The sequence below is a fragment of the Hordeum vulgare genome, chromosome 5H (assembly GCF_904849725.1).
Source record: "Hordeum vulgare subsp. vulgare chromosome 5H, MorexV3_pseudomolecules_assembly, whole genome shotgun sequence".
Taxonomy (NCBI): Eukaryota; Viridiplantae; Streptophyta; class Magnoliopsida; order Poales; family Poaceae; genus Hordeum; species Hordeum vulgare.
Window position 1 is genome coordinate 473702023 of NC_058522.1, and position 72089 is coordinate 473774111.

General features: G+C 46.1%; 1 protein-coding gene across 1 annotated transcript; it reads right to left on the reverse strand.

Moving 5' to 3' along the window:
• Positions 1-21438: 21438 nt before the first annotated feature.
• On the reverse strand, positions 21439-22023 carry LOC123395640. Its single transcript, XM_045090666.1, has one exon. It carries the CDS (start codon positions 21889-21891, stop codon positions 21694-21696), a length of 198 nt encoding a protein of 65 aa, XP_044946601.1. The 5' UTR covers positions 21892-22023; the 3' UTR covers positions 21439-21693.
• Between the last annotated feature and the right edge of the window lie 50066 nt (positions 22024-72089).

The following is a 72089-nucleotide window of genomic DNA, read 5'->3' on the forward strand; positions in this document are numbered from 1 at the left end:
CTCCGGCTCCGCCGCCGCCGCCTCGCGACGACGGCCACCACCAAGACGACTACCCCCACCAAGACGGAGCATTTGCCGTCTTCACAAGTGAAGGCGATGACAAGCACAACCTGCGCCAGAGGCGGCGCGAGGTGAACGCCACGGTCCCCCCGGTTCCCGAGTACATGCATTGGTCCGACAAACCAATCACATGGAGCCGGGTGGACCATCCTGCGGTGGTGCCCAACCCGGGATCATACGCACTTGTCCTCGACCCCACCTTCGCCTCCAAGAGGCTCACCTGCCGATTCTCCCGGGTGTTGGTCGACGGCGGCAGCAGCATCAACATCCTCTACCTCGACACTCTCCTCAAGCTCAGACTCAAGGAGATGGACGTCCTACCGACCAGTACTGTCTTCCATGGCATCGTGCCTGGGCAGTCCTGCTCGCCCATTGGTTAGATCCAGCTGGGCGTCCTCTTCGGCGACAAATCCCACTTCCGCCGAGAGTCCATATGGTTCGAGGTAGTGGATCTCAGCAGCCCATATCACGTGCTGCTGGGAAGACCGGCTCTGGCCAAGTTTATGGCTATTCCGCACTACGCCTACCTGAAGGTGAAGATGCCGGGTCCCAAGGGCATCATCACTGTTGTTGGAGACTACAAGAAGTCGCTCGAGTGTGCCCAAGATAGCAGCCGCCTCGCCGACCCCTTGGTGATTGCTGAGGAGAAGTGGCAGATCGACCGGCTCGTGGCCCAGGCTACTGAGCAGCCGGCGATTCCTTCTCCTCCGTCCAAATCGGCCGGCGAGGGCTCTTTCAAGCCGGCTAAAGATACCAAGTAGGTCCTACTCGACCCTGCCAACCCAAAGCAGTGCGTCACCATTAGGGCTGGCCTCAGCCCCAAGTAGGAAGGCGAGCTCGTCGACTTCCTCTGTGAGAATCGGGACATATTTGCATGGTCCCCCAAGGACATGCCGGGTGTTCCGAGGAAGTACGCCGAGCACAAACTTCACGTGCGACCGGATGCAAAGCCGGTGAAACAACCCTTGCGCCGCTCCGCCGAGGGGAAGCAACGCATGATCAAAGAAGAGATCACCCGGCTCCTTGCAGCCGGCTTCATCATGGAGGTTTTCCACCCAGACTGGCTGGCTAATCCAGTCCTGGTGTTGAAGAAGAAGAACACCTGCCTAATGTGTATTGACTACACTAGCTTGAATAAGGCCTGTCCGAAAGACCCTTTCGCGTTGCCTAGGATAGATCAAGTGCTCGACTACACTGCAGGGTGCGAACTGATGTCGTTTCTGGATGCTTATTCGGGCTACCATCAAATCAAGCTGGATCCAGCTGATCGCCTGAAGACCTCCTTCATCGCGCCCTTCGGGGCCTACTGCTACACCACCATGACGTTCGGTTTGAAGAACGCACGTGCGACGTTCCAATGCTGCATGCAGCAGTGCCTACTGCCACAGATCGGCAGAAACATCCACGTCTATGTGGATGACATCGTCGTCAAGACGAAGCAGCACTTCAGCCTCCTCGACGACTTGCGGGAGATGTTCGCCAACCTGCGCGAGTACAAGATCCGGCTCAACCCGGAAAAGTGCGTCTTCGGGGTTCCAGGCGGCAAACTCTTGGGGTTCTTCGTGTTCGCCCGTGGTATCGAAGCGAACCCCGAGAAGATCGGCACCATCGAGCGGATGGTGCGACCGACTCGAATACTCGACGTCCAGAAGTTCGTCGGCTGCTTGGCGTCCCTTAGCCGGTTCGTCAGCCGGCTTGGCGAGAAGGCCCTTCCACTCTACCAGCTCATGAAGAAGACAACGAAGTTCGAGTGGAACGACCAGGCGGATGGAGCCTTCCGCGACCTCAAGCGGATAATCTCGAGCCTGCAATATTGGCAGCGCCGTCTGAAAGGGAACCCATACTCATATACATTGCGGCGACCACTCGCGTGGTTAGCGTAGTGTTGGTAGTTCAGCGTAAAGAGGAGGGCAAGGCACTGCCAGTGCAACGCTGTAGTGCCCCAAGTGTAAAGCTTTCCCTTTTTGTAACCTTCCATGTGGGACCACCTTGACATTGTCATGAGAGCTATCTATGCATGTATGAATTCATGTGTGACCTTGTATTTCTTCTTTTGCATGCATGCATTCATGCCATACCATTCTTACCATGCCTTGTTTTGCTTGCATCTATACCTTGCCATGTCTTAGTGTGGAGACTTGTGATTTCATGTGTTGATGCACATGTGATGATGTGGTGTGAAGTAGTGGAGTGTGGTGCTTGGCATTATTTTCAAACCCCCTCTAGTTATTTGCAAAACCCTCTCTCTCTTTTATTCCACAAGTGCAATTTCAACTTGTCCCTAACCTGAATTTAAAATGTTCAGGGTTTAGGAAAAATTGTGGAAATAATTGGGTGCTAGGTTTGGTGTTTTGTCTTGTTGCCTAAAGGTGCACAATAAACACAAAACAACAACTAATAGGGCTGTTTTGTTTTTATTTTATATGCCCCAAAAAACCTTTTAGTATTTTATTTAATTAGCTTACTATTTATCAAGCCCAGAGTCATTTCCTTTTATTTTTATCTGCCCTGGTTTAACCTGTGGCCTATTTCTTTCTCTGTGTTTAGTTAAATAGGAATATAGGAGGGAGAGGCCTTTTTCGCTATGTAACGCTCTCGTGGGCTTCCTCCCACCACAGAGGCCCATCTTATCCTCTCGTTAGTGAATCGGTAGCCCATCCCGCGTTCCTCTTCCTCCTCGGGTCAACGTCATGGCGTACGACTCCATCTCCTCCTCCCGATCCTCCTTCCTGTCAATCCAGTGGTCGAGCTCCTCCCCCGAGGCGCTATAAAGCCACAGGAACCTCCTCCTCCCTCCTAGGTTTCCCTCTCCTCCTCTAATGCGCCACCACCCTTCTCTCTTATTCTTCCTCCCCCCTCTGGTAAGCTCTGTAGTTAGCCCAGGGAAGCCTCCGCCGTCGATCGCCGTCCTCTCGTCGCCCTCCGGTGCCGCGGCCATGTCCAGGAGCATGGGGGACTCACCCGCGCTCCATTTTTGCCCTTGGTGAGATCGAGGTGCCTCCTCATGGACGGCAGGGACGTCGTCTCCGCCGCGGACCCGAAGCCCCCTTCATCCTGTTCGGTTATGCATGAGGGAGCTTCTCCATTGCCGGCCTGCTTCCTCTCCATCGCCTCTTCCTCCGTGGGGTCCTCTCCTTCCTTCCCCAAGGTGAGGAACCGTTCCCCCTTCCTTCTTCTCCTTAGATCGGCCGGATCGCCGTGGTATAGCTCGCCGTGGTTCCCTGTCCCGTGCTGCAGAGTAGGTGTGTTGCGTGTGCAGTAGCAGTAGCTTGGCGCGGCATGCGGTTGACGTTGTGTGGTAGTAGTAGATGCAGGAGCTCGTCTCCCTTGCATCGCAACAGTAGTAGCAGGGTGCCGGCGATCTCCCTGTCGCCATGGTCTCTGTCGAGCAGAGTAGAGCAGAGCAGTAGCTCGATGCTTGTGTGCGTGTATATTCTATGTCAGGCGCGGTGTGTAAGTGTGTAGTTGTAGCAGGGGCTTCCTCCCCATCGTTTGCATCGTAGTTGTAGTGCTGGCTCTCCCTGTAGGGCAGCAGCAGAAGTGACCTGCTCCGGCATCTTCTCTATCGCCGGCGTGCAAAGCACAAGTAGATGTGCTAGGGATAGCTTATCTGAATAGATTCCCCCTTTCTAGCAGTAACCGATCCGTAGCCTAGTGGTAGCAGTGTGTTGTTGCCTGATGAGAGGGCGTGGGTTCGATCCCCCCTCGGCACCTTTTATTTTTCTCGTTTGCTTCAGCACAATAGCCACCAGGGACAAGTTATTCTGTTAGATCCACCCTCTCTGTCGAACACATTGGCAGTAGCTTGGTGGATTGGGTTATGTGGTTGAACCAGGGGCACTGGGGTTCAATCCCAGGCCTATCCTTTTTACTCTTTCCCTTCCTTTATTTATTTTTCCTTTGCAATTTGCTTGCTACACCTTGTGCTTAAATAATTGGCATGAAGGTGTGATATTATTCTTTTTCCCTTTCCTGTCTTGTAATTGTAGTGGAGTAGGTAACAAATGTGTTTGTGTGTGTGTTGTGCACACACTTGTAGGGGTATGTGTGCTAGTGTGTGTATGTGAGGTTTTGCTAAGTAAGTGTTAGTGATGTAGTGGCAGCTAGTATGTGCATTTGTGGAGTAGTGTGTGATGTGGGTGTTGAGTTGATTATGTGTGTAAGTAGTGCACACAACATGTGGTACCTAGTAGGAGTGTTTGTGATGTGATGCTCCATGTTTACTTGCATAGTAGTTTTTCCTTCATGTTGTTCTTGGGAGTAAGTGCTTGTGATGAGGTTGTTGTGATGATGTGTGTGTGAGAAGCATTCCACCTTTGCAAGCAAACTATGCACCTTCACATGACCATATGTGAGAGGGCATGGTGTTTTGTTTGTGTGGATAGCTTGGTAGAGGTGCTTGTGATGTTGATGTGTTATGACACACATACATGGGGTCAAAAACCCCATGCCACTATTGTAATTGTGCACATGAGCTCAACCATGTAGGAGTTGTTCTAGTGATAACTACATGAAATGTTACACTATTCAGTATACATGATTTGGAGTAGCTTCTTTCTTCTTAATTTGTGGTCACTTGTTCCAAGTAAGTGCCCACATATTATATATGTTTTTAGGGTAGAATCTCCCAAGGAACCCATTGGTGAACTCAGTTTTTCCATTGGAACATTTTCTGGAGATGACATATTTCATTTTCTTCTATGTTTAGAGCTTGGTTCCATGTGATTTGTTGAGCCCAAAGGATTGCTTCTTGGTTGTGCTAGTAGAGGGTGACCCGCTCTACCTCATGTTGGTTTCATATCATGATTAGGAATCCATATGTGCAAGTTATGCCCACTCAAAGTAGGCATGTGGCTGAAATTCCAGATTAGTGAAAATCTGAGATTTCACTAAGTCTGAGAATCTGTTTATATTTTCTTCTCTTGTAGATGAGGTTGTGCAGGTCAATGTGTTGTGTTCTAACCTTAGCTTTCAACTAGAAAGTTGGACCTGATATGTTTGTCTAGCTCCCTGTAAAATTTAATGTCATTTGGAGTCCTTTAGATATTGTTTTGGCTGCTGGCAAAATGCTTCAGAGCATAGACAGAAAGTGAGAATCTGGAATTTTCACCAAGTCCCTGAAAACTGATGTTTTTTGGGCAAGTTTGCAGCCTTGTAACTTTCTGTGTTTAATTCCTTTTTGTGTGATTCTTGCTTGTGCTTGTAGTATTCTTGGCTAGCTACAGACACATATATTATTTGTCATAGTGGGGTGGCTGTAGGTGCTTTGCATGTAGCTCACAAAGTGCTATGATGCAGTTTATGGCAGATTGTGTAGTTTTGTCTCTTTTGATATTTGTGAGTGCCTAGTTGATGTTGTGGTGTTCTTCTTTGCTCCACCCCATCCATGTTGGTTTGTTTTATGTCTTGGCAACCTGGAAATACCAGAGTTGTGTCATTTGAGTGTGTGGTGATGTTTTTGACACGTAGGGCTTCATATCTTGTTTCGTTGATTCCCGTTGATCCGTAGCTCCGATTGTAATGTTCTTTATATGCTTTTGCATCATTTTCACGAGGCGCATCTGATCGTGTCATTCTCATGCATGTCAAAATAGCTTAGCATGCAGTTCTGTCCAGGAACATGTTTTTACTCCTTATGCTTGTGCTAGTGGTAGAAATAGTGATGCATGCTCATATTCATCTCATGCATCATGTGCTTGTTGCATCTTGAGGTGATGTTGTTCATTGGATGTTATTCTTATGTTGGGTAGCACCGGGATCGGAGAATGAATACTTGGATTCAGGAGAGTACGTGCAGGACGATCAAGAATCATTCCAAGCTAAGGATCTCACACGCAAGATGATATGACCTTGATTCCATCTCTATGCTTGTTATGCTAGATTACGTTTCCTTGTCATATGCTCGCTGCCTACCACTGAAATATTGCCTCCTGAAATGACATGAAACCAAACACTTATCCCTTCCTAGCAAAACTTGAATGGCTAAGTAGGCTTGCTCAGCTACTAATGTTAGTGTTGCTAGATGCAGGTGCTTTGACTCATGTGACAACATGAGCTTGATATCATTATCTTATATTATGTTATTTAATTAATGCACCTATATACTTGGTAAATAACGGAAGGCCTAGCCTTTTGTCGGGTGCTTTGTTCCGTTATTGCCGCCATAGTTACCGGCTACCGGTGTTTGATTCCATATTGATCGCTCCTAACACGTTCGGGGTTGTTATGGGGACCCCCTCGATAAATCGCATAGTGTTCAGACTTGTCCGGTAGGACCCAACATTGGTGTTAATTTGCTAATCACTTAATTATAATCTGCATAGGGAATAGCTACCCCGAGGAATTAATCAACAACCCGGGCTAGTGCTCCTCATGAGGGTCGGTCCAAACTGGGCACTGCTCGGGGCCAACTCAGGGCAACTTGAGTGATTTCTATCAAGCCATCGTGTGCATAGCTCATCCGTCGTGTCCTGAGACTGAGATACGCGGCTCTTATCAGGGTCGTCGACACGTCGGGAGGTCCTGCTAGTCTTGTCTTACCTTAGCGATATATCTTGCGTATAGGAATCCCGGTGAAGCTTTGGTTCTCCCCAGAGTTGAGGTTTTCCTCTAAGGAATCCGACGAGATCACGAGATTCGTGATAGAGGATTACTTTGTGGCCTGTGTACGTTTGTGATGGACTAGTTGGAGCACCCCTGCAGGGTTTAATCTTTCAGAAAGCCGTGCCCATGGTTATGTGGCAACTTGGAATGTTTTATTAACATCCGGTAATAGATAACTTAAACATAAGCTAATAAAATTGCCAACTGTGTGCGTAACCGTGACTGTCCCCTCGAAGATCTCTCTTCGATCGGGAACACGGTGGGGTTATGATTGACGTAGGTAGGTGTTCAGGATCACTTAGTGATCAAGTATTCTGGACCGCTAGTATAGTCCACCTTCATAAATGTTCTATGTAAGTTAGCCACCATATCAAGCTTAGGATGCTGCAACCTTTAACACTCTACCCTATCCAACCTAATAACTTGACTAGTTCTGGCACCGAGGTCATAGATTGCTGAGTCCCCGTGGCTCACAGATTCCTTCACAACACCAACAGGTTCAGGTACCCCAGAGACAGGTGATCCCGACGGGACGAGCTGGCGTGGCGGTACGACGAGGAGTCCGACCGCCTGTACGTGAACTATCTAGAAGATTGAGGCGTGGTCGAGATCGTGGGCCAGCAGGCAGGGTAGCATAGCGGAACTACTTTGATTGTATGCGTGATGTACTCTGATACATTTATGAGAAGGCAATTGAACCCCTGATTGTCTATCTGTATTATTATGTATGTGCTGTGATACCTTGTTTGCGAGACGCTTAGATGCGCTCCTTTCCAATTCGGAGCCTCGATCCCCAGATCGGAAAGGACCGCATCTTAGTCGTTACAAGCACCCTGTCTATTACCTTAGCGAGGTCTTGTCCGCCTCCAAGCAGAACTATCCGCATTATCAAAAAATGTGTTATGGTGTTTACCTTGCTGCAAAGAAGTTGAAGCAATGCTTCCAAGAGCATGCCATCACCGTGGTAAGCACTGCTCCACTTTCGAAGATCATGGGCAACCGTAATGCCACGGGCAGGATTGCCAAATGGTCCATCGCTATGGTGGATCACGATATCCGGTACGAGCCCCGTACCGCCATCAAATCTCAGGTGGTGGCCGATTTCTTAGTCGACTGGGTGAGACCCAATTTGAGCCACCGCCTCCAGACTCCACGCATTGCCGGATGCACTTCGGCGGCTCAAAGATGCGGACAGGACTAGGAGCCGGCATCGTCTTGACGTCTCCGAAAGGGGACCAGCTCAAGTATGCTCTCCAGATCCATTTCGCCGCCTCCAACAATGTCGCCGAGTACAAAGCACTCGCTCATGGCCTCCGGCTTGCCAAGGAGATCGGCATCCGGCGGCTCATATGCTTCGGCGATTCAGACTTGGTGGTGCAGCAGGTCTCTGGCGAATGGGACGCCAGGGATGCCAACATGGCAAGCTACCGCTTCCTCATTCAGCGGCTCAGCGGCCCCTTCGAGGGCTGTGAGTTTCACCACGTTCCCAGGGCAGAAAATGAGGCAGCCGATACACTGGCGAAGATCGGCTCCACGAGACAGGCCATTCCAGCTGGCGACTCCCTCGAGCAACTCCATAAGCCATCCATCAGGCCGTCTCCTGAGTCGGCATCGATCTTTGTACCGGATGACTCTGCGGTGCAAGCGCCATCGGCTCCACCAGCTACGCTGGTTGCAACTCCCACGCCGGCTACACTGACTGCGCCAACTCCAATAGCAGCACCGGCTCAATCCACGGTGCAAGCGCCGTCGGCTCCACCAACTACGCCGACTGCAGTTCCCGTGCCGGCTCTGTCGGCCACACCGACTCCAATGGCGGCATCGGCTACGACAACAATCCCGGCTCTGTCTGAACTCGAATAATGTCGTCTCGACACCTAGTGGGTGGACGTCATGGAGGTAGACGGTGAGCCAGCTGCCGCAGCACCACCAGAGACACCTTGTCTCGAGTCCACAACCGCGGCTCCATCAAGCCCGGGGGCTGCAGAAGCCCCCAACAATCAAGACGAGGCGGAGGCGACCCTTATTTCGGCTCCATCATGGGCTCAAACTATTCTGGCCTTCCTTCTTCGCGGTGAACTTCCTCAGAACGAGGCGGAGGCAAGACAGATCCAGCGCAGGTCTATAGCCTACGCCATTATCAATCGCGAACTAGTACGGCGCAGTGTGACCGGCGTGTTCCAACGCTGCGTCGAATTAGAAAATGGAGAGGATATCCTCATAGACATTCACCAGGGGTAGTGTGGGCATCACGCCGCCTCCAGAACCCTGGTGGCCAAGGCGTTCCGCCACGGATTCTACTGGCCCACGGCTGTCGAGGAGGTCGTGGATCTGGTGGACAAGTGCGAGGGTTGTGAGTTCTTCAGCGCGAAGAGCCATATGCCGCCTTCGGCCCTCAAAACCATCCCCCTGTCATGGCCATTCGCCGTCTGGGGACTGGACTTGGTAGGACCCTTCAAGACGTATCGCGGTGGGATGACGCATCTCTTGGTAGTCGTCAACAAGTTCACCAAGTGGATTGAAGCTATACCTATCAAGAAGCTTGACGGCCCCACCGCTGTCAAGTTCATCACATACATCTCTGTCCGATATGGCGTTCCCCACAGCATCATCATCGACAACGGCGCCAATTTCGCCAAGGGCGCTCTAGCGCTCTACTGTTCCAAGGTAGGCATCCGGCTCGATTTGGCATCAGTGGCACACCCCAGTCGAATGGCCTAGCAGAGAGGGCCAACGGCCTGATTCTGGCTGGCATCAAGCCAAGACTGGTGGCACCACTGGTCAGATCAGCCGGCTGCTGGATTGAAGAACTGCCGTTTGTGTTATGGTGCCTCCGCACCACGCCCAACCGGTCGACCGGCTTCACTCCGTTCGTTCTTGTGTATGGGTCCGAGGCTATTATTCCCACGGATATCGAGTACGACTCGCCTCGGGTCACCCTATACATAGAAACAGAGGCGAAGGAGGCGAGAGAAGACGGTGTGGATCTCCTCTAAGAAGCAAGGGACTTGGCCTTGAGCCGGACGGCCATCTATCAACAGAAGTTGAGATACTACCACAACAAAAAGATCAAGCCTCTCTCTTTCAGGGAGGGTGACTTGGTCCTCAGGAGAATCCAGCGCACGGCCGGCCAACACAAGCTCTCATCCCCATGGGAGGGACCCTTCATCATCAGTAGGGTGTTGCACAACAACGCTTACTACTTGATCGATGCCCAAAAGCCAAGGAAGCGCAAGAGGGACGACTCCGGCCAAGAAACGGAATGTCCATGGAACACGGCGCTGCTTCGCCCGTTCTATTGCTAGAAGGCAAGAATCAAACAAGGGAAAGAGCATGCATATGTATCTTACTCCCTCTCCAGGGATCAACAACAAATGCAATAAAAAGAGCATGCCTCATGTTTCTTTTTATTGAGAGTTTTCACTCAGTGTACGCCCCCTGACTGGCTTCAATAAGCTCGGGGGCTACACCGCGTACACCTCTTGCTAGCTTTATCAAGCTCGGAGGCTACGCAGCGCACGCCCCTTGCTGGCTTTAACAAGCTCGGGGGCTCGCTAGCCGCTCGGACGCCTTCCCTATTGTAAAAGAACACATAGTGTAGCCGGCTGATCCCTGATCACCTCGTACGAGCTTGCGGGCTGGCTCCGGCCGTCTGGCTTGCGAGGTGACGCCAGGTCAGGCCAGATACATGCAAAGTTCGGCTACGAAGGGTCGCCAGCTCGGACTGGCTCGATCATATATACGATCTCATTCAAGCCGGCCTCTGTTGGTTTATGTCTTGTTCTTTAAGTCTTGATGGCTTCGAAAAATCTAAGTCTCGTATTCTAAAATCAGAAACCTCGACCCAGCCACAGACCGGCTCCCGGCTGTCGGGTTGGCGGGGTGGAAGATTAGGAATACGAGGATTGGAGAAAAAGGAGTCAACCAGGAATCAAAAGACAAGAATATGAGACAACACGCATGGCAATACGAATATGATGTTGAATATATACATTCGAAAAAGCATTGGCCCATGGCCCACGTTCATTACATCCCTCCGGGGGTAGAACAAAACACGAAGGACACCGGCTACGGGGCTGCGCCCCGTAGCCGCTGCTCCTGATGTGGTAGCTTCCCCATCTCCGGCTGCTCCCGAGGCGGTTGCACCGTCTCCTTCGCGAGGGCTCCCGGTTCCATCCGCACCGGAATCAGCGTACGCCGCACCGCTGGAGGCGGCAGCAGATTCCATAGCTCGGGCCGCCTCGTCGGAGCTGCCGTCAGGGTCGTAGGGCTGAAGGCCGTGCAGATCTTCACCGATCACACCGCCATCTTCACCCCTCTCCAAGACGAAATCGTCCCAGGTTGCGTACTCGGCGATATAACTAGCCCTCACGCGCAATGCCTCCTCCATGTCGTGTAGCCCCGCCTCCGAACCATCACGCTGGGCGGCGAGCTTGCCCAAGTCCAGGTTTCGATACCAGGACTTGGCCAAGCGCACGGCCATGTAAGCCCCAGCCCGCGCGGCAGAGGCGCGCCAGGCATCCAAGCGTTCTCCGCCTGCTGCAAGCCAGCGGGCGAGCCGACTCATTGACGCCGGCTCCACGCCCTCCGGCCACAAGGCTACCACCATCGACGAGGCTGCAACCTGGAGCTGAGCCACAGACTCGCCCAGGGCGCGCAGGCGGGCCCAAAGGCCCACCCCGATCTCCTCCATGCTCCAGCCGGAGGTAGTGTCTACCTCCTGCCCAGCCGCGCGGCGCTCCTCGCGGCTCACCTCGACGGCAGTGTCGGCCGTGATCTGGGTCACAGGAAAAGGCCTGGAATGGCAACAACCAGGACGCAAGAGCACAGTAAGAAGAGGAGACGGTCAAAAAGACCAAAAACAAGACAAAGAAGAGAGACTCACGATGGAAGGCGCCATCGGTCTCATGAGAGCTCTCGAGGACCTCGAGCTCCCGCACCTTACTCGTGTGAGTAAGGCGGGCAACCTCCTCCTGGAGAGTCGCCGCAGACTCCAGGGCCTTGGCTAGCTGCGTTTGCTTCTGGACAAGGACCTCCTCCTTCTCCCTCAAGGCGGCATCCTTGAGGTTCATCTCCTTGAGATGAAGCGACGCGAGGCGATCCACGTCGGCGGAGTAGGAGGCCTCCTTCTCCTGCAGCGTATCGTGCAGTCGCTCTAGCTCGACCCGGCTGGCCGCCTCGAGCTCCTTCTTCTCCGTCTGAAGAAGGGCCAACTGCTCCTGGAGCCGGTTGTCAGCATTACGCAGGGCATCCCGCTCCGTGGAAGCTTCACCCATCCGGACTTCGAGCTCAGCGATCCGGCCATCAGCTCCCAGGTGCTGGGTCCGCAGCTCATTATAAGCCTGCGCCTGAGTGTCATAAAGCTCCTGCCAAAAAAGCAAAAGGGAGCACGATTAAGATTCGGCCTGGTTAAGACTTAAACAGCCCGATTCTCGGGGGCTACACCCAGTGGGTGCGCTAGCGCACCCCCACTGAAGAAACAATACAGGAAAAAGGGAGCTTCAAGAGATTCGGACCGACCGACGATCGACCGGCCCGATTCTCGGGGGCTACACCCAGTGGGTGCGTTGTCGCGCCCCCACTAACGCAAAAGAAGAAAAGTTCAAAAATCAAACAGGATACACCTACCTGGGTGCGGGCCTCCAGGTGCCCCATGTCGCCGCATACCACGCGGGCCGACTGCTCCACCTTGGACCGGCTGCTGGTAAACATCGACACCAGCTCCGGGACGCCGGAAAGCGCGGTGCCGGCGGGCAGTCGCAGGCGGGCCTGGTTGGCCGCTCGCCATGACTTCATGGGCCGACTCCCGGACCGGCCCCCAGATCCTGGCACAACAGGGTCGTGCTGGGGAACGACGATGGCACCGGCTCCTAGTGCCGGCTCGGCGGCCGGCTCTGGCGCCATCTCGGCTGGCGCTACCTCCTCTGCACGAGGCGGATGGGCCGCATCCGGCACATCCATGGCCGCTGCTGGCGCGTCAGGGGCCGCGTCCGGCGCGTCGGGTGCCGCCTCGGCCCTGGGGGAGTCAGGGACCGTTTCCAGGTCCATCGGCACCGAGGCTTCCGGCCCTGAAGGCTGGGTCCCCTCAGCCCATGGGGCCTGCCTTGAAGCCGCTTCGCTAGCTGGCTCCTCCGCGCGAGCATGTGCGGAGGGGTCATGTCTAGCCTTCGCACGCTTCTCCACCGGCCTCTCGACCCGGCTGGGGCGAGACTGGCCCATGGCCGCTTTCCCTGCAGCCACTTCCCACCTGCGTTTGGACTCCATCTCAAGCTCCCTCTAGGCAGCATCGGCTGCTGTCCAGCCATCCCGCTCGGTTGCGGAGGTGGTGTCCTCTTCCACATCCTCCGCCTCCCTGTCAAGCAAAGTCCTTAAGGAACGAAGCTCCTCGCAAGATAAACGAAGAAAAGGGGGAGGAAATCTTACCCCGCTACCATAGGGACCTGCCTCCGGCCAGCGCCATGGCGTTTCTTGGGGCCGCGTGCTCGTTGTCCGGCTGGATGACCCGGCGCCGGCCGCTTAGGAGCCGGTCGGGATGCTGTGGCACCCTTGCCCTTCCTCCCGGCCGCCTCGTCGGCGGCGGTCGCTCCGCCCCTCTGACGCCTGCCGCGCATCAATGGCGGGCTGGTGACCTCTTCCACCCCATCGGAGTCTTCCTCGAAGGCTGCACCAGAAATGAATGAGGGAATCTTGTCGTCATCCGTCCAGTCCACAATGGAGGGCCGTGCGTACTCACCATACGGCTCTGTCCCTTCCGACTCTAGGGGATTCTCCGAGCCAGTGGAGGAGTCCGAGCGGGATTTAATCATGCCCTTGTCCTCAATCTCCGAGGCGTCGGACACATCCACGTCGGGAGCGGGCGGACGGAGGGACCCCTGCAGATTCTCGTACAGCTGCAAAAGGGATTCGATCGTCGGCTCAGCAACACGACCGGCTACAAGGCAAACAACAAAGAATAAAGAGGCCACCTACCATCGGAGGCGGACGGGACCTGTTGAAGGGGGTCATCCCCCACGTCCATTCCCCGCTCTCATCCATGCAGGCGGTGGAGATCAGATTCACCCTTCGCGCTACAGCGCCAGGAGTGAACCTTTTGGTGGATAGCCGGCATGGATCATGCCGGCCGCTCATCTAGTAGACCAGATGCGGCTGCCTCTGCAAGGGCAGGATCCGACGGGCCGCCATGGTGGTGAGAAGGTCGCGGCCAAGGAGGCCGCCCTTCTCCAAAATGTCGAGGTGGGCGCAGATCAGCGCCACCTCGGAAATCGGCTTAGGGGTCTTCGCCGCCCAGTTCAACCTCGTCGGCGGGTCGATGTCGAACGGGGGCATGTTGAGGACATCCAGGGCGGGGTCGGCGTTCTTCACATAGAAGAAACCCTTCTACCAGTGCTTGATGGATTCTTGCAGGGGCATCCGGGGGAAGCCCGACTTCGAGCGGTGGTGCACCAACGCGGCTCCGCACGGCGTCACCGGGCGCGGCCCCTGGAGCTTCTCCACCTCGGATTTCTCCATGGCGATGGATTGCTGCTTGAAGAAGAAGAAGCTGCGCCACAGGTCGACGCGGGGCTCGATCCCCCCGAAGCCCTCGCACAGGACCACAAAGGCCGATAGCTGCAGAATGGCGTTCGGCGTCAGGTGATGCGGCTGCAGGCCAAAGAAGCGGAGCCATTCGGCGAAGAAGGCGCTGGTCGAAAGCTCGAAGCCCCGGTAGAAATGCTCGGCGAAGACCACGACCTCTCCCGCGGTGGGTGTGGGAGCGGTCTCGGTGCCAGGGAGTCGCACCCGCACTTGGGAGGCCGGGGGAAGCAGTCGGTGGTGACGGAGCGCCTCGATGTGCTCCTCGCCGACGTCGCTGCTCAGCTAGGCTCCGTGCGACGATGCCTTCTGTGCCAAGGGCCTCTTCGAGGAAGAACTGCCGGCCATGGATCCGGGTGACGGAAACCCGAAGGGGTTGGCGACTTCGCGACGAGGAAGACGAAGGATGCGAGCTCTTTCTCTCTGGACGCAGGGAGGAAGAGGGCGCGTATGCAGGGCAAGAAGGGGGGCGAATGGCCTCCTCGGAACCCCCGCATCCCATTTAAACCCCCACGAAGCATCGTGGGGGGGGGGATTCGGTGCGCACCGGACCCCCACTAACCCCGTGTATTACGGGCGGTAACGCTTCCCTAGGCCCAACCGTCGTGGAGTAAATCCGCAGAGGATCTCTCGCGCGGAGGCCGAGGGGGCGTCGTGGCGGGACCCAGGACCCAGGCCCGGTCCCGTCATCAGTAATCACCATCGTTACGCTAGGCGGGGCCTGGCACGTGGCGTTCTCCGAGCGAATTGCGACGAAGCCGAGGCGTCGTTTCGAAGCCAGTCGGTTTTGAAGCCGGCATCCCTCGTCACGAGTGGCGGCGAAAATGTCGAGGCAAATCGTCAAACCGGTGAGGCCGCCCGCCCGCAGGCGGTAGGCCTCGCCAGCTTCGGGGACTACTGTTGGGGGGATAACCCCGGGGTACGCTCATCAAGCCTGCTCCTTCATTTCCGGCCCAAAGGACATGAACATATACAGATTCCCAAGGCCCAAGTCTTTCGGTCGGTTAGGCAGCGCCTACCGGCTAGAGGACGAGGTGGCCATCCCTCTGGCCGGCCAGGCAACCCCTGTCGGCTAGAGTCGAGGCGACTACCTCTTCTGAGCCGGCCTGGTCCAGCCAGCCCGGCTAGGAATGAGGCGGCCGCACCCAAGCCGGCTAGCCAAGCAGGCTAGTCGACCGAAGATCACAAGTCACATCAGATCGTAGGTTAGGATGAGACCTCATGATTAAAGGTAGCTACGCGTCAGTGATACGTCTCAAACGTATCTATAATTTTTGATGGTTTCACGTTGTTATCTTGTGAGCTTTGGATGTTTTATGTACCTTTTATATCTTTTTGGGACTAACTTATTAATTGAGTGCCAAGTGTCAGCTCCTGTTTTTTCTGTGTTTTTGGCTCTTTTCAGATCTAATTTTGGAACGGAGTCCAAACGGAATAAAATCCCCGAAATGATTTTTTCCCGAACGGAAGAAGATCACGGGGCTTGAGGGCCAAGCCAGGAGGGCTACAGGGGGCCCACAAGCCCCCATCCGCCACAAGGGGGCGGCGGATGGCAGGCTTGTGGCCTCCCTGGCGCCCCCCTGACCTAGATCCTTCGCCTATATATTCCCTAAAATACAAAAAAAATTAAGGGATCCACGAAAATACTTTTCTGCCGCCGCAAGCTTCCGTTTCCGCGAGATCTCATCTCGAGACCGTTCCCGATGCCCTGCCGGAGGGGACTTTGGAGTTGGAGGGCTTCTACATCAACATCATCGCCCCTCCAATGACTTGTGAGTAGTTCACTTCAGACCTACGGGTCCGTAGTTAGTAGCTAGATGGCTTCTTCTCTCTCTTGGATCTTCAATACAAAGTTCTCCATGATCTTCATGGAGATCTATGCGATGTAATCCTCTTTGGCGTTGTGTTTGTCGAGATCCAATGAATTGTGGATTTGTGATCAGATTATCTATGATATATATTTGAGTCTTTGCTGATTTCTTATATGCATGATTTGATATCCTTATAAGTCTCTCCGAGTCTTGGGTTTTGTTTGGCCAACTAGATCTATGATTCTTGCAATGGGAGCAGTCCTTGGTTTTGGGTTCTTGCCATGTGGTGACCTTTCCCAGTGACAGTAGGGGCAGCAAGGCACACATCATGTAGTTGCCATCAAGGGTAACAAGGTGGGCTATGTCGTAGATATGAGATTGTCCATCTACATCATGTCATCTTGCTTAAGGCGTTACTCTGTTCTTTTGGACTTAATACACTAGATGCATGCTGGATAGCGGTCGACGTGTGGAGTAATAGTAGTAGATGCAGAAAGTATCGATCACTTGTTTTGGACGTGATGCCTATAGATATAATCATTGCCATAGATGACGTCACGACTTTGCGTGGTTCTATCAATTGCTCGAGAGTAATTTGTTCACCCACCGTCTACTTGCTTTCATGAGAGAAGCCACTAGTAAACGCTACGGCCCCCGGGTCTATTCACACCTATCGTTTCCACTTTCGCTTTTACTTTGCTTTGTTACTTTGTTGCTTTCAGATCTCACTTGGCGAACAATCTATAAGGGATTGACAACCCCTTAATAGCGTTGGGAGCAAGCTTTTTGTGTTTGTGCAGGCACTTGTGATACTCCTTCACTGGATCGATATCTTGGTTCTCAAACTGAGGGAAATACTTACCACCGCTGCGCTACATCACCCTTTTCGCTTCGAGGGAACACCAATGCAAGGCTCCAAGGCCACGGGGGAAATCCTTTGCTTATTTGCCTAGGAAGTCCCTTATGGCGGAGCCGTAGCACAAGGATTCCAGGTGCCGTAACACGCCTATTTCTGGCGCCGTTGGAAGGTCTTTGTTGCAGTAGCAGTCAGCAAAGGTACTGAATCGGGGCGTCCGGGAGGTACGAGCGTCGGCGGCCACGCCGCTGACCTACCCCGGCTCTGATCCATCACCTAGAATAGTGTCGCACCGTCGCACTCCCACTCCATTACTGCACTCGGCGTGGGGAACAGTGGAGGCGGCCGTACCTCCTGCCCATGACGAATCTCGTTGGACGACGCTTGACGTACAACGTGTGCTGGGCGTCAACCTTACGCGCGAGCTTCATTGGCCAGCCGGCGGGTCCCACTGCCAATCGAGACCATGCAGCCGGCGGCCCCCTCAAGCGACAAGATAAGACTCTAGTGTGTCGCTGGCTAGCCGGCGAGGCTGCCAGCCGGGTCCCACACTTGTACCCTTTATCCATATTGTAGGCCGGCGGGTTCGTCTATAAAACCCCCCGGTCGCCCTCCATGCAAGGGGCCCGATCATTCCACAGTCGAACAACACCATACACTCACCAACCACAGAGAGAGAGGCAGAGACGAGCCGGCTGCTCCCCTCTTCCTCCCCCCAACACAGCTCCAGGAGCAGATCTATACTCTATTCATACACATAAAACACTCCGGCAGGACTAAGGGTATTATCTCTACAGAGAGCCCTGAACCTGGGTACATCGTGCGTTCCATGCGTGTACCAACCTCTTTCCCAGCATCCACCTTTGTCTCTTCGGTTCTCACCGACTTTAGCCTACCTATGGCATATGTTGTGAGTATTCACCGACAATGGTACACTCAGTTTCTACATGCAGCGGCAACGCCACAGGCTCTGGCGTTTCTAAAAGGGTCGAATCGTAAAATACTTTGAGGCGGAGTTCATTTTGTGCTATACTTTACCAAAAAGGGTCAGAACAGTGATTTTGTCCCTGCGGTAAGAATTATGGTGGATGGTGTGAACCTTAGGCCCACTTCTTTTCGCTTGATTCTCGACAATCGTGGTGTCGAAAATCAAAAACTTAAAAGAACTCTGTTTGATTGTTCAAAATCATGTGAGAATCGCTAGAATCGGTAGGGCAATACAAAACCGTCCGAAGATTATGGGCGTTTTCACAAAAGAAAACGTTTCGATTTAAGTTAGTACCCCTATTTGAAGGGTAATTTACAAAATAACTGCCACTCGTAGCCACCCGCGCCCCGAAAAACGAGTTGCACGACTCGTCCCTCCCCTTCGCTCCATCCCCATATCCCACTCACGCTTGCGATAGGGTTACAGGGCCACCGTCGCCGCGTCATCCGACAACCCGTCCTGTTCGCTCCTACGGCCCGCCCGCTTGCCTGAAGCCGCTCCTCCGCCCCAGCCACTCTTCCCCCCACCTACTCACCTTGTGGCCCTCAATCACTACTCTGGCCCGACCACTGGCCTCGACGCCCGACGCCGATTCGCCGGAGTTCCAGTCCCCGCCGCCCCTCCTCCCTCGAGCAAACCTGTCGGAGCCGACATCCATCCCCATCCCGCCGTCCGAAGCAGTCCTCCTCGCCGATTCCTCGAACCCCATCCCGCCGGGCCCCGAGGTCCTCCGCCCCGTCAGCGCTCCGTCCCGCCGGCTCCGATTGCCCTCCCCGCCGTCTGTTGACGTCCCTCGTCGGCCCCGACGAGCCCAACCAGCGGTTGACCACTGCCTCGATGAGCCCTTTCATTTTTCTGGATGTAGATGATTTGTTAGTTCTTCTCTGTACATGGAACCATGGATGTAGGTGATTTGCTTGATTAATGAATGTACGATGTTAGTGTATTCATAGATGGTGGTACCATGGCCGCAACACGTGAGGCTATTGCTACCAGTCTTGTACCATGAGATTGGCCAAGGCAGTCGACAACAAGGACAAAAAGGAGAGGGGACAAAGGGTCCCCTTGCTGGAGCCCTCGGCGGTGGTGTATGTGACTAGTGAGAGAGGAATTAACAATCACCTTGGTAGATGAGGTGAGAGATAGTGCAACAATCCATTTTCTTCATTTAGGCCCAAAACCTCTAAATTCAAGCAAGCCAAGCAAATAATTCCCAAGAGATAAGAGTCGAAGGCCTTTAGCAAGTCGAGCTTCAACATGATAGATGGGATCTTTTTCTGCCTTAGCGCCTTAGTCATGGCCTGAACATAAACAAACTTGTCGTGGATAATCCTTCCCTTAATAAATGAATTTTTTAATGGGAAGTCAGTTGGTTAATCCGAGGTTGCAGTCTAGAGGCCAAAATCTTTGCATTAATTTAGTAAAACAGTGGGTTACGCTTAGGGTTCTAAAATTATGTGGCTTGTTGGCCCCATTATGTTTAATCAGCAGTGCAATTATGGCTGAGTTGAGAAGGAAGAGATTCTGAGTGTTCTTCTTCTGAAAGTGAAGAAAAACACAACCACTTGACCATGTTTGATTAGGTCCCTCGTTTTGAAGGAATGCCGTGTGAAACAATCAGGTCCAGGCGCCTCTTCTGGTGCATATTAAAGATCGCAGCTTTGATTTCCTCCTCCGTAAAGTCCCGATCCAATTCAGATAGGTCACATTCCTCAAACCAAAGGCATAATGATGTCCATTAACCCGGACTTTTATCCTTGAAATAAGCTTTCGCCCCGCTTTATAGATAAAGCAACGGTCCATACAACCAACATATATGTTCAACCACAGAAAACAACCTGGGCAGCGGCACACTCTCGTCCAAAAAAAGTAAAAGAAATAATAAAAAAGGCACCTAGTAGAGTGAGCACATCTACCCTACTCGGAAGCAAGTCGATGCATGGTAGCCTGAAGCACGTCTAGCATGCCATCAAGATGATCTCGACCTCGCTGCCTAGAGAGGGGGTGCCAGTGCTATATAAAAGCAAGGAATTTAAAAGAGTGAGACACATGTCTCACGAAGATCCTCTCAATCACCATCTTACTGCGGATCATCTAAAGGATCCACGACATTGCGGCAAAAGATCAGCCAAAATAAGCGACGGCGCTGCCCAGGTTGAGTGGCCCTGGTTCGAAGAAATTGTGCGAGGTCCTGGGCCTCTCAATCGTACCCAAAAGCCTCGCGTATGAATTCACATATGACCCTCGCCGTCGTACATGTAAAAATGATGAGTGACGACGTCTTCGGGACCGAGCATAAGGGCCACATGCCATCCCCAGGGTCGTGTCGCTTATGCACCTCCGTCCTCGAAGGGATGCGAGCATGTAGCAATTGCCACATAAATTTTTTGATCTTCAGGGGCAGGGGTGCCTTCCATAAAGGCGCCAGCCAAGGAATGATGGGGGGAGCGGCATAGAGCCTAATATGTCGAGATAACCAAAAATTCCCTAGACGAGGATAGCCGTCCGGCCACTGTGTCCGAATAGTCCAGCAGTGCCTGTGGCAAGGCATCAAGCAGACGGTTCCACTCGGCCGTTTCTATCTGGCCGAATGCACGCCTAAACCTAATGTCCTATTGTCCTTGGCGGACGGTCGCATAAATGAGAAGGGATTGATCTACACAGATGGAAAACGGGATGGGGAACCCCACCCTGAATGGCTCATCTGCAACACATGGATCCAGCCAGACTTGGGTCCCTTCCCCATTACCTACATAGAAGAAAATTCCTAAACAAATTTTCTCCTTGATTTTTTTGGAACGTGCGCAAGAATTGGGATCCGCCTGCGCGGGAACATGCGAGGAACGATTCACCCCTTAGATATTTTGCGTGAAGGAGTTTTACCCATAATTCACCGTCGCTTCGAAGGATTCTTTAAATATCTGCTCACTTGATTTCTGACGACCATCACATGCCTACCATAAGAACTTGATGAACTCCTTGTCGAACGAGCTATGATTCGCACTAATAAGCACCCCTATCCGGACTTTTGTGGCTGGTATGTTTTTCTGACCGGATAGGGCATTCGGGGAGCCCTGTAGATGCCTTTACCGGCAGTTGGTAGAGTGATTATGAGTAGTTCACATCACTGCATCGCCGTTTCAACTCGGAAAGTGGAACGTGCAAGGCAACGGAACCACCACTACCTTTTCGGTGGACGGCCAACCGAATCTGCTGGCTGGCCATGACCCAGGTCCCAGGATGAGAAGTGTCGTAGAGTACACAACAACACAGGAACGGGACGGATTAGCGTGGACGTCACTCCGCTTCCCCCCGAAAGCGTTTGACTCCTTGCGTGGTGCAGTTGGTGCGTCAAGCCAAACCGAAAAGCACATGCTGCCAAGTTCCACGGCCAGATGCCGAGATCGTCGCAACTCGCCGGATAACCCCGACCATCCATGTGCCTCCATGATGGAGTAGTATTTGCTAAACTAATGCGCAGTCGTAGTAATAAACAGGCACAAACGGAGGCGTGATGGAGCACTAAACTACTAAATGAGCAGCAGTAATTAACAAAACGCAAACGGAGGGATGCAGTAATTATCGTCATCAATCTGTAAACACTCTCTGCTAAAATATCAACATCGTCATCATCGGAACGAAGCAACAAACGGGAATTAACTCAGCAGAAAATCAATGTAAATCTATCGGTCACGGGACCGGAACCGGAACGGAACCTCCTCCTCCACGGACGGCATGATGCGGCGCCGCCGGCGGAGCAGATCCCGGGCGGAGGAGGGAGGGAGCGAGTGGTCTGGTCTGGTCTAGTAGTAGGAGGGCGGCGGCGCGAGGTTGAGGTGGCCGTAGGCGCGGTAGGAGGCGCCGTCCTGGAGGTGGATGTTGGAGGAGAGCTTGTGGAAGCCGCGGGTGTAGACGCCGAAGCCGAAGACGAGGCCGACGGCGATGAGGACGAGGATGATGAGCATGCAGATGCAGCACGCCTTGCTCGGGCAGCAGCACATCTTGATCGATCTTGGCCGCCGCCGGCTCCTGCTCTGCTCTTGGCTCCGAGGTCGGGGAGGGGAAGGAAGAAAAGGTAACGGAAAAGGCGATGCACTTTTGCTGGTGTCCGTGGGGGCGAGGCCTGCGTGACCGGCCGCGCCGCTGTTTTATATAGACCGCTCCGCTCCCGTGCTGGTTGGGTTTGGCGGAATCGGGTTGGTTCGGTGTCGAGTTGCGGGTGCGGTCCGTGGTTTGGCTGCCGGTCGTGGCTTTCGGTCCGGTGCCACTTTTCGAGGGCGAGTGGTGGTCGTGCTGGTGGTGGACACCCGTTGCGGTTCCGGAGACGGGAAACGGCACCGTAATACGAGGGGTCCAGTTTTTTCATTGTTTTGATCCTGATATTCATTAGGGTAATGCTGTGCCTCGACGCGTCGGTCAAAACTTTCGATTGACCGTGCTCGGGCCGCCAGATCCGTTAGCTGTACGCGTACCGTATTGTTAGATTTTCACGTAACAAAAAGTTTCGATGCAACAAATTTCGTTCACGATGCAACAATTTTCGTTCATGGTTGTAACATAAATGTAGTTGTAGCCAAAATAATATCAACATGGTCGTAACAAAAAAACGAAGTTGATAATGTGTGGTAGCAAAACAAAATAAGGGTTGTAGCAAAACAATCCGGTGAACTCGGGTTGCAACTCTGACGAACGTGTATGCAATTTTTTTAGTGAACGGTTGCAGCAAAAAAATGATACCGGTCTGTATAAAAAATTAACACGGTTGCAAAAAACACACCGGTTGTAGCAAAAAATTCAACAAAGTGATGTTGCAACCAAACGTATATGCAGCTTTTCTAATGGACAAATGTAGCAAATTTGAACACCGGTTATAACAAATTTAAACGAACACCATACGGGAGTGTTGCATGGCCATATGCGCGGATCGCGAACGAGACGCGTGAGCAGCGAGCGACCAGCACGTTGCTTCCACCGACGCGCCGAAGGAAAATGTTTTCCTATTCATTACATGTGTGTGCATGATATATTAAACATTTCGTTCACACACATGTGACATACTCAAAGAGGCAGGCCATACAGTTATGCATGAACATAATATTAGAATCTTCTATATGTGTGGACGCAATTACTTTGTGCCACGCATCCAACAACTAATACTTATTCTCATCTCATGCGTGTGGCACAAAGCAAAATCTATGCACACGTTGTGACGCGGCAACTTTAGCTACTCGTGGGATGACAACTTTAGTTATCCGCGATGGCAACTGTAATTGTAAAGTATGACAACTTTTCCATTTAGGTTAATTCTAGTTGTCATATATAATTAATGATAATTGTCGTATGTAATCAAACCGTAGTTGCCGTGGGTGATTACCTGTCATGTATGATTAACCAGTTATCATGTTTGGTTCAACCATAATTATTATATCTCTCTACTATTAAAGGGGGATCTGCCGTCGTCGTGATGGTTCGACCAGCTATCCCCCTTTAGCGCTAAACCTTCCCCCTCGCTAGCATTGATTTCCACCGATTTTTTTTCCACCGATTTTTTCCCATCCCTCTAAAAACCAATCCGGTTCACATGGAAAAAACACACTGTACCTCCCCACCTCGTGGTCATCAAACACATCAACGCACGCACGACTCGTCCATCGTTGAAAACCACCCACGCACGCACGCCTGCCTCGCCTGGTCGCCCCCATCACCTCCCTCGCCTGATCGCCGTTCCTGGGCCTCGCTTGGTCGCCGTTCGCCCGCCATCGCCTCTCTCGCCTGATCGCCGTTCGTGGGCCTCGTCTGGTCGCCGTTCGACCGCCATCGCCCATCGCCTGATCGCCGCTCGTGGGCGTTGCATGGTCGCCGTTGGTGGGCGTCGCCTGGTCATCGTTCGCTCGCCATCGCCCATCGCCTGATCGCCGTTCGCCGCAGCAGAGGAGCACCTTGTCGCGCCTGGTGCTGCCTACCTCGTCATCTCGTCATCCTCTATTCGGCTACAACTCTTGTCTCCGCGAGGTGCGTCTCATATTTGTTCTTGTTAGGCTACAGGAAGGGAATGAGAGGAACGGTGAGAACAATTGTTTATCAAAACACAATAATGCAAGAGAGCCAGCGTCCATCTCCAAAATAGGATAGCGAAAGAAGAAAAAGCAAGCTATGTAGTATGGCAATTCGGTCACAACAATCATAGGTTACATGTTCTCAGGCGCCACCTCAAATCACACGCATTAAGCACCTGTAGAAAAGCAACGCAGCAGATAAATCTAAGAAGGGCATGACAACGTCACACCGTCAGCCACCGAAACCACCACATGAATGCCCCAGAGCATACCGGTACCAAAATCCCATGAAATGGCTGAATCCAAGGCAGGCAGCTCCAAGCCTCCGCGCCACAGGTGCCCCAGATCATAAGAGGCCACCTCATCTCGCAAGAGATTCAACCAGGCCGAGGTCCAATCCCACACTCGGAGTGCGATTCTGGGTAAGCGCGACCCGAATAGAAAAATGGCAAGAAGCTGCAGGAGCCTCGTGGAATGGAAAGAAAGGCGAATGTGGGAGGGGAGAAGGTTGAGCATTGACCAAAGCACAAAACATGATCTGAGGTATCCTCCTCGCAAAAAAGAAAAAGATATCATGCATACTGATAACCAGAATTGGCAAGATCGGTTTCGGACCAGTAATAGGAAGTACTTGCATGAGTAAGCCAAAAACATGATATCTGTAAACTCATAAACTTGGGTTCTGAAAAAACAAGCCAGGATCTTTTTATCAGAAGACAAATGATTAGCTGAAAATAAAAGGAGCCCTTTTTTTAATATATTTCATTTGGGTGAATCATCTACAATTCAATACATATCCTTGGAGATGGAAAATGAAAATGCAAGAGCAGCAAAACACAATAATGCAAGAGAGCTTAAGTTGTAGCAGCTCAAGGTTATCATGTTCCACAGATATTGATGTTTATTCCTCAACGTAAATCTATTTACTGAAAAAAAAGATGTACAAACCTGATTATCTGAGGATATGACATATTTTGAGGACTCTGGTTCCACTTGGGCAACCTCTTTAGCTCCATCATATAGTATCTGTGCACATTTAACTGATACTCAGTAATAAGATGTGTAAACACACCCCCATAAGAAGATCCAATGCAGATTTCCTGAATAATCCCCACTATGCAGTAAGTGAGGAAATAAATATGAAACACACCCTTTCCAGTAGTAGCATACTTTGATTGTCTGGTACACGTTGGCATGGATGACCGGCGTGTAGCCCTTGAGTTCCGCCTCATCGAAGCCGATACGGAAAAGAAGCTTTATCTGGAGATAAGCATTCAGAAACGATAAGACTGTTTTGTCACAGGGATGGTTACTTATAGTGATTTTCCAGGGAAAAAAATAAGATACAATAGGATTCTTGCCTGTTTAAATATCGTGGACTTTCCTGATTCTCCAGCACCTTAAAAAGAAATAAAGCATCACCTATTAGGAATGGTCTTTCCAGATCCTGAAGTGGGCTAAAGTAATATTTTGTCATTGTTTTCTGTGATGTATTAATGAAGTTGACTAGAAAGATTTAGTTGAGTGAATCATAAAGATAGAATTAAAGCAGGGACGGGAGCAATCCCTCTTTATTGAATGGCATGTCAACAATGGGTCAACGGCAGCAATCCCTCTTTATTGAATGGCATGCCAACAATGGGTCAACGGCAGCAATCCCTCTTCAGCCAACGGTAGCACGTGCAACAGGATCGTTTGCTCAGCGCCATCCGAAGTCAATGCGGGAAGGGGAATGAGAAGGTAGGGTCAGTGGGCGACGGAGCGGACGACGAACCTGCTTCATAATTCATTGTCAGAATCTTTATTCTCCCAATTGGCCATATAAGTGCGGCTTTTTGTCGACTGATATCCATAACCATATAAAAACAACAACTTTAATAGTAGAGAAAAGTACTTTCATCTTTGCCCAAATGATTTCACTTGATCCAAGTGGTGGAGGCAATGGGTGGCCAGTTTTAAAAATAGCTATAAGCACGTGCATTTTTGTTTCATTCCCTCCCTGTTAGCCCCCATTTGCATTCTTTCTCCACGACCGAATTTGACAAACGGAATGAAAATTGACACATGCATAGGGGTACCCTTATATGATCATATTGGAAACAATCATTTTCTATGTCAAATATCAGTGAAGCGTGAATTACTAGCAGAGCATTAATCTAGGATGAAGGAAAGGCCTCGGCATAAAGAAATGCAAATAGAAAGAAGAAACAAAGATGTTTGGCCTGTTTTAAAAATAGCTATAAGCACATGGATTTTTGTTTCATTCCCTTCCTGTCAGCCCCCATTTGCACTCTTTCTCCACGACCGAATTTAACAAACGGAATGAAAATTGACACATGCATAGGGGTACCCTTATATGATCATATTGGAAACAGTCATTTTCTATGTCAAATATCAGCGAAGCGTGAATTACTAGCAGAGCATTAATCTAGGATGAAGGAAAGGCCTCGGCATAAAGAAATGCAAATAGAAAGAAGAAACAAAGATGTTTGCATAGTAAGTACCAGATATGAAACTAATTCAGGATTGCATATGAAAGGCCAACAAATCACTAGCCCTAGGAGAATTTTAGAATGTGAATAACTTACCTGTCCTGAGAAGATCAAATTTTGATGGGGAAGTACTATACGAAAACAATTTGAGTAATATCAACCTTCACGCCCAATGGGAGAGTTTTACCTCCGAAGATGTGATAATGTAGACGCATACGTAAAACATACACATGAATGCGATCATGAAAATGTACACACCTGATACACACCAGCTCGTGTACCAGCTTGGTTTGCCTGTCCCCAGTTCCCAGTAGCAAGGGAATACTTCAAATCTAGCACATCACACCCTCTAATTTAATTTTGTATCTTGACATATGAATGCAGTTTTAGTGAATAACATATATGAGATAGAGATGTCACACGAAAGAGGGAATCTTTATGATAAAGGAAAAAGAGGTATGTCTATGCCCATCACATGTCTGCATATAAGGTATACGGTGTTCTTTCACAAGTTATCCTACATTAATTCTTGGAAAGTTGTTGAATATGAGAGGACACCGAGGCTACGACCCACCATTACCCACCGACCACTTTCTGGTTTTTCCATTCGCGACCAAACGGATACTACTAACAACAGTGTTTCGTCTTCCGACGATGATGAGAATCTGCCAACTCAACTCCGTATGATGGTTCCCATAGCCGGCAATCTCACGGCCTTTCGGCCAGTGCAGCATGTCGAAACCCCAAGTGGTATCGCCCTTGACCACTAACGTATTTTCCGTTAGCATTTATACAATTCATAACCAAAGTGGTCCATAAAATGGTTCTTCAGGAAATCATTCTCGTGAAGCCATCTACTATGATCATTGTGCATCACTTGGAGGAATACCTAGCAGTGCTGAGCATGATATTGTTTCATATATAGCGCCGAGGCTCAACACCTCACAGACTGGTCCTGAACACCTTGCTTCAAGCACAGTCATTACATCAGACAAAAGACAGAAAAGGCGAGACCAATATATAGCACGGCGAAATAGGTTAACACCTGGACAGAAGGAGGAAATCAATGCACGTCGCAGAGCAGCTTGGAAAACGAAGACAGATGAGGAGAGGAATTCCCGTCAAAGAGAAGCTAGGCAACATATGACATCAGACGAGAAGGAACATAGTTGCACCCTTAGAAGGGCAGCCTACCAAAATATGTCGGTCGAGGACAAACAACAGACAAACTCCCGCCGAAGAGCACGTGTGCAAAACATGTCACCCGAAGAGAAGCAGAATATGCGAGCTCAGCGAAACGCAAAACTCGCGGCTAGGCGCAACACCCCTTGCATTCAATCCATAGCAATGTCGCGACCAGATGCATCTAACTTAGCTGCCCCCAACCATATGTCGACCACTCATCCGTTCGCAGTCCGGGAACCCGCCGCTTCATCTCATGCCCCCGGGCCACCAAGTAAGGATGGTCCCGGCTTGGAATCAGACGGTAATCCTCCCATCTTTGTACTAATTCATATGTCCATGTGTGTTCAACCAGTATTTACTAGCTACCTAACGGTGCAGGCGAGTACCTTAGTCGTACCCTGGGCGATGGAGATCAACAGGAAGAGCACATCAATGTGTCGCAGCAAGGCAACGATCAGCGAATATACGAGAACCAGAATCATGCCCATGAGCAGAGGCATGAGACCAGAGCAGAGCGTAGGGCTAAGCAGCGAGCTGACAAAGAAGGTGAAACTGTAAATAAGATTCAAGGGAATGTCGTAAAACAAAGGGCACGTGGGAAGAACATACCAGAGGGTAAGAAGTCAGCATTGCTAGATCGTCGTAATGCAAGCTTTGAAGCTAAGTGGAGGACTCCCCGCCAAGAGGCAAGTACCTTAGATGTGAACAAATCACCAACAAGCTCATCTTCATCACCCACAGGAGCTGCTTCACTGGCTTCCCCCCTTCATCAAGCACACCGTCTTACACCATAGGGACCGATGGTAACCCTATCATCTTTACTGGCTTCAATCAGCATCGACCAGCCTGACGAGAAAGGGGTTGTAGACGAGATTAAAAGGTACATCGATGCGAGATGGGTTACTCCACCGGAGGCGATGTGGAGGATATTCGGCTTCAATCTTTCCGAGAGTTTCCCGTCGGTCCTACAGTTGCCGCTTCATCTCCCAAATATGCATAGTGTCACGTTCAAAGCAGGAGAGGACCTGACCGATGTCGTCGCCCGTGATAAAGCATCTAAGTCAATGCTGACGGAGTATTTCCTCGCTAATCAGCAGCATGTTTGGGCTCGAGACATCCTGTACAAGGACTTTCTAGGAAGTTTCACATGGCAGAGAGCAAAGTACTGGAGGCCGAGGCAAAAGCAACACCAAGTAGGTCGAATCGTGTCAGCACATCCAGCCGAGGGGGAGCGGTACTTTCTATGAGTGCTGCTCAACCACGTACCAGGTAAGACATCCTTCGAGGACCTTAGGACCGTGGACGGCGTGCTATGTGATAGCTTCCGTGAGGCTGCCGAGAGATTGGGCCTCATCGAGGCCAACAATACGCTTGACGAGTCTCTTATAGAGTCAACACAATTCGCGATGCCAGCCTCACTCAGGAGGCTCTTTGCAACAATCTTGGTATTCTGCGAGCCATGTGACGTGCGCGGTCTATGGGATAGGCACCTAGAGGCGATGTCTGATGACTACCGCCGATCACACACGTGCTCAAAGGCAGTGGAGCAGATGGTGTTGCTAGACATCAGGGGCATGCTAGAATCAATGGGCAAAGACATAGCATTGTTCCCTCTTCCGGACATTGACGAGACCTATGACACTACTGGAGGCGAGGCCAGAGAAGTCACAGAGGAGTCCACCATCAAGGTTGACGCACACGACGCTGCTTTAGCATCCTCGCTAAATCATGAGCAAAGGCTTGCATACGACGAGATCTTGGCAGTAGTAGATGCCGGTGATGGGGGTGTATTCTTTGTCGATGGCCCGGAAGGCACCGGGAAGACCTTCCTATACAGGGCATTGCTCGCAAAGGTTCGGGGGGAGGGCAAGATAGCGGTGGCTACGGCAACGTCGGGCGTCGCGGCTTCCATCATGCCTGGAGGCAGGACAGCCCACTCGAGATTCAAGATCCCACTCAGCATTGAAGATGGGGCGTCGTGCAGCTTCACCAAGCAAAGTGGGACGGCCAAGCTCCTGCGCATGGCTTCCCTCATCCTATGGGACGAGGCCAACATGACGAAGCGGCAAGCTGTTGAGGCACTAGATAATAGCATGCAGGACATTATGGGACGACAGCACCAACCGTTCGGGGGGAAAACTGTCGTGCTTGGTGGGGACTTCAGGCAGGTGCTTCCAGTCGTCAGGAAAGACTCACGGGGTCAGATAATCGATGCGACCCTGCGGAGTTCGTACCTTTGGAAGGGTATGCGCCAGCTAAGGCTCGTCACGAACATGAGGGCGCATAATGACCCGTGGTTCGCAGATTACTTGCTAAGGGTAGGCAACGGCACCGAAGAAACAGACGAGGAAGGCAACATCAGGCTCCCTCAAGACATTTGTGTGCCGCCAACTGGAGATGGCGTTGACCTAGAGAAGCTAATCGACCATGTATTTCCTGCTCTAGACCACAACATGTCTGATCCTAATTACATGACATCTCGAGCGATCCTCTCCACCAAGAACGACAACGTTGATAAGATAACACACGCATGATAGAGCGCTTCCAGGGCGAAGAGAAGATCTACCATAGTTTTGATAGTGCAGAGGATGACCCACACGGCTACTATGCCCCCGAGTTCCTCAACAACGTGACTCCCAACGGGCTGCCTCTGCATGCCCTCAAACTAAAGATAAATTGCCCCATTATACTATTGAGAAACATAGATCCAGCTAATGGGTTATGTAACGGCACAAGGCTTGTGGTCCGGGGTTTCCAGAGGAACGCCATCGACGCAGAAATTGTGCTAGGACAACATGCTGGTAGGAGGGTGTTCCTTCCTCGGATACCTCTGTGTCCATCCGATGATGATATCTTCCCTTTCAAGTTCAAGAGGAAGCAGTTCCCTATTAGGCTCAGCTTTGCCATGACGATCAACAAGGCGCAAGGACAGACCATACCGATTGTCGGGGTGTACCTACCAGACCCGATTTTCTCTCACGGTCAGCTCTACGTTGCATTGTCTAGAGCCACCGCGAAGAGGAACATTAAGATTCTCGCCATCAAGGACGACGGCAAGGGTAAAGGCAAGGGCAAGGAACAAAGCAAGAATTCAAAGAAGCGAAAAAGATTTGAGCCCTTATTAACGACCATGAAGAACATAGTATACAAGGAAGTCCTTAACACATAAAGTAGTCGGATCAAATTAAGTACAGCTGAAGGTAAATTATGTTCAATTTTGCATTACATTCACTATTGTAGATCTTAATGCACACTGACCTGAGTTTTTTTGTTGTGTAGTACTCGAAGGTGCATTGTCAGTCTTCAAAAACCATGAGTATTCCTTTCGCGACATCTGCCCATCCTATACTCCTTTTGCGACATCAGCCACCATCCTATACTTGGTCAAAGCTGCACCTGTTTAAGCTGGAAATAACAAGAGACAACGTAAAGGTTCGACCAAATGCAGGAGAAAGATGCATGGACAGTGACTTGATAAAGAAGAACAAAAATACTAACTATTGTCTTGTTGCCAAAATTTAGGTTGTATTGATATTAAGGATATACTAGCAAAAGGGCCCGTGCGTTGCAACGGGAAAAAGAATAACATTTTAAATTTGGAGTTGCAATTTAGAAGATATGAGTATTTAAAAAAAACATTTAATATGTACTGCGGGTTTAATGTCAGAAACATCAAGGGGTTTTTCATAAAATAGCATGATGGACTAAGAACACCTATTTCCATAAAACATCAAGGTATAGATATAGATTGTGTGCCTTACCACAACTTGAACTGAAAAGTATAATGTAGTGTATTCTTAATCTAATTCTTACCACCTTAACAGTACCACTTTCAGGTGTAACTTACAAATGTATATAAGCTTTATTTATTTTTTCTTTTCGTGCACGTGTTAACATTTGTTTTGTGTTTGATCCTTTGCAGTACACAGTGTTTGATCAGCTTAAGCAAAAGCTAATCCTGAGGCAGACGCGTAAAAATGCAGAATCAGCAAGTGATTCTTCCCCGGTTGCTCTTTCTGCATTCTCGGCATTCCTCCTTGGTGCCATCTCAAAAAGTGTTGCTACTATCTTGACTTACCCATTAACCAGGTATGGAAACTTCACTTGTCATATAGACTTCTCTACTTGCTTTTTGCTTGTCAATGCGGCCTATAAATTCAACCGCCACTGCAGTTATCTGACATCAATTTTTCAAACCAGTGCAAGGTCATGATTCAGGCTGCAGACCCCGATGATGACGATAAGGACGAATCTGAAAGGACAGGGCCAGGCAATTCAAGGCACACCAAAACAATGTTGGGTGCTATGCATGCAATGTGGAACAAGGAAGGCATCCCAGGCTTCTTCAAAGGATTACATGCTCAGATACTAAAGACGGTTCTGAGCTCTGCATTACTGCTGATGATAAAACAGAAGATTTCAAAGTTCACCTGGATCTCGCTGCTAGCCCTGCGGCGATATCTCTTTGTTTCTCGGAAGAGAATCAAGAGTGCATACTTGTATCATATGTCAGACCTGAGAAAACCAGTCGAATCGTCCACCGGTATTTCAAGATCTTATACTACCAAATAACAGAAGTACAGAAGCATGCAGAAGAACACAATCGTCTTGAGAGCGCCATGGAATGTTCTGAATAAATTCATTTGTTTTTTCTTGTAGCTCTGAGTATCTGATATGTACTTGGAATGGAAATACAGTGAATCATGGGGGTCTGTTTTGTGTTGATGGCCTTAATGTCCGATTAACAAAGCACGGTGAAAGCTGAGCAGAGCAACAGAATCCCACTGAAATGATGTCCTAAAAAGGGAATCACAGGGACAAGGACAAAAGGATAAAGCAAATGTACAAATACAGGCACCTAAATCACTGTGCTAGAACCAGTAATAATTTAACAAAGGGCAGGAAGGGTCACAGCACATCTAGATCAATGACACTTATTTTGAGACAGAGGGAGTATATCATAAGATATTATACTGCACATACCCAGTGAAGTAAAACTACCACAGGTGAATGTAAAGGAAGGGATCTCCACTGATAGTAGTCTTCCCAGCTTGCCAGGGGTGCGGGCACAGGATTTTCAGTCTCTATGGTTCACAAAAAATGTGATATTTTTAATTACAATGCAATAAACATATTTCCAGCAACCTGACCAAATCCAGAGATGCACCTGTACATGGGCAAAGTGAGCTTTCCATGTTCCATTCAACTGTTATGCTGTACATTATGCAGAACAAACAAAGTCAAATTACCTGACACTAACAATAGAATAAAGAAATAACAATTTTAAGCCATGTAAATAGTTTGTTTAATAAATAATTAGCCATTGAGACATTTATGCCAACATGCAAATGGCAAAGACCGATTCCTAATGACCAGAAAAAGGAGAGCACATACACAAGAAGAAAGACTCGAGATTATACAAGTTAGATCCATTGGATGAAAAAAGTGATAGATCATAGACTTGACTACATAATAAGTTGAGACACAAAAAAAATTCATCGTTATACAAAAAGGTTACCCGGACCCTCATACGCATTACAAAATCAATGCACCCTTCTTGAACTCTTTTGATGCCCTATATAAAGTTAGGCGAAAAATATGAAGATGAACACAAGACTCTATAAACAATTTCCAAATAAAGTACCAGAAAAATCACTCCATCAGTTATAGAATATCAAACTGGATGGTCAAGAGTGCTTCCTAGAGTTCATTATTATGTTTAATTGACAAGATCAAATCCAGGGATGCTCTTCCGCCCCTGGTGCACTGAGTATTTCTTAGTGTGTTCGTTTTGCTCTTTCTTTCAGTTGTTTAGCTGGCCTTGACTAAGGCATGTACAGTTTTCTAATCGTTAATACAACGAGAATAATGCTCATTGAGTTTTCTTGAAAAGAACAGTAGGTCATTATGTTGTTTTCTTTTACAAACCTTATATCCTTGACACAAGCAATATCTGGGCCACACAGGCATTCTGATTTCCAGAGTCCTTTCAGGTGAACTTTGATTGACTCCAAAAACAAACACCTCATACTTTGGTTTGTATTATTCTAAAATTAACAAAATGTGTGTGAGAAAACAAGACATTACTAAGCAATGAAGAAACAGTAATAATTACCGTTTTTTGGGAGTTCCGCAAGGATGCCCATGGCGCGGTCGGCGTGGCGCCACGAGAAGCAGTGGTGGATGGCGTCGACCTGCGTGCGGACGGCGGACCTCGCAGGCGACCACCTTCTGGGAGTAGCGGCAGGAGATCTTGGGGCCGACGGAGCCCTCGTTGTCCTCGTTGTCGCCATGGGCATCGACGCTTCCGAGTGGAGAAGATACGACGGCGACGGCGGCCAAGACATCATGCCCTTTTGTGCCTTGCGCTGCGAGCGCTGCGGCTTCTGCTGCTCCGCCTTCATTAGAGCTGATCGACGACGAGGGGGGAGGGGGTGGACTTGTCGGATGCAGAGAAGGGGGGAGTGTAGAAGCAAAGAGTGGATCCGTGCGGGAAGAGGAGGGGCCGGACGGCGCCGTCGATGTGAGTGGAGGCGCCGTCGATGGAAGGGGAGGCGCCATGGATGGGAGTAGCTGTGAGTGGATAAGGTGAGACCTTGACAGGAATGACTGTGAGTGAAGAAAGTAAGGCCGCCGTTTGGTTCATCGGTTTGATGCCCAATACACCGGTGTAATATACCCGTGTAGAATAAAAACGGATGGATCTAACGTCAGTGCTTGGTATGTCGTTTTTGAAGTGTAATTTATACAACAGTTTTCTTATTTACACCCGTAACAGGACTGTATCCGCTACAGACCACTGACCGTCGTTTTCCCCACCTCCCTCTCGCTCGAGACCAAGCGACGCATCGGCGTCGGCGGCGCCGCGGATCTGGTCAACGGAGGCGAGCTCCGCGAAGACGACGAGCGGTTGGCCGGCATCGGGCGGCACGTCGGCGTCGGCAAGCTCGTTGGTGCCGCGGACCTGGTCAGCACAGGCGAGCCTGACGAAGACGATGAGCGGATGGCCGGCATCGAGCGGTGCGTCTGCGTCGGCGAGCCCCGCGAAGACGACGAGCCGCTTGCCGGCATCGAGCAGCGCGTCGGCGTCGGCGAGCCCGTTGGCGCAGCGGATCGCTGGCCGGCATCGAGCGACGCGTCGGCGTCGGCGAGCCCGTTGGCACCGCCGATCTGGTCAGCGGAGGGAGGAGGATTTGGTGGCCGAGGATGCTGGTAGCTCCATCTGCCTCTTCGTGCTCCATCTGCCTCTCTGTGCTCCTTCGGCACCGCCGATCTGGTCAGCGGAGGGAGGAGGATTTGGTAGCTAAGGATGCTGGTAGCTCGTTGTCTTCGTGCTCCATCTGCCTCTTGGTGCTTCTTCCACTGGATTTCAGGTAACTGCCCACACACGGGATTTTACAAGCGGAAAATATTACCGATTGTATATTACTTAACACTGGCATTATACAGTTGTAATAATTTATGTTTGTAAGATTTCACCGACAATCCAAACACGGCCTAAGGAGTGGCTGTACGGTGAGGATAAGTTTTTTTTAGTGTGTAGGTGGGAAAAAGATGGTTTGTCTCGCTTTTGTTTATAAGTTTAAAATGTCATTTATATGTTTATATATTTATATGTTTCATTTTTGTGCATAAGTTCTTCAACTAATGGATTCCGATGATGTTTTGAAAATGTCGGAATTGATGTAACGATATCATCAAGTTGTACTCAACCACCAGATGAGATGCATACAAATAATTGTTCTTCTTTATATGTTGTTGTACATGATAATACAAAAGGTATATGTTTAGACTTCCTTTGTTTCAAAATGTAATATGTATAGATTTTTTTAAGTTAAACTTTGCAAATTTTGACCAATTTTATTGAAAAAACTATTTACATCTATAATACCAAAATATCAAATATGAAAATACATCTTATAATTTATCTAATGGTATATGTTTGGCATTCTAAATATAAATGTTTTTCTTCACAAACTCGGTCAAAGTTTGTGGAGTATATGCAAAAAACTACCACATTACACGCGTTGATCACGGAAAACTACCTCTTTTTAATCTTTCAAAAAACTACCACAAAAGTGGTACCTTGTTTCAAAAAACACAAATGACGATCTAATTTAGAATTAATGTGGTTTATAATAGGTTGGAACCGCTCCTAAACAAACCATTTGTTGACCATTTGTTTGACTGTAAACTTACATCTCGGTCCCACATGTAATTGTGCGCTCTCTCTCTCTTTCTCCCTTATTTTTTCCTTCCTTTTCTTCCCTGACCACTCTCCTCCCCCGAGCTAGCACCACGCCACGACCGCCGCCTGCACCACCAGGCCATGGGAGCACCACAGACCAGGGTCAACCACCACCAAGCCATGGGGAGCTGGCCGGGCATGGCGCCACCCGCCATGGTTGCGGCGGCCCTCCAACAGGAACTTTGAAACGGCCCGGACACCCTCCAACAACAACTTTGAAACAGCCCGGGCGCCCTCCAGCAGCAGTGGGTGGGAGCAGCTCAAGCATGGGAGGGAGTGCGATGAGGGGCGACATGCAGTAGCAGCGGCGAGTGGCGACAAGTTGCCGCGGCATGCATCAACGAATGCAACGGCCAGTGACTTAGCTCCGATGGGTGTGTGAGCTAGCTAGCTTCGTCCGGCCGTGATTGCGTGAGCTGGTTAGCTCCGGCTAGCCATGGTACACACGTGAGCTCGCTAGCTCCGACAGCTATGCCACGTGCAACAGCCGAAAAGAGTACGGGCATGTGGACCGCCGTGCCTACGAACAAGTATTCAATAAAAAAACACTCGTCTAAAATATCTAGAGTCCATGCTATTATTTTATCAAGTAATCTTTTCGTATCATATTTCATATGCCGTGGCAACGCACGGGCATTTAACTCTATACCTAATAATAAAGCGGCTATTGCTTCCGTCGAAAAACCCACCGTGGTATTTTTATAAAAAAAACTATAATTTTTGTTATTCAATCCGCGCTTCATCATTTATCTGCAACGCAAAGTTAAGAAATTTGAACGAACTAGATTAACACAGCTAGCCGTAGAAAAAAAAGGGCCGTAGAACAAAAGGAAACCTTGGCAACGCAGAATATGATTCGTAATTATGCCCGAAGCACAAATCCAATCGGACATGTAATTCGTAATTATGCCCAAAGCACAAGTCCAATCGGACATGTAATCGCAGCATGTCACGTGACACAATTACACAAGGTCTATTTTTCCACATGAGCTTAATAAGATGGGTCACATATATGCACGGTGAAAATACAAAATTGTGGTGCACTTTTTTTAGGATAACAACTTTGGTGCAGACCGGTATTTTTGAGGTCACAACTTCGGTGCAGAGTACCATACCGTAATGATACAATGATGCAGTTTTTTTTAGAAAAAATGGTGCAATGGTGCAAATAGCTGGCCTGTGCCCAGGCCGCCGCCACACCACTCGACGTCGCGGCCGACCTCAACCGCCACCGTCGCCGATCTCAACCCACCCGCCTCCGCGGCCGTACCTTTCCTCGTTCACTACCTCCGTTGAGGCGCTCGAGCGCATCGCGTCGACCCTGGTCCACCCTGCCCTGTGCCCAGGACGCTGCCACACCACTCGCCGCCGCGGCCGACCTCAACCACCACTGTTGTCGATCTCAACCCACCCGCGTCCGTGGCCGTACGTCTGCCCGCTTGATGCCCCTGTTTCGGCGGTCGAGCACAGCTTCTGGATCAAATCAACGCGACAACTACAATGACTGGGGATGATGCGTCTGCTCGATGCAGAACGGCGGCGGCGCGCGCCGTACCTCTGTCCGCATGATGCCCCCGTTTTGGCGCTCGAGCACAGCTTCTGGATCAAATCAACGCGACAACTACAATGACTGGGGATGATGCGCCTGCTCGATGCAGAACGGCGGCGGCGCGCGGATAAGACGCGGCGGAGCGAAGTACTTGCAGGTGGAGGCGGGCCTCCATGGCTCACACGGGGAACATCGAGGTTATGGCACGGCAACGGCGACTCCTTTATGGCCAGATAGAGGCGCCTAACCCTTGCTCCCCTCATCGTATCCCCTCCTCCGGTAGGAACTCATCATCTCGTGAGATCCCCTCCCCATGCCTTCAACCGTGTGCCAAGCACCGGCAAGAAATTTTGTTTTGTGGGGAGTTGTTTGCTGATGAATGAATGTATTAAATGTAAGATTGTATTGTTGTAGAGACAGAGAATGGAACACCACCTTCAGTTTGTCATCTGATCCCACATTCTCTACCCCATGAGTGAAATAAGATAACAGTACATTGATCAATTCACGTAGCCTCTTTGTTTTGCTTTGTTTGTCCCGCTCAATTTCTCATCATGGTGGAATTAACAATGACCAGGTTGATTTCTCAACAAAATAGTATATGACTGACTACATTAGTTAGTTAGCTTATTATTTTAATAAATCAAAATGATTATAAAAAGATTAAAAACGTGTTTTTTTTCTCCCGTTGCAACGCACGGGCCCTCTTGCCTCCAAATAATATTTAAAATGAAAGAGTTGTGCAATACATACTAGCTTGCTAAATCTTATAAGCCATACCCTGCAATGATGAAAATACAAACATGTAGGTGCTAATAAAATACCCAAACCAAATTCCATGTCCATAATGGCCAAAGAGCTACGTGCACGGATTAGGTGGCAAGATTACATAACATGATTAGCCATCTCATGACCCACATGCATGCAGCCCCATGCAAAGGAATTATACCCTATACGTGCATGGTTTAGCCGGCGCCATTACCCAGCTAATCTCTATTATTAAAGGAGATCTGCCGTCGTCGTGATGGTTCAACCTGGTTCGATCTCCCACCCTCCTATCGATACCTTCCCCACCCACATCCTTTCATCGATTTTTTTAATCCCTCCGAAAACAAGTGACGAGTAAACCAGCGAACCGGGCGGACCAGAGATAAGAAACCACCTCCTTCGTTCGGCCAACAAAAAAAAAACTGCCCGAAACAAAGCAAGCCCACGCACGAACACAGGGATCGTTCCCCACCCACGACTCCATCTGTACGCCACCAAAATCAACCGGCGATCTCTTTAGCGCTGCGTCGTTCACGTCGCGCTTCTTCCTCTGTCCACCGCTACATCGCCCCCTCAAGCCAGATCCGCCGCTCCTGGCCCCTAGCACTCAGCCGCGACCCCCCCCTCCCCTGTGCTTAGGGTTTGGGCCAGGCATCTTCTCGAACACCAGCGCGACTCCAGCGACCTTGGTCGGTCCTTTCTATCGCTTACAACGGCATCTCGCACCTCCAAGTTCCCGGCGGCGACTGTGTGGACCATGACGGCGGCTACGACTCTGAGCTGAACACCACCTCGCACTGCGTTCACGAACCGGTGGATGCCGCGGTGCCTAGATCCATCATGACCACATCGTTGCTTCGGCCGTCATGAAGGGCCTCAAGGAGGTTCTCGAGGTCTGCCCTCCTCTCTCGCCATCTCTTACAATTTTGTGTTATTCTATGTCGATTCAGTTACAGTAGGTTATACCTGGTTGATGAACAAATGAATGCATAATAAGTGCTTAATTCAGTTAGAGAGAAAGCTAAATTAAATTGCAATTTATATATATTCTCATTGTAAGGTCAACATTCAAATACATACATACTTGCCTGTAGTTCCTAATTTCTCCACGCACAAATATTGTTGGGTGTACCATTGACCGAAGCAATCCATCACATTAAACTTTTGAACCTATAATTTGTGACGTATTTTTATGGGATTGGTTAGAACTCATCTAGCCGAGACATAACTATGGTCTCATTCACCTTGTATTTTTATAAGGAGCATGACGTCGATCCCTCTCGTGGCTACCAGTGGAGAGGGTCAGCTGTCATGTGTTCCTGTTGGTGGTTTGAATGGCGCCGCCAACACCGCCTGATGCTGGGTCAACAAATGTCGCCCCCCTGTGCCTGTTGCCGCCCCATGCCGGATTACCTCTACCAACGAAGCCACCCTCAAACTAGAGAAGTCAAAGCTGATCGGCCGCCCATGCCGTGGTGCTCACCGAGGTTCCAGTCCGCAACAAGGCCGGCTTGTTCTGAGAGACACGCCTCATGAACACCTATGAATGCAAGACTCCTCGATCTTCCGCCACCAGAATTCTGGTACGTTTCATTGCATGATATATCATTGTGGTTATTTTGTTTAGATTAGCTTAACCCATCGATTGGCCATGCCCTGCTTTATGGTAATCTCTTGATGTTTTAAACTATCATTATTAAAGGAGGATCTGCTGTCGTGATGGTTCAACCTATTTATCCCCTTCAGTTCCCACGTATGAACGCTCTCACACCATCGCACTAGCCAGAAAAAAATCAACCCCACCTCTAACGCGAGAACCAACCCAAGTCAGATGGGAAAAAAGCAAAGACGCTATTATGAACAAACTGCAGGCACGCACTATCACGCCATGCCCCCACGATCCCTCCCAACTACTCCTCACAATCGCAGCAATCCCCTTCCTCTCGTTGTTTCCTCTGCCCCAATCACTCTCCTCGAGACGAGATCTCTACAATCCCCCTCCTCCAGCTGCCTCCCCTTCTCGAATCACTCTCCTCGGAGGGCCAAGCGAGGAGCTGAAGTATACAAGACCGTACGGGTGGAGTAGATGGCTGGCCAGCTCTGTCTAATGCGGCCTGCCTCCTTGAGCGCCTCACTGTTGACGACTACGCAATGTAGATGGGGACCCGGGAGGGGTTGGAGGATGGGTGAAGTTGCCGTTGTAGTTGACCCGTGGCACCGTCGGTGAGATACGACCCACTGCTGGAGGGAAGGAAGGAGCCAAGGACGCCCAGCGCTGCCGCAAATCCCATCTTGATATTCGTCAGCACTGGCCAATTCTGGCCTGAAGCTTTCGCTGTCAGGTACATCCACATGCAATTTCCAGAATCTGCTTTGCTCTTGTGCCCTTGAATTCTTATGGGCAGTTGCAAATTGTAACGAACTGAATCAGATGTTGTTTCTTATGAACTTAACCGAATTTCATTTTAGCTTTAATTTTGAATGGTGTGCTCATCAATTGAAGAGTTCTATGAAGAGGAGGACAACAATGACGAGGACGTCGAGCTGGTGGAACTACCTGGCTGTAGGGACACGCGTCAGCTTTTTTGGTCAGTCAACTCAAAGGCTCGCGTAGTGTATTTAGCTTATGTATATTAGTATGTAGCCTGTAGAACAAGGTATGCTTAATTTGTGAGAAATTTGAAGCTAAGTTAGGTTCATATGTTTTTTGAATAACAGAATATATAGCTTTCCATCTCAGTTTCAGCAATTCAAGTTTTGGCTGACCTTTTTGCAAGCATAGCAGGCTATTCGAATTTGGCCAGTAGTGAGGAGGGAAACTCCATATCCATCCACTCGTTGAAACATCATACTGCTAAGATTAGTATTGAACATTAAGGTTGATCTAACTTTTGCTAAGCAAACCATCATGCTTGAGGTTGAGGTTATTTTCCTATATTTAGAAGTATGATTTAAGGATAGTGGGTACTCTTGTTACAAGCATATTCATCATTCTATTCTATGGTATTTTCTCTGTGTCGTTTTAGATTGGAGAACATTCAGAGAAATGATAGTCGTATTGGATTGGAGAACATTCAGAGAAATGATAGTTGTATTAAATTGGAGAACATTCAGAGAATGATAATCTTGGCAAGCGTTTGCTTTTTCTGTTCTGATTTACTACTCAACGCGATAAATAATAAATAAATAAAAATGAGACAAAAGTTCTACCGTAACATATTTTGTGATGGTACTAGCTATCCTTGAAACAATATTCACACAAAAGACACATTCCTTCAAGTTTTCTTGCTCATTGTACTATTGGCTGTTGACATGTTACACTTGACTGATGTTCCGTTGTTACATGTCAATATGCCCCTATATTTGCACCATTGTTAGTAATATTTTATTTCTAGAGTTTATGTCATTTGGGCCTCATTTTATATTTTGACCAAATCATATTTTGAACTCAATTTATTTTATTTTAAAATTTCCGGTCAAATCTATTAATGTGCATGATGGCACTCAGAATTATTTTGTAATTACTGCTACGAATAAAGATTGGTGCTTCTATGATATTTTAACATGTTCTTGCCTCTCATAGGTCCACTCACACACAGACTACACTCAATAGTTTCCATGCGTGCACTTGCATATATGTGTGTATGCAATGCTAATTCTTTTATCAGGTTGGCAAAGCATCAGGATATACATCTGCCTTTCCCCACCTAGATGGTCTCTTCCTTGGAATAAATGTATGTTGTTGTGTTCGCCGGCCGACAATAATTTTAATTAGTTGATCGCTCACTCAGAACTCAAATATCTTACAGTATTGTGCATTAGCATCATATGAAAACTGAACTTCAAGTTTGCACTGGCTAATTGGCAATCCCTTGTAGGATAAACCACACCACCCTTTGGACTGACCGCCGTTGAGTTGGACCGGACTGGACAAACCAGTCGAACGGCCTGGATTTCGTTGACCAGACCAGCGACGCTCTGGCCCGGGCGGCTCGCTGCCGTGTGCCGTGAACGACCAGCAGAGGGCACGAGCGGGAGGGAGGAATGGAAGATCACAAGGATGGCAATGGCGAGGTCAGCAAGGCTTGTGGAGGATGGGAGCATGGTCATGGAGCTCGGCAACGGCTGCCAAAGTAATGAAGTATGGCGATGTTGGGAGCACGTTGGAGGAAGTGCTGCTCATCACGGACATGTCCTGCAGCTTCTGGAGCACCGAAGGGAGCTTGATGGAGCAAGGAGAGATGTAGGGGCGTGGTAGCGGCGATGAGCTTGGTGAATTTTCCTCAGGTTTAGCATTTGATCAAATGTCATATTTTAAATTAAAGCATGTGTTGCGATTGTATTCTTCATGATTGTAAATTAAGCAATCTCTTAATATTGAAAATAAACTCGGCAGCGGCTGCCAAAGTAATGAAGTATGGCGATGTTGGGAGCACGCTGGAGGAAGTGCTGCTCATCACAGACATGTCCTGCAGCTTCTGGAGCACCGGAGGGAGCTTGATGGAGCAAGGAGAGATGTAGGGGTGTGGTGGCGGCGATGAGCTTGGTGAATTTTCCTCAGGTTTAGCATTTGATCAAATGTCATATTTTAAATTAAAGCATGTGTTGCGATTGTATTCTTCATGATTTTAAATTAAGCAATCTCTTAATATTGAAAATAACAAAACAATTTTAAGATAGTTCTTAATTCGGTATAGGTTGCATTTTAGAAGAAAAACAATTCTAAGATTTTTGACGTACGTGCACGTGTGCTACACCATATAATAGGCAACCTGCATTGCACATGCTCAATTAGGCCAATATATTTTATAGGACTAATATGCCATGTCGTTAAGGTGGTTTATAGGGCAAGTAAGTGATGTAAAATGTGACTCTGATGTCGTACTAATGTATAGTACCATGAGTCGCTTCTACTAGGATTCATTAACGGGTATACAGAAAAGGAAGGTTTTGGTTCTACAAGAGAAACATTTTCTTGTCGCGTGTGCACTCGATTATTTGTATAAGGCAGTTCTAAATGTTAGGGATTAAAATTAATTTCTATATAATATGGTTATTTATTTATTTCAGATTAATGTCATCGTAGTTTAAAAATCAGAAGTGTGCACTGTGCACAAAGGATTTGGAGAAGTAAACGAAAGGTATATTCCTCATTAGTTGTCGAATTATTACAAGAACGATGGATGAATCGATTCTTTTATTCTATGTAATTCTGTAGTTAGTCCTCCTAGATTATTACAAGAGTGTTTTCACTACCCCGTGAGACAACTAATTATCAATGATATTTCTACGAGATTGTAGCTGTGAAAATTTCATGCACATCTTCCTTTGGTACATGTCATATTGTTTAATTTGCGTCTACAACTTCTCATGAGTGATCAACTTAACTTTCTTCCTAACCTTTCATATTTATTTGTGTCGACTTTTTGTAATGCTTTCTTGGGTCACCACTGTAGTTGTTTAACATGGGCTCTTGACCATGCATTTAGAATTCAGAACATAGTGGATTTATTTGTTTTAATCTTATTCTTAGAAAAGAAGGGATCTCATGTGCTATGCGGTGTCGGATTGACAAGAAAGAGAGGAAAAATAAATTATGGAACTGGGTAGGTTACTACACTGATGATCTAAAGAAAGGCTCATCGATGGTTTGATTTTGTATACATGAATGTCTAAATTGTTCTTATGCTGAATAAAAATATTTTTAGTGCAATAATATAAAGAACCGGTGCTTATATCATAACTTTAAAATACCAGAGATGATTTGCCTATGTGCATAGGCTGCTCATGAGTTTGTAGAAAGTATCATAATGTTTAGACCTGAGCCTCTCTGAAAAGACTTGTTGTAATAAAATGCTTTAATAGTAGAGATATACGCCATATATGAAGAGAAGACAAAGAAACGAGGCATGGTTTTATATACATTCGCATGATTAAGAATTTAATAACTAGAAGAGGTCAAGCACTATCCTCAATTTCAGTTTCCGTGGGGCATGTATATTTCTGTTTTCTTTTGTTGGAAATGCATGTTCTTGTTATTTTGTAAGAAATAAAGCCTGAAGATCATAATAACTCAGATACATATACTGAGCTGCTTGTTAGCTATTACCTTGTTTATAAACTTGGTGGAGAACCTATGTAAACAATATCATCTTAAAAACGTATTGATAACATTTGTTGCGAACAGGTTTATGTTCTAAAAAGAACGGACCCAACTAACTATTGATAAGATTTATCGGGATGCTTGGATTTGCAGGTTGCTTTAAACTGTGATAAGTAGTAAAATGGAGCCGTCTTGGAAGAAAAGGTTTAACTAGAGAAGTTAAAACTTGTTATTCCACACAATGGCACTCGGTGGGGAGGAAGGGACATGGAAGGATCTGTTGCGGTGTGTAGATTGCGTGAAGAATTGTTGGGATCCTGTGTTTGACACAACACATTCACTGAGCGGATATAACGTAATTTCGTCAAATATGTATATGTCTTTGTTGTTCCATACCAATGGACCTACAGTAGTGTTCATACACCTACTCGCATACAATGACCATGAATGTGAAGCCAATACCTCTCAAGCTGTACAAGATTTTGTCAAGAGAATAAAACTATTTTTTCATGTAGACCCATGATCTTAACTATGTTCACCTTGAGTTTGAGTATACTTTGTTTTCTATGAGTGAATAAGCACTATTTTGTTGTAACACAATCATAAGCAGCATGTTTTAATCAATGTCTTCATGTTAAAATTTGTTGTTTCGTGACAACGTACGGGCATTCAACTAGTATGGTTAACCCTAGTGTCTAGTTGTCACATACGCGTAACTATAGTTGTCATCTAGCATTATACGGGCATCCTGTGTGCGAAGAGCAATTTATCTACACACACGAAAACAGTATGATGACTTGTATGGACGGAAACTGATTCACCCAGACGACGTAATTGACAACCACGCGCTGCGGTACGTGCTCTAACACCTATACAACACACTATGCCTATATGGCATTGAAATCTTAAAATTCCTTCAAATTTGTATTAAAATATAACAAATGAAAATCAATGCGGATGAGCGAACTGCAGATATGCAAGACGCTATCATTTGGGCTTTCTTCTAAAGTCAAATCTGCTTCGTTGGTTGGGAGTCGAGGAGTCCACGGGATCGAGCTGCCAGCAATGTCCCCGTTTGAAGCGTGAATGATGTATCTCGCTCATAGCAAAATAACATATGTCTTGCCTGAAGGCGTGTGCATACAGGGCCGGCCCATTAGATCGGGTCGCTCGCTCGTTCGGTATACTGGTTTGGTTCTTGTTTTCTTTCCTTTTTCTTTTGTTTTTTTCCTTTGCCATCTTCTTTGGTCTCTGTCTTTTCTTTTCTCCATTTCTTTCATGATTATTTATTACTGATTTTGCTTTTCTTTCTTTGTCTATTTTCACTATCTATTTTGCTTTTCTTTCTTTGTTTATCTTTGTGTTTCACTTTTGTTTTTGCTAGAAAAAAGGCTCGTGCGTTGCAATAGAAGTAAGAAAACTACATATTGGATATTTATTATTATAACTAGTAAAAGGACACGTGCGTTGCATTGGGTGTACAATATATATATATATATATATATATATATATATATATATATATATATATATATATATATATATATATATATGTTTAGACAGTTGGAAAAAAACTATCACTAAAACAACATTGCAATTAGTCAAACAGCCATATAAAAATAAATTTTTCAAATAATTTTGGTTCAAAATAATTTTTCAGTTTCTAAATCACATATCATTATCAGAAAACAAACTAATAAGTAAAGATGGATATACTGTTCCTTGATTTTCCACATGACAAGTTGAAACACTTTTTCTTGTCAAAATCGAAGTACAGTATCAAAAGTATTGGGATAAGATTTTCGATCAAAGTTGACGAATGATTTTGGTTTAAATAGTCAACAAAACAATGCTATTAGATCTGATTACTGCATGTCTAAGGCTCAGATCCAAGAATAGCCATGTACCCATTGTGAAGAATAACCATGCAAATCATGAACAAATTTAGTCAAAAAGATTTGCTGCAATCCACCTTGTGCAGTTCTCCTCCTCAAGTGTAGGTCGCCCTACCACCAACCGCTGCGACCAGCCCACCACCTGCCCCGTCGACAATGAATGCCTCTACCTCCTCGCCACCACCACCGTCGCATCCATACTGCCAGGTAAGACCGAGTTGCTCCCCTGCGCTCCATCGGCGTCATGGTCGATCGGATGTACTCCGAATTAGCATCACATAGAACAAATCTCAAGAAGGTACCATATGAAAAAGACCTACGGATTAGATGCAATCATCCATGAAAGTTTACAAGTTTTATGAGTTTTCATTGATTGCAACATGAAGCACTTTTGTAACAGATATTTGAGCATGTATATGATTTCTAATATGCTTGCAAATAACACCAACGTGTAGAACATGAAGAGTAGATATTTCTACATATAAAATTCATCACAAATGGATACATGTGCACCAAGTTATGGCCTCCACAAAATGCATATATGTTGATGAGTTCCTCGGGACTTAGAACAAAAAAAAACAACCCGAGAGAAACGGGACGACTCGGAGCGGGATATCGCGGGGCGTTGGATCGGGGGTTCGGGTCATCCCGGGATGATGTCGAACAGATCCGGTGATGGAGGAGCTCAAGGCCGGGGGCAGCGGCGGCGATGTGAGGCAAGGTCGGAGAAGGCCGTGGCGAGGTGGATCCGGGTTGGGGTGAGGTGGCCGACGGCGGAGCTTTGAGCTCGGGCTCCCATGGCGGCAGCCTCGCTATAGGGAAGAGGGAGACCGAGTGAGGGAGAGAGGAGAAGGAAAGAGAGGGACAACAGTGCAAGAGGAAGGCGGGGACCTGGCCTGGCGCGACGCTGCGATCGCTGGTGGCAAGGTGGAGTGGGCGTGCGGCTACGGTGCGGAGCGCCGACGGAGGTCAGGGTCGACCTTCTCTGCCACTCGATTAGGAGCGTGGGCGGAATTATTACATGACGCAAGGGTTAATTTGTAAACTCAAAACGTTTTTTCCCAGATCCACTTACATAGGGACTGCGGGTTGAATACCCAGAAGCGGAGGGACTTTTGTGCAAAAGTGTCGATGATGGACGACAGAAGTGTAGTGACCCAAGTGTAAAGCTTTCCCTTTTTGTACCTTCCATGTGGGACCACCTTGACTTTGTCATGAGAGTTATCTATGCATGTATGATTTCATGTGTCACAGTGTGTTCTTCTTTTGCATGCATGCATCCATGTCATACCATCCTTGCCATACCTTATGATGCTATGTCTTGATATGATTGCATGTGATCTTGCTAGGTGTGAGTTATGTGATCTTGTGATTTCATGCTTGTGTGGCTTGAGTGGAGTGGTGCATGTGATAGTAAGTACTTAGGTTTCAAAACCATCTCCACCCCTCATCTCTATTTCTCCTATGACAAGATTCCCCTCTCCCTTCCCTCTTTTAAAAATGCTCATGGTTTAGCAGGTTTTGTGTGGGATATGGAGTGTGTGTTTGCTATTGTTAAAAACATGTTTTGAGGGGCATATAATTACAAAACAGACCAAGTAAATTCTGTTTTGTAAAATATTTACGTGCTCCTAAACTCTTGTTTCTATTTTTGTTAATTAGGTTTAGATTTTACATGTCCAATGCAAGTGCCATTTTTATTTTAGCACTTGTAGTTTATCTTGGGCTTTTCTTTTCACCCTGTTAATTCTGTAAACAGGAAATAGCTTAGGATGTTTTCTCTTCCTTATGTGGCACCTAAGGTGGGCTCCCTCCCCCTGGCGACCCATTCCCTCTCTTTCTCTCGCTGCAACTCCTCTTCTCGCCCGTAACTCCTCGCTGTAGCAGCCCAGCTAGCGGCGCGTCTTCTTCTTCCCCGACGTCATGCACGTACGATCAACGCTCCACCACTGATCTCCCTTCCCCTCGATCTGGTGGCTCCGAGCGTGCCTCCCGAGGATATTTAAGCGACCGGCCCTCCTCCCCGCAACCCTAGGGCGCCGTTTTCCCCTCCCCTCGTCCCTCGCGCCGTCAAGGCAGGACCCCGCAGGCCGCCATGAGAGGAGCTCGATGAGCTCGTAGCGGCAGCAGGAGTCGACTTCTCGCCCCGTCGACAGTGCCAGGAGGACGCGGTGGCCAAGGAGGTCGCGTTCCCGCAGCCACCCGTCGACGTCCTCGACATCCTCGATGTCCTCGACGTCCTCTTCTTCCCCGGCCAGCCACCTCCTCTGCATCGGCTCGCTCCCCTCCTTCCTCTCCGTTCGACCCCGTAGGTGATCCGAGGTGAGCTGTAGTGCCTCTTTCGCTCCCCCTCTCGGCGTAGCGTGCGTAGGATAGGAGCGGCTGACGCTTTGCCGGAGTAGATGGTAGACCATGGCGGCAGCACAACAGCAGCTTCGGTGCAGTGACATGGTGCCAAGCGAGCACCTTTTCCCGTGCTTAGTGCAAAAATGGAACCCCTGGGTTCCCCGCGTCCCCTGTCGAGGTTCTTCCTGCCGTAGGTGGTCGTGAGAGGCGCCGCCAGCTCCCTTTGGTTCGGTCGCCGGCGGGACGCCTCGTAGCAGCAGAGAGGCCTTCTTCTGTTTTCACAACGAGGATGTGCCAGCCGTCGAACCGTAGCGTAGTGGTAGTGGAGCGTGTGCCTGATGAGGAGGGCATGGGTTCGAGTCCCCCCCTCGGCACTCTCTTTTGTTTGCTTGTTTTTCGGTTCAGAGGGCTTCAGGGAAGCCTTACCCTTCTTATTCCATCTCCTTTGTCAACAGCAGTAGCAGCAGCGCAGTGGATGTGTGTGGTGTGTTGCACCAGGGGCTCTGGGGTTCGAATCCTAGAGAGACCCCATTTTTTTCCCTTTTCTTTCTTTCTGATTTGTTGTTGTTTTCCCTTGCTTTGTTTGCTACTCTATGCCTAGATCAATGGGGTACAATGCCCTTATATATTTTTTACTTCCCTGTTGTTTGATGGAGGAGTGAGAGAGAGTATGTATGTAGGGTTCATGTGTGTTAGGGTAGATGTGTAGATTTATGTGTGTGTGAGTGTGTGCTTGAGGGTGAGTGTGTGTGCAAGTGTGTGTGTGACCCTACACACATGCTTGTGCAATTGCACAAGCCCTTGAGTTTAAGCTTTGGTGGTAGTATTTTTGTGCATGTGTGTGTGTCTCCCCACACACTTGTGCATACACACCCATGTGAGCATGAGTGTAGGTTTGAGCTACTCCATGATGTGTGTGTATTAGCTTGTGGTTGCACTAGAATAGTCATGATGTGAGTGTGTTTCCCTTGTGCTTAGAGTTGGGCTCTTGCACCATGTGGTGCTAGTGTGTTTGATGAGTGTGTGAGCCTTACACATGCCAAGGCATGATGTGCCTTGATGTGCACATGAGCAAGCTAGGGTGTGTAGGTGTTGGAATCATGATGTGAGTGTAGTTAGTGTATGTTCTAACTAGCATGGGTAGGGCTAGCTATATGTTATGCTTGACATATGTGTGTGTGTGGACCTTCCCACCTTTGCAAGTTGTGCACCTCCTCATGTTTAATATGAGAGAGAGCATGTTGTGTGTGGGGTTGGCTTGTGATAAGTATTGGTGTTGTTGATGTGCATGACACAAACATGGGGTTCAAACCCCCATGTCACTTTGTCATTGTGCACATGAACCCAATCTTGTAGTTGTTGTCTTAGTAGGATACCTTATGGAGTTGACATATTCAGTTTTGTTGCAAGTTTGATCTTTGATTCCATGGAATAGGTGGAGCCCAAGGGCATGAGTTTTTGTGTGATAGTAGTAGGGGTTTTGCTCTACACTATAGTGGTGTCAATTATCACTTGGTGTAACGTGTGTGCAAACTATGCCTAGAAAAATTGGGCATGTGACTGGAAAATTCCAGATTAGTGAACTCTGAAATTTCACAAAGTCTGGGATGCTGGAATCATTTTCTTCTCTTATAGATGAGGATGTGCTGGTCATTCTGTTGAGAACTAGCCTTAGTTCAGTGCTAGGATTTTGAACCTGGTAAGTTTTTGAAGCTCCCTGTCAAATTTCAAATCATTTGAAGTCCAGTAGGTTGTGATTTGATTGCTGTCAAAAAGCTTCAGAACAGAGACAGAAACTCAGGTGCAGGAATTTTCACTAAGTCCCTGAGATTTGATGGTTTTGGGAAAGTTTGTGGCCTTGTATCTTCTAGAGTTTAATTCCTTTTGCTGTGATTCTTGCTGGTTCTTGTAGTGTTCTTGGTTGGCTACATCCACATATATTATTTGTCATGTTTGAAGACCTGTAGCTATGTTGCATGCAGCTCCCAAAGAGCTAAGATGCAGATTATGGCAGATTATGTAGTTTTGTCATTTTGGTCAATGTGTGTGCTTAGTTGATGTTGTGGTGTTCTTCCTTGATCCAATCCATTCATGTTGGGTTGTTACTTGTCTTGGCAACCTGGGAATACCAGATTTGTGCCAATTGTGAGTGTGGTGTTGATTCTTCCACGTAGAGCTTCATATCTTGTTTCGTTGATTCCTGTTGATCCGTAGCTCCGTTTGCAATGTTCTTTATATGGTTTTGCACCATTTTCACGAGCCGCATCTGTTCATGTCATTCTCATGCATGTCAAAATAGCTTAGTGTACAGTTCTGTCCAGAAACTTGCAGTAGTTTATTTTGCTTGTGCTAGTGATAGAAATAGTGGTGCATGCTCAATTTTCATCTCATGCATCATGTGATTGTTGCATCTTGTGGTGCTGATGTTCATTGGCTGTTATTCTTATGTTGGGTAGCACCGGGATTGGAGAACGAATACGTGGAGTCAGGAGAGTACGTGCAGGACGAACCAGAACCATTCCAAGCTGAGGATATCACAGGCAAGATGATATGACCTTGATTCCATCTCTAGACTTGTTATGTTAGTTTCGTTTCCATGTCATATTGCTTGCTGCCTACCACTGAAATAAATTGCCTCTTGAAATGCCATGAGCCCAAACACCGTTCTCCTTCCTAGCAAACTTGTGTGGCTAAGTAGGCTTGCTCAGCTACTAATGTTAGCATTGCTAGTTGCAGATGTTTTTGACTCATGTGATAACATGAGCTCGTATCATTATATTAAATTTTTTTATTCAATTAATGCACCTATATACTTTGTAAATGACGGGAGGCCTAGCCTTTTGCCGGGTGCCTTGTTCCGTTATTGCCGCCTTAGTTACCGGTTATCGGTGTTTGATTCCATAATGATCGCTCCTAACACGTTCGGGGTTGTTATGGGGACCCCCTCGATAAATCGCGTAGTGCTAAGGCTTGTCCGGCACGACCCAACATTGGTTTTTAATCTGCTAATCACATAATAATCTGCATAGGGAGTAGCTACCCCGAGGACTTTAATCAACAACCCGGGCCAGTGCTCCTCATGAGTGTTGGTCCAACCCAGAGCAGCTTATTACGCCCCCCGGGGCAACTCGGTGTTTGGCGTGGTGACTATCGCTCATCCGGCGTGTCCTGAGACTGAGATACGCGGCTCTTATCAGGGTCGTCGACACGTCAGGAAGTCCTGCTAGCCTTGTCTTACCTTAGCGGTATATCTTGCGTATAGGAATCCCAGTGAAGCTTTGGTTTCCCCCAGAGTTGAGGGTTTTCCTTTAAGGAATCCGACGAGATCACGAGATTCATGATAGAGGATGCCTTTGCGGCCTGTGTTCGTTTGTGATGGACTAGTTGGAGCACCCCTGCAGGGTTTAATCTTTCGGAAAGCCGTGCCCGCGGTTATGTGGCAACTTGGAATATTTTGTTCACATCCGGTATTAGAGAACTTAAACATAAGCTAATAAAATTGCCAACGGTGTGCGTAACCGTGACTGTCCCTTCGAAGATCTCTCTTCGATCGGGAACACGGTGGGGTTATGAATGCCGTAGGTAGGTGTTCAGGATCACTTAGTGATCAAGTAAACCCGACCGTTAGCGTAGACCACCTTCACTTCTATTTTGCGTAAGTTAGCCACTTATTCAAGCATAGGATGTTGCAGCCTGATACACTTCTCCCTTACTCTACCCAATAACATGACTAGTTCTGGCACCAAGGTCTTAGATTGCTGAGTCCCCGTGGCTCACGGATTCCTCCGAAACTCCCAGCAGGTACAGGTACCCCAGAGACAAATGATCCCGACGGCACCCAGCTGGCGTGGCAGTACGACGAGGAGACAGACCGCCTCTACGTGAACTATCCAGAGGACTGAGGCGTGGTCGTGATCGTGGGCCTGCAGCAGGGTAGCATAGTATTTTCCATGTTTTGTAGTCCGTAGCGGAACTACCTTGTTTGTATCTGTGTTGTACTCTGAGTTATTAATAAGAAGACAGTTGAATCTCGAATTGTCTACTTTTATTATTATTTGTGCTATGTTACTTGCTTGCGAAACGCTTAGATGCGCTTCTTTCCTATTCGGGGGCCTCGACCCCCAGATCGGAAAGGATTGCATCTTGGTCGTTACAAGAAGCTTTATTATTAGAAAAAGATGGGTGTTGAGTGCGTGAAGATTTTAACCGTCTCATGTGTAGTTGATATACGATTGTTAGATAAACACGTTAAGACTTTATGAGGTAATTCATCAAGTGTCCACCACATCCAACCAAAAATTTAACACGTTAAGACTTTATGAGGTAATTCATCAAGTGTCCACCACATCCAACCAAAAATTTAACGTCTATGCGCAGGAGGAGAAAGGTGCGTCCTTTGCATTTGACGAACTTGCTCACTCTCTTTCTCTGACCTTTTTCCTATGTGCTGTCATTTGATTTCTTGAATTTGTGTGCGCAAACATGAATCCAACTTTTTCAGGTTCTTGGTTAGTAAGATCCATCCCCGTTGCTAGTTTTAATCCGATTATTTCAATCCTCACTCTGCTCTGTATTTTTGCGTTCATCGCCTCTTAAAAACCTTAAACAAGGCTCCATGAGCTGAGTTTGTTCCATGAGGCTAGTGGCATAGATATTGTATTGGTGCAATACTTATCATGTTTTTTACCATTAAATCACTCTTCTTTCTTAATTACAATATACCATGAATAATATTTGCTCTCCTCCGTAGCTCAAAAATAAATAGTTTAAATTAGCGATTTAGTTCGAGAAATCAGCCAAAATGGTAATAGTACTCCCTGTGTTCCCTTGACGTTTTGGTGGTTCAAATTAAACTACAGCCAAAAAGAACGATTCACATGTGCTGGCGACCTGTAGGATTTGGGGGAGGTTGTTAGCGAGCCAGGCATCCAAGTCCTCATGTGATGATGGCGCGTGGACGGGGAGGATGCACAAGATCTCGGCGGGCGCCATTGTGGAGGTCATGGCAGGTTGGGTGGCGCAGGATCGGGTAGAAGGTGGATGGCACGCGGATACGGGAGGGAGGCTCCGGATCTGGCCGGTGGAGATCCCATGGCGCGCTGAGCTCTTGGAGAGAAGGGGAGAAAAGGAGATTAGAGAGACATGTGGGAAAGAGAGAAGGCAGGGGAGCGACGTGCATGACCTGGGAATCGGCGGCGGCGGTGACGGACGCCGGACAACGCGCGAGGGAGGCCGGGGAGGAGGAGCTCGGGACCGGGGATAAGGGTTGCGGGCATAGTTTCTAACAATTGCAATGGTTTTTGCGCAAAAACGAAACCTTTTTTTAGAGTGTCACTTAAAGAGAGACTGCGGGTTGAACATCTAAAACTCCGGGGGCTTTTTTACAAAACTACAACGACGACGTACGGCAGAAGCAGTAGCTGCTTTATTATTATGAAGAGATTAGGTTTTCTTGTTTTCTTTATAGATTGTTCTTATACATCAGCAACACACACACACACACATATATATATACATAGAAAGTCTATTCATCACCCAGGGTGCAGAATAAGTTATTCTTCACCCGAGGTAGTCCTACGATCGTTTCATAAATAAATTACATTTGAAGTATAAACAGTTATATTTATAATGATTCACTACGTAAAGTTTGACATAAGAAAAATAAAAATATAGGTTATAAGACCACAAAAATCGTATTTTACGTATAATTTACACTATGTGTTTGTTTTTACATTTTTACATGACATACAATATTTTTTATGGTCACTATATATTTTTTCTTACGGTCTTTTTTTACGTATGAAATAAGACAAAATTTGTGGAACGTCAAATTGTGGTGCATTGATATAAAAATAGAGGGGGTAAAGAATAACTATTCCTCACCCAGGTTGACGAATAGTCAATCCTAATATATATAAACATATTACAAATTACATGATTAATATTTTTGAAAACTTATAATTCTTTTATGTCTAGTTTTTTCATAAATACTGTACATTATTTAGTATACATCAGATATATTTAAATATACACGTTTGAGATTTTTAATATATATAGTTACCTTTTTAAAAACATATATTTTATATGCTTAATTTTGAAATCAACATTTTATATTTTCTGTATACATTAAGAACATCTTATACATATTTGTTTCCAACTACATGATTAAAATTATTTTAGACATATATACATACATGTTTGCATTTTTAAAGTACATATTAATATTGTTTTAAATATATTTTTATGTCCACTCTTTCCATACACACTGTACAATTTTTGTATATGTAAGGAATATTTTCTATATGCATGGTTTAGAATGATTCAAATAAACGGTTAATATTTTTGAAAAAAATATATTACTCTCTGTCTACTATTTTCCTGTCACATTGCATACTTTTTTATACATTTTTTGTATTTATCAGAACTAGTTCATCTATACAGATTTACATTTATTAAATAAATGAATACGATTTTTAAAAAACTTTATGTAAAGTGTAAACAAATTAAAAATAGAAAAGAAAAAAATATGAAAAGAAAACAGTGAATAAAGCGAGCGTATTTGAAGCATGTGGCCTCCCACACACACTGGGTTGGCCCAGTCTAACGCTCCCTTGGGTTGGCCTGACAATCAATTTTCTGTTTTTTTTCTGGTTTCCCCCAGAAAATACGCGAAAATTATGCTTTCATGAGAAGCACAATTATGCTTCTGCACAGCTAGGAGGAAAATGCACATATTTGCTTGTCGTGGAGACACATTTGTGCTTCTTGAAAAGGAGAAAAACATGTGATTTCACAAGAAGCACAAATTCGCTTCTCGTTGGGGCACAGGTTTGCTTCTACAAGGAGCACATTTGTGCTTCTCGGGAAGGGGAAATTGTGCTCCCATGAGAGGCACAAATTTGATTGTCATGGAGGCACGGATTTATTTCCGTGAGAAGCATAGATGTGCTCCTCGAAAAATATGTACTTTCACAAGAACCACTAATTTGCTTTTGCGGGAGGCATAGCTATGCTTCTCGAAAAGGGAAAAGATCGGGTGTTGCGGGGGGAGGGGGGCTACCGTGCTTCCGGCTCCGAGTTCTTTTCTTCATTCATGTTTTCAGTTGCTGATGTTTTGGGTTTTTTAATTTTTATCGGTTTTCTAGGGTTTTTTTTCCTATTTTTCGGTTTTTGGGTTTTATCATGCAAAAAAAAGTGTGTCAAAACCTATTAACATGAAGATCTCAACGTGAGAAATCCGCTGGTAAAATCCATTCATGATTTGGACGCAAGGTTCAAAATGTTTTGAATAAACAAATCTACAAAAAATAGGTTACGAGAAGTGATGCATATGCAGTGCACCACTTGTCAGCACGTGAGAGAATGAGAATGACAATTGCAAGGAATAACCTGTAACTAGTGATTTCGTCTTTTCTACGCGAGCCTCCTCCACACATTGTCCATGGATTGAGTGTGAAAAACAGAACTCCCTCAAAAGTAGAGGCTTATGCAAGTTGTAATAGGTTTTCCTTTATGTTGACCACGTCTCTCTAACGGTTCTCATATGACAATATCAAAACTCACGTTCTACTAAAACAATTTTATAAAAACATTTATGAATTTGTGCTTTTTATGAATGATTAGGGAACACAAATTTTATAATATAAATCATGAATTCAAATGATATTTAAAATTTTTCAATTTCTTTACAAATGTGAAGGAAAAAAAAATCATCAATTGAAAAAATGTTCATGAGTTTTATAATTGTTCATGATTCCTACAAGTGCTTGCGAACTTCAAATAATCTTCATGTATTATTAATGTTTGTAACTTTAAAAATGTTAAGGTATACGAAAAAGTGGATTTTAAAAAATGTTCACAATTTTGAAGAAACATTTATGAATTTGGAAAGTCCTCAAGTGTTTAAATTATGTTCCTCAAATTTTAAAATATTCATGAATAAAAAAAATACAATAATGAAACATGAAACAAGCAAAACTATATAAAAAATAAAATAAAATAAAAACCGGAGATAACCATCCCAAAACTAGAAAGGTCAGCCTTTATGACCAATCCAATAGCACCCGCAATGGTTCATGTTTACTCGACCGCCTACTTAGTAGCACATAATGTGAATTGCTATAAATCTTGGGAGAAAATATAATTAATATCAAAACCGAAGAATGGTGCGACAAACCGTGTGTTAACCTATTGTATGAATTTAGTTTCCTAGGATTTAGTCTCTAGGTGTATAATCCAAATGAGCTCGAATGAACAGTATAATCGAAACTAATTCAAAAAAAGTTCAAGAAATTCTAATTTTTGTATGATAACATTGACGAAAGTTATAATATCTTGCAAAATTTCATCAGAAAATAATATTTTTGTGAGGCGTGGCAAAAAAAGCAAAAGCGATACTCTGAAAAATGCTACTTTCAAAAGCATTTTGGAGTACCAAATTTGTTTTTTTGTCACGGCTTCCATAAATGTGATTTCGTAATAAAATTTTGCAGGCAGTTATAACTTTTGTCAATGTTTGTCGTCAAAAAAATTTAGATTTTTTTCAATTCATTTTGAATTTTTTTAATATTTTACTATTCACTCGAGCTCATTTGAGTTCGGGCTGAAAAGCACACTTTCCTAGAAAAGCTCTTTTTCGAAAAGGCCAAGTCTTGGAACCACCCAAACCAAGGAAGGCCCATGGGAGTTGCCCATTCCCACATTGTGAAGCTTTATGAAGCGGACACTTCATACACTGCAACGACTGGGTGCTTATGCTTTTATACAGTTTTTCTGTAAGTAAACTTGGGTACCAAAACAACAACTAAAAGATATTTTGCTTGAAGCATTTGAATACACTTCTATTATTTCATTCAAAATTATTTTGTGCCCTTCGACCATTTTTGTGGAATCTAAATGTTGGCCACAGGATGCTTTGTTCCTTTATCATGATATAGTAGAGACTGGTTTGAAAATGATCGTATATGAAACTATAAGATTAGTTATAGTGGGAGTAACATAATACCAACATGCATCAACATCTGAGTGACATCTTTCTTACCTCACTAGCACAGTCTATGTATATGAATAAGAGAAAATAGATATTATTTTAAAATATTGCGATGTTGGTGTTTCCTAGAGCATAATTACACGGAATATAGATTTAAGGGCATCTCTAGCCCATCACCCATATTTCAAATATCCATCATATCCCCCGTATGTCAATTCCCTATTTTTTGGCGAATTAAACTTGTGGTCAACTAGCCCATCCAAATAACTTAATTCTCCCCAAAAATCAAGTTGCCAATTCATCCAAACATTTGCATACAAATTACATTTGAACATATATTATCACAACATATTAACTCGAAACTTGAGATTTCAAATACACACAATTCAAGATCATGTCAAATTTGATCTTTTCAAATGTAAACAATGAATATGAAACACGCCATAATGTCCAAAGGAACTAACAATCTGGACAAAACACACACAAAAAAAGATTTGTGAAGTTGCCACAAGTGCTCAACAAGAGCATACTGGAGTTGATTTTGAGTGTCTCGGTTCTCAGTGTAGAACATATAGATGGCCCAATATTGTTTTATCCGTTGTTGTATTGATCTAACCCTTATAGAGGTATATATAGAGTAGAGAGAGAGACTTGGAGGACAAGACAAGTCGTAGTAGGTTTAACCTATTCTGTCTCTATCTCCTTATCTCTATCTTAAAGACGTTTATATTCTAACATTCCATCTCAGTCGTAGCGGGAGTGAAGCAGACGATTACGACTGAATTTGAAGTCTTATGCTTCCGTCGTCCTATACGATGTGCCATCATCAACTGTGTCTCTGATGGGTCGGTATATAGACGATGAATACCGTCCCCTTCTAGTGTCTTCCTGCCTTTTCCTTTATTCCCTCAAGCAATGACACTGGGGGTGGCATGGACGCTAGTGACGACGCACATGTTGAGTTTTTTTTGGCTAGAGTTGTTGCCGATGAGTTGCTATAGCCTATAGACGCAGTCATTAATGTCGATGTCCAGGTAGCCATTCATGATGATGTAGCCGTGGTCGAGGTATCACTGGTACCGTTACGTGCTATACAAATGGTTTTTACCCCCTTTTCGCGATGAAGTTTTAAACCATCACCTAGTGAGTGCGGGCGATAGGGGGTCCTTCCCACACGACCCAAAAAACGCCGGGGGATAGGAGAGCGGCTACTGACGATAGTCATAGAATAAACGTATGAGAAGGCGCGCATTTCCCACACACTATGTCTCGCTGTTATGTTTCTGATCTGGTAGACATCTGAAACGATTACGCCCTTATATTTGTGTGGAAAAGGTGGATATCACAAACATTTAATCTACCAATGTGTTTGCATATCTACGTTATCGCACATAGTTCGAAAATGTATATTTACGTCATCGCACATAGTTCAAAAATGTAAAATGTGTGCGGTGCCTCTACTATCGTCAATGTGTCCATTTTCATAACTCTATGCGTAGGTATTCCTATCACACACGGGCTCCATATATGCACCGTCTTCTTTTTGTCCAATATTACACATGCATATAGGTTTGAAACGTTTGACGTATTATCATGAATTGCACACACATATGAAAAGAACTGTGTGTGCATCCGTCGACCATTGCAAACGTTTCACGTCAAAGAACCGTCTGTCCTTTCTAACCGTGTGTGCATTATTTAATTCTTTCTTGTTAATTTTATTTCCCCCTGTAATTTATTATTAGAATAGGATATTTTGAAATATGAAATGTGGAATTCAAATTCTCAGCACAATAGTTCAACAACCAATTCACAAATAAAATTCTCCGTACAATATGTTTCGTAATTGTAGGATTAGGCACCAATTAACCATGATAAACCATAATATTTAGAGGCAGTAAAGGTGAAGAGACAAGTGTAAATCATTTTGGCTGTTAATGGTGTTGAACAAGCGTAATGCACATAATGTACCCGCCTGCATACCATAGGAACGAAAATCCTTTGACCATCCCCTTGTGACGATCGCCCACCCATCCTTCATCGCCTTCAGGAAGACATCTAGGCCATTACCATGGCATTATGAATTATGTACTTTAACCTTAGTTGCCTTCACTCCGGTCATGTAGTTTGTAGGGTAATCATCAGTAAATTGCTTCAGAAACCACAAAAAAAAAAGAAAACTATCAGATACTCGTGTCTAATAGAGTAACTCCTTATGGACAGGGGAAAAGGCATCACATTACTTACCATCATAAAGTTAACCGTTGTCTTGGATAAAGTGTAAATAAAGAGTTTAATTCCCATCACCCATCTCTTTCGCCTAACAATCTTTCTTAGTTTCCTCACTTAACGCTTGTTCATGAATATTTCATTTCCCATACCCAAAAGAGATCGAAGCGTGGATCAGTACCGCTGATATATGTACCTACATGCAACAAGTAAATGTTAGAAGCGAAACTGTGATTGCACAAATGATGTAAAATACAACTACCTATGTTCCTAAGTACAAGTATTTTTAGAGATTACAATATGAACTACATACGGATGTATATAAACATAGTTTAAATTAGAATGTAAATTCACTCATTATGTTCCATATGTAATCTATATTGGAATCCCTAAAAATACTTTTATTTAGGATTAGATGGTGTATAAGACATGTGATGCAGCTAACCTTGACGGCAAACAATAACATCACCCATTTGTAGCCCTGTGTAAGTACATGAAAAGGCAATGTTAACTAGGACAAGGTTAAAATCCACTAAAAATAGCAAATGGTAATAAAACGACAACATCTGTAGTGATATCTTCATTGCGAAAAAGTAGCACGGTAGCAAATGGACAGAATTGTTTACTACAAGAGGCACGTTTCACTACAAATAACCGTATAGCCATTGAAACTGGTACTGAACTACAGATATAAATGAAATTGACAGAGTTAAACATCACAAGGAAGGTCCTTCTAAAGAATAGATTGGCCCCGTTGTCCATGAAAAGGTAGGGAAAATAGATAAGATGGGTTAGGCGATGTTTACTATAACATGCTTAATACATCAACCGTACAAAACATGACCATTGCAACTGGTATTGGTAAGATTCAACTGGTCAGTTCATACTTGGTAAGTCGTGAGGGATAGTTGTTGGCCACTTCATATGGGCAAGAGCCCGTCCCAAGTCAGCCACATCGGAGGCGAGGTGTTCCTCCGAGTCGGAGCGTGACTCGGTGTCGCTAACATGTGTACCTACAAGAAGCAAGTAAATGTTAGAAGTTAACTGCAATTGCACAAATGATGTAAAACATTGTAGACATGGGATGCAGCTAACCTCGACGGCAAACAACAACATCATCCGTTATGGCCCTGCGTAAGTACATGGAAAGGCATGTTAACTACAATAGGTTAGAATCCACCCAAAATTGCAAATGGAAATAAAATGACACCATCTATGGTATATCTTCATTGCGTAGAGTAGGACGGTAGAAAATGGAAATAAAATGACACCATCTCTGGTATATCTTCATTGCGTATATCTTCATTCACCCACACATCCAAAAGGTAAAAAGAAAACCCTCACCCCCTTCCCACTAGTCGCACACTCCTCTGCAACTCTGCACCTCATCAACTTCTATCGCGGCATCCACCCTAAGCTCAACGGTGGGCGGAGGTTGCACTCGAAATGGCACGGGGTTTTGCCCCTACGCTTGCCGCCACCTATCTGCACCGACTTGCACCGACTTTCTGGACTCTGGTAGATTGGGGTTTTCTGCAGGATTGGGCCGTGGATTTTCTTCATGGAGAAGGTACTTAATTTAGCAAAATATTCTCTCATCTCTTATCGCAGTCTGTCCAATGTTCTTGATCAACCAACAGAAATCACCGTAAATTCTCATTTTTCTTTCATTCAAGTGTGCATAGTGCGAGCACAAATTAGGCAAGTGTAGTCGCGACTAGTCAAAAATGAAGTTCTATCTCACCATTCCACATGATTTCAGGGAGCATCGGTATGTTGAATCTCACCCTACCACGGTCGGCTTTGCCTAAATTTATGAACATATACATTATATTGCTACATTTGAATAAAGGGTACGATGCCACACGCAACCTAGACGTCGAAGATGATTTTTCTCTGTTATTTCAATATATCTAATTTATGATCTTAATTTTCATTTCAAGTAGTACATCCCTTGCTTTGCAAGAACACGAGCAGAAGGAAATCTTGAGCTTTACTTTGTTGATGACTCCATAGATGTCATATTGATAACGCAACATGGATTTACAATGAAAGTTAGCGTAAAACGTGATAAAGATGGTCACTCTTATTTTGATGCGGACCTTTGGAGAAAAATTTCTAAGTTTTTTGAACTGAAAGCTGGCAATAAAAATGATAGTGCGTGCACCACAACCTGGTCTAATTAACATGGATGTTTACTTCCCCAATGTCATCAACCGTTCAGAGTATGATCGAGGTTAGTGCTCTTTCAACTTTCTCCATGTTGGCATATTACTTAGCAAAATCATGGTATTTGTTCTCACTAACTGATCAATATTTAAGCAACCGATTGTGATTATATTTTCTGACCTCATTCATATGCAGTAACAAATTATAATTACCAATTTATGCCCACTATATATTCTGCTGCCATGTTCTGAATAAATAATACCTTTCCACCTTTCAAGCAGGATATGTTGGATGCATAGTTAACGATCTGTATGTTACTCGGCATACCAAATTTCATTCGAAAGACCTCAAGCATGTCATGATTTTTTTTTTGATAATCTGAGAGAGATAGCACCACGCTGGATTTTGGATGGGATTAGTTCTACTTATGGTGCACACATTGAAGAAGACCAATTGTGTGCACAAAATGCTGGTACAAAGTCTTATTTTTATTTTGATGTTCATAAACTATATATATATAATGATATGTTACAATTGGTTTTTATTCTACATTGCAATAGAAATTGCCCGCTGCAGTTGTTCCTGAATCGATTTTTCGGTGTGGTCGAATTACACTTGTGCGGGATAATAACGCCAAAGTGATTGCAAGGTACTGCATTTCCCACATAAATGGTACCATTCAAATTAACAAGTTCTCACTTGTCCTGGCAATGGATCCATATTGGAAAACTGGAGATACTGTTCTACTCATGCTATACCAAGGCACGGGAGGGTTCTTCCTCTTCATTGACGAGATGTTGAGTCGCCGTGATCAAGCTATTTCCAGCGGATATTTGTGGTTATTGGCCCTCAGCCTCTTAAAATGTGCTAATTGTTACTATGTTAAGTATGTAGATATGGACCATATGTTTGTCAAAATTGTTAAGTACCGTGCTACCAAGATCCTCCTTTTGTCGAATAGTGTAACCAATATATATATATATATATATGTGTGTGTGTGTGTGTGTGTGTGTGTATGTATGTATATGTATGTTACTCAAATGTTGTCAGCCAAGTTCTTAAATTTTCATGAAAAGTATCATACACAGTTCATTCAGTTTAAGCGCGTGCTCAGTTTAAGCGCGTGCCATGTAGAGTAGAGGATGTCCATGTTTTCGACGTGGCGATCAACACAGATGTCCTAAAGGAACTTGCATATTGATTCTCCATATTGCAAATTGAGATAATATATGGATAAGTTAGCCCATACAATGTACATATTTGACATGCATGAACAAATCAATAGTTCACTTAGTAATTTACAATCCATAAGCTCGCTAATTTACAAGAATATAACGAACCGAGCGCGCACAAAAGGGCCACCATGCAAGTGACACCGACCCACCACGCACATCAGCCATCGTCCATCAGCGTGTCGATCATGGGCTTAGTGGGAGCAAAGTCCGCCAAGTCGATGACCTACACACCTTGATCGATCGAGGCTGGGGCAAACTCGACATCGGGGATCATCGGTACTGCCTCGGGCGCAACACTCACTTGGGTTATCGCGCTCGCCTGGTTTGCCCCAGCAACATCCGGCGAGACGATGTTGGCTCTCGCCAGGGCTGCCGTGACGCACCCCAGGCATGCCCTCCTTCGTCTGGGACATAAGCCTGCGCCTCGTGTGGCGGCCGCCATGGCCCCAGTTATCCTTGCATCATCCCAGTTCCTGCTCCGCCTTCCACACCATTGATAACCCACAATTATAGGGGATCGCAACAGTTTTCGAGGGTAGAGTATTCAACCCAAATTTGTTGATTCGACACAAGGGGAAGCAAAAGAATATTCTCGAGTATTAGCAGTTGAGTTGTCAATTCAACCACACCTGAAAGACTTAGTATCTGCAACAAAGTTTCAGTAATAGAGTAGTGTGATAGTAGCAGTAGCAATGGTAACAGTAGCAGTAGTGACAACAGTAGCAGTAACAGTAGCAGCAGTAACAGCAGTAGCGGCAAAGTAACGTAGCAAGGACCAGTAGGAAAAATTCGTAGGCATTGGATCGGTAATGGATAATTATGTCGGATGACATTCATCATGCAACGATTATAACATGGGGAGATATGTAACTAGCTCCAGTTCGTCAATGTAATGTAGGCATGTATTCCGTATATAGTGATACATGCTTATGAAAAGAACTTGCATGACATCCATTGTCCATCCCTCTCGTGGCAGCGGGATCCAAATGGAAACTACGGGATATTAAGGTTCTCCTTTTAATAAAGAATCAGAACAAAGAATTAGCACTTAGTGAATACATGAACTCCTCATACTATGGTCATCTCCGGGAGTGGTACCGGCTATTGTCACTCCGGGGTTGTCGGGTCATAACACATAGTAGGTGACTAGAACTTGCAAGATAGGATCAAGAACACACATATATTGACGAGAACATAATAGGTTCAGATCTGAAATCATGGCACTCGGGCCCTACTGACAAGCATTAAGCATGGCAAAGTAGTAGCAACATCAATCTCAGAACATAATGAATACTAGGGATCAATCCCCATCAAAACTAACTCGATTACATGATAGATCTCATCCAACCCATCACCGTCCAGCAAGCCTACGATGAGATTACTCATGAACGGTGAAGCGCATCATGGAATTGGCGATGAAGGAAGGTTGGTGATGACGACAGTGACGATCTCCCCTCTCCGGAGCCCAGAAAGGACTCCAGATCTGCCCTCCAGAGGAAGAACATGTGGTGGCGGCGCCTCCGTATCGTAAAACGCGATGAACTCTTTCCTTGATTTTTTTTCCGGGCGAAAGAGACTAAATAGAGCTGGAGTTGGAGGCGGTGGAGCCCTGAGGGGCTCACAAGCCTGCTAGGCGCGGCAAGGGGGGGCGCGCCTCCTGGGCTTGTGGGCTCCTCGCTCCACGTCTCCGGTTGATTCTTGCGCCATTATTTTTTATATGTTCCACAAAAAATCCTCGTAAATTTCCAGGTCATTCCGAGAACTTTTATTTCTACGCAAAAACAACACCATGGCAATTTTGCTAAAAACAACGTTACTCCGGTTAGTTCCATTCAAATCATGCAAATTAGAGTCCAAAACAAGGGCAAAAGAGTTTGGAAAAGTAGATACGATGGAGACGTATCAACTCCCGCAAGCTTAAAGCCTTGATTGTTCTCAAGCAATTCAGTTGACAAACTGAAAGAGACAAAAAGAAAAACTTTTACGAACTCTGTTTCATCTTGTTGTTGTAATTATGTCTAACTCATATTCGGATTTTCAGCAAGATCATAAGCTAACCACATAAGCAATGACATTTAGGTCTCATGATGTACTCATATCAATGGCATAATCTACTAGCGAGCAATAATTATAAGTTTCAAACGTCAACACTTCAATCAAAACAATCATGAAGCAATATGAACAGATGGTATCTCGCTAGATCATTCTGAGACCGCAAAACAGAAATGCAGAGCACCTTCAAAGACCAAGAGCTGACTGAACATTGTAATTCATGGCAAAGAACATCGAGTCACAGTCATACTCAATAACAATTAATAGCAAAGCATAAAAATGATGGAGGTGCTCTCTAATTGGTGCCTTTGTAAGGAGAGGATGACTCAACATAAACATAAATAGATAGGCCCTTCGTAGAGGGAAGCATTGATTTGCAGAGGTGCTTGAGCTCAAGCTTTGAAGACAGAGATAAATAATTTTGGGTGGCATGCTTTCATTGTCAACGCAATGACCAAGAGTTTTCACCATCTTCCATGATACACATACTATAGGCGGTTCCCAAACAGAAAAGTAAAGTTTTGACTCCCCCACCACCAATCAATCACACTCCATGACTAGCCGAATCCTCGGGTGCCGTCCATACCAACTACAATCCAGGGGGAGTTTTGTTTGCAATTATCTTTTCGATTTGAGCATGGAACTGGGCATTCCAATTACCGGCCCCTTTCTCGTGAGTGATAGTGAATAAACATGTATCGAGGATAACACGCCTAGCATGGAAGATACTGACCGCCCCTTGTCACCACATGAGCGGTTCGGGCATGTAAAACAGATTATTACTTGAAGGTTTAGAGAGTGGCACATGCAAATTTACTTGGAACGGTAGGTAGATACCGCATATAGGTAGATATGGTGGACTCATATGGAACAACTTTGGGTTTATGGAAGTGGATGCACAAGCAATATTCCTGCTTAGTACAAGTGAAGGCTAGCAAAAGACTGGGAAGCGACCAACTAGAGAGCGACAACAGTCATCAATATGCATTGAAATTAACCAACATTGAGTGCAAGCATGAGTAGGATATAAATCACCATAAACATGAATATCATAGAGGCTATGTTGATTTTGTTTCAACTACATGCGTAACCATGCACCAAGTCAAGCCACTTGAATCATTCAAAGGAGGATACCATCCTATCATACTGCATCATAATCATCTTGAAATTCATGATGGCATCCAAGACAAACCATTATAAGCTCCTAGCTAATTAAGCATGGCATCAGAAACTATGATCTCTAAGTTGTCATTAACATGTTTCTCTCATAACAAAGCTGAATTAGGAACAATGAGCTAGTCATATTTACAAAAAACAAAATAGGTCGAGTTCATACCAGCTTTTCCAGGCTCAGTCACTTCATCATATATCGTCATTATTGCCTTTCACTTGCACGACCGAATGATGTGGACAATAATAAGAGTGTTCATGCATTGGACTAAGCTGGAATCTGTAAGCAAACACAAAGGAGAAGACAAAGTAATATGGTTCTTTGACAGATAAACAGATATGCATGCGAGAGCCACTAAACATTGTAACCATGGTCTTCTACCTTGACCCAAAGAAAAAGAAAACTATTTACACGAGAAAGCTCCCGACAAGCAAAAGAAGAACATGAAATCTTTTTGGGTTTTCTCAAACTGAACAAACACATGAGAAGAAAGCGAGAAAAAGAAATAAACTAGCATGGATGATATAGTGGCAAAGTGTGAACACCGACTAACAAAGTGAAAGAGTGAGCAAGAATATAAAGTCGGTGAGAAACACGTACTCCCCCAAGCTTAGGCTTTTGGCCTAAGTTGGTCTACTCCCAAGGTGGGAAGTAACCATCTCCAGGGTACTCCGGAGTGTACTGAGGGTGCCACTGCTGGGTGAGCTCCTCTAGCTCCCACTCATAAACTGGCGTCTGGTACTCGACTGGTAGCTCGGGCACGGGCGCCTCTGGTGGTGCTATGCCCCAATATGCGTAGATGTCCGAGGGCATAATAATGTACCTGCCTAGATGAAGATTGAACAAAGAAGGAGCAGGCAAAGTAATAGTCTCACGAGTACCCTGACTAAATACCAAGTTATAAATCATCCTCTTATTAATATATTTATCAAGAAAGTCATGGCGAACCATGCTATCATAATCCAGATATCTCTTAGGAAGAAGCATTTCTTCTTCCTCGTGCAGTCTAATAGGTATCTCAAAATGTCTAGCAAGACGGGCAGCATAGATACCTCCATACACAACACCTTTAGTACGGTTCGTGTTCAACCATTGAGCCACTATAGCGCCCAAGCTATAAGTTTTATCATTATAAAGAGCTTCGCGCAAGACCGCAAGATCTGGGGAGCTAAGGGCTCTAGCTTTCCAACGGCCAATCAAACATTTTCCCACGAATAGAGAGAAATACCAAAGCACGGGAAAATGTATGCTAGCAACTCTAGCGCAAGATACCCCTCTCTCCTCTCCTACAACAATAGTATCTATGAAAGCCTCCAAGTCCCGTGGACGAGGTTCATGAATATCCCCAACATAAGGTAATTTGCAAACATTGCAAAAATCCTGAAGTGACATGCGCTGGGGGATATCATATAACTTGATCTCAACCATAGGAGGGTTCTTCCTTGGATAGAAATTAAAGATTTGCACGAAAATATTAGCGAAGAGGAGGTATTGTGGACACTTATCTTCAATAAACGCGGTAAGGCCTGCGTTCTCCACCAAGTAATAAAAATCCTCATAAAGACTGGCGACACGTAAGAACACATCGCTTGGCCATTCACACGCTCGAACTTCTGCAACTCGGGGGACCGGATACTTGGGTTTCTTCTTCTCATTTTCATCATCCTTGGGGTCACGGCTTGAAGAGCCTCTTAGGAACCTCCTCATCTTTTCCTTTTTCTTTCTCTGAAATTTTCTGAAATTTTTAGTGACTCAAAGGAAAAGTGAACAAGGCTCAACGAAACTCATAGCAACTACTCCTACAAGTGCCTAGAGGCAATATCATGCATCAAAACCACTTGGGACCATCTAAAATTAGCATGCAAAGCTCAAGAACAGGGTCACCAAGGCAGCAAAAGTACGCAACGAATACGACACTAGAGCAAAAACTAATTGGACCAATGGAGGAGTCGCATACCAAGGAACAATTCCCCCAAAACAGTTTGGTGAATGGGGCTTTGCACAAGGAGATCGAAAATCGCAGCAAGAAGAGCAAGAACACGGGTTTGAGTCGTGGAATGATTTTTTCTGGAGGTAGGAGAAGGAGATGGGAGCTGGAATAAGTGGAGGGGGGCCACGTGGGCCCCACAAGCCTGGTAGGCGCGACCAGGGGGTGCCCGCACCTCCTGTGCTTGTGGCCCACTGGTGCATCCCCCTGACTAGCTCTGTGTCTCAGAATTTTTCAAAAATTCCAGAAAAATCATACTTGATTTTCAGGGCATTTGAAGAACTTTTATTTTCGGGACACTTTTCTAAGGGACGCAAAAGGCAGAAAACAGGAAAGTAAAGCTAAATCTATCATTTTTCTTCTAAACAATAGAAAATGGAAGTTCGAAACAGGAGGTTTGTGACTCCTAGATTCATCCATCTTATGGTCACCAAAAGAAATCCGTCAATGAGGTTGATCAAGTCTCCTTGACAAACTTTTTTCGAATCGCATAAAACCGAAGAATTTTTGAATAGTCACTAGGTTACCTCAATGGGGATGTGCATATCCCCAACAAGCAAATCATACTTCATCTTGACAGTAGGTATAGGGCATTCAAAGCTCCCAATAAGAATCGATGAAGTTTTTTCAATAGCATTGATGCAATGTACTCGATATTGTTTCTTCGAAAAGTGCACCGTATGCTCTTACCATTGACATAGAAAGTGACATTGCCTTTGTTGCAATCAATAACAGCCCCTGCACTGTTTAAAAAGGGTCTTACAAGGATGACCGCCATGGCATCATCCTCGGGAATATCCAGAATAACAAAGTCCGTTAAGATAGTAACTTTAGCAACCACAACAGGCACATCCTTGCAAATGCCGATAGGGAAAGCAGTTGATTTGTCGGCCATTTGCAAGGATTTTTCAGTGGGTGTCAACTTATCCAATTCAAGTCTATGATGAAGATAGAGAGGCATAACACTAACACCAGCTCCAAGATCGCATAAAGCAGTTCTAACGTAGTTGCCTTTAATGGAGCAAGGTATAGTGGGCACTCCGGGATCACCTAGTTTCTTAGGAGTTCCACCCTTGAAGGTGTAATTGGCAAGCATGGTGGAAATCCCAACCTCAGGTATCCTCCTTTTATTAGTCACAATATCCTTCATGTACTTAGCATAAGGAGACATTTTGAGCATATCTGTCAAACGCATTTGCAGAAAGACAAGTCTAATCATTTCAACAAAGCGCTCAAAATCCTCATCATCCTTTTTCTTGGATGGTTTGGGAGGAAAGGGCATGGGTTTCTGAACCCATGGTTCCCTTTCTTTACCATGCTTCCTAGCAATGAAGTCGTTCTTATCGTATCTCTTATTCTTAGGTTGTGGGTTATCAAGATCGACATTAGGTTCAATCTCCACATCCTTATCATTACTAGGTTGAGCATCATCATGAACATCACTATCGATATTATCATTAGGCTCATGTTCATCACCGGATTGTGTTTCGGCATCAGAAACAGATATGTCATTTGGATTCTCGGGTGTAACAGCAACAGGGTTGCTAGCATGCAAGTTCCTATCATCTTTCTTTTTCTTACTAGGATGACTAGGTGCCTCGGTGCTAACTCCTTGAGAATCTTGTTCAATTTTCTTAGGATGACCCTCAGGATACAAAGGTTCCTGGGTCATTCTACCACCTCTAGTGATAACTCTAACAGACTTGTCATTCAGCTCATTGAGCAAGTCATTTTGAGCCTTAAGTACTTGTTCTACCTGAGTAGTGACCATAGAGGCATGTTTACTCAAAAGCTTAAGGTCATTGACATTTCTATCCATACAAGCACTTAAATGACTAAGCATACGAGCATTCTGTTCCAATCGTCTGCTAACATAATCATTGAAACTTTGTTGTTTGGCAACAAAGTTATCAAATTCATCTAAGCATAAGCTAGCAGGTTTATCAAAAGGAATATCACTCTCATTGAATCTACGAAGATAATTTACCTCTACTACCTGTGTCGGGTTATCAAGACCATGTATTACTTTGATAGGTGGTAGATTCTTGAAATCTTCAGATTTAATGCCTTTCTCTTGCATAGATTTCTTAGCTTCTTGAATATCTTCAGGACTGAGGAATAGGATACCTCTTTTCTTCGGAGTTGGCTTCGAAGGTGGTTCGGGAATAGTCCAAGCATTCTCATTGCACAAGATATTATTCAATAGAATCTCAGCTTGTTCCATAGTTCGTTCCTTGAAAACACAACTAGCACAACTATCTAGGTGGTCCCTAGAAGCATCGGTTAGTCCATTATATAAGATATCAAGTATTTCATTCTTCTCAAGAGGGTGATTAGGCAAAGCATTCAGTAGCTGGACAAACCTGCCCCAAGCTTGTGGGAGACTCTCTTCTTCAACTTGCAGAAAGTTATATATATCCTGCAAGGTAGCTTGTTTCTTATGAGCAGGAAAATATTTCTGAGAGAAGTAGTAGATCATATCCTAGGGACTACGCACACAACCAGGAGCAAGAGAAGTGAACCAAGTCTTAGCATCATCCTTTAGTGAGAAAGGAAACAACTTAAGGATATAGTAATGGCAGATCTTTTCCTCACTCGTGAATAGGGTGGCTATATCGTGCAACTTAGTAAGATGTGTGCTACCTCTTGAGCTTGCGTTGGTTTTTCCCTTGAAGAGGAAAGGGTGACGCAACACAGTAGCAGTAAGTATTTCCCTCAGTTTTGAGAACCAAGGTATCAATCCAGTAGGAGAATCAAGCCAAGTGTCCAGAGTACTGATGACCCACAAGTATAGAGGATCTATCATAGTCCTTTCAATAAGTAAGAGTGTCGAACCCAACGAGGAGCAGAAGGATCTGACAAGTGGTTTTCAGCAAGGTAATATCTGCAAGTACTGAAATTATCGTTAACAAGTAGTTGTGTGGTAAGATGATTCCTAGCAAGTAGCAAGTAACAAAAGTAACAACGGTGCAGCAAAGTGGCCCAATCCCTTTTGTAGCAAGGGACAAGCCTGGACAAATTCTTATAGGAGGTAAAACGCTCCCGAGGACACACGGGAATTTCTGTCATGCTAGTTTTCATCATGTTCATATGATTCACGTTCGTTACTTTGATAGTTTGATATGTGGGTGGACCGGCGCTTGGGTACTGCCCTTACTTGGACAAGCATCCCACTTATGATTAACCCCTCTCGCAAGCATCCGCAACTACGAAAGAAGAATTAAGACAAAGTCTAACCATAGCATTAAACTAGTGGATCCAAATCAGCCCCTTACGAAGCAACGCATAAACTAGGGTTCAAACTTGCTCCTTTTTCAGGCCAGAATTCGAGCTGTCGGCATTCTCCCTCTTCATGTAAACCTTGCAAAATAAGAGAGAAAAGGCATAAGTATCGTACCGTGAAGTGAAACAACAGCCCAAGAAGCGATAAATATCAACATAAAAGCATGATGCAAAATGGACGTATCAAGTACTTGCGCAAACACAAACAAGCTTGCACCCAACGCTAAAAAGGGGTTGTCAATCCCTTCAAGATTGATTGCAAAGTGAGATCTGAAGGCGGAAAATGCAACGAAGTAACAGTGTAAGGCTGAAAATATGATGTGAAGTAGACCCGGGGGCCATAGTGTTCACTAGAGGCTTCTCTCAAAATAGCAAATATTACGGTGGGTGAACAAATTACTGTCGAGCAATTGATAGAACCGTGCAAAGTCATGACGATATCT

Coding starts and splice junctions, on each gene's coding strand:
- LOC123395640 (XM_045090666.1), bottom strand. CDS start 21,891: ATGTGCTGCTGCCCGAGCAAGGCGTGCTGCATCTGCATGCTCATCATC.